Source organism: Dermacentor albipictus, chromosome 8 (assembly GCF_038994185.2).
Source record: "Dermacentor albipictus isolate Rhodes 1998 colony chromosome 8, USDA_Dalb.pri_finalv2, whole genome shotgun sequence".
NCBI lineage: Eukaryota > Metazoa > Arthropoda > Arachnida > Ixodida > Ixodidae > Dermacentor > Dermacentor albipictus.
This window is the reverse complement of record NC_091828.1, coordinates 40,232,728-40,304,816: the sequence shown is the minus strand read 5'-3', so window position 1 is coordinate 40,304,816 and position 72,089 is coordinate 40,232,728. Positions and strand designations below refer to the sequence as shown.

At 45.7% G+C, this 72,089-nt stretch overlaps 1 protein-coding gene across 1 annotated transcript; it reads left to right on the top strand.

The window, feature by feature from the left end:
* Positions 1–43,295: 43,295 nt before the first annotated feature.
* On the top strand, positions 43,296–45,134 carry LOC135915229 (uncharacterized). The gene is made up of 2 exons (XM_065448251.2): positions 43,296–43,829; positions 44,119–45,134. The coding sequence occupies exons 1-2, from the start codon at positions 43,491–43,493 to the stop codon at positions 44,902–44,904; spliced, it is 1,125 nt and encodes a 374-aa protein (XP_065304323.2). The 5' UTR covers positions 43,296–43,490; the 3' UTR covers positions 44,905–45,134.
* The last annotated feature ends 26,955 nt before the right edge of the window (positions 45,135–72,089 follow it).

The window sequence follows — 72,089 nt, the reverse complement described above, 5'->3', positions numbered from 1 at the left end:
TCGCATGTCCAGATCGGTCACGGCAAACTGTATTGCAGGTATTATGAGGTGCGATGCGCGCATTTCACCCGATCTTATTCTGTCTACTTCAGCGAGGATAGAATCCATGAGTTGAGCAGCGCTACGCCATAAGCTAGCAGAGCCTGAAGGAACGCGGTTCAAATCAGGCATAACTTATTGTCGTTGTAGTGATGCGGCATGTTCTAAATTATAAAAGGATATGGTACTATTATTTCGCCCAATTTAATCAACTATATAGACAAAATTGTCAATACTGCAAACACTGCAGCATGTCGCTTCGATATCAGGAAGCTAGCATACGCTGTCTGTTTTTCTTTCTTTCAGGAACAACTGAAGTCGTAAATAAAAAAATAAGATGTTCGTTCGGTTATGACGTGAACCGCCATGATGATCGTACATTTGTGCAAGAAAATTTCTAAAGAGATGGAAAAGCGCGTTGTGACCGCACCTTGTTCTTAAGACTCGTTTATTAATTACTGAAACCTAGATTGTATCTTTATTTGCAAACTTCAGTGTATGTCAGTTTGTGTTTTAATATTTACATACATTATTCGATAAATCGATTTCTCTTGATGGAAAATCCACTTAATGTGTAGTTTTTTTTTCTATATTGACTGTTAGGTAGGTTTATTAAATTATCTTTATTACGGAAAAGCATTTTCGACGTCTCATGCTGTCGTTTATACATCAGCGAACAAGATTTTTTGTTTCTAGATAGGCCAAGTTTCCTTCAGGCTAAATCCCAGCATCTTAACATTGCGCTGTAGCATCTATATACTCCGAACCACTTTAACCACATATTTTAGAAATTATTAATGAGTCGTTACGCTCAGGGTGCTATTTGGAGCGTTTACACATGTGTGAAGCATATTAAAGAAAGTGATGAAGGGCGATCCGTACTAGAACAAGAACTCAAGGACTGGGTAATTTGCCAAACTTTGAAGCTTCGGGACCCGCTATAACATACTAAAACTGGTGTTTCGAACAGCCCATGTGCGAGTTATTCTCGCACGCCAACTGCAAGATTTCGCCCCATTAGTTCCGAGAAACCACGTTTTCCCTCGAGAGCTTTGTCGAAGCTTCATTATCTACTTTCCTTGAGTAGCCCCCCCCCCACACACACACATTCCATCCGAACTGGAACACACGATAATTGCGGACGCTTCTCTGTGTGCTCGGAAACGCAGCAGTGGCTCTAAGCGCGCACTCCTCGAGGCTGTCTTCGCATACCGCGAAATAGTCATGCATGCCTAATCTGGTGCCAGGGAGGTTGAAATGGGAGGGGTAGTGCGAGAAGGTGATAAGGAAGGTGAAAACTGCGGCTCTTTGTGCAAACGCGTGGACAAAACAGAGGCTTGGTTGGAAGCTTCAAGTCCTAGACTGGCATCGAGCAAAGGCGCGCTGGTCACACAAACATTTCAGGAAGCTGGAAACCTACTTGACCGTGCCCTACTCTCTCTCAGATCACAGGAAGGCTTTTGTAAAGAGCAATTTCAAATTCACACCCCTCTGTACACTTCTCACGAAACGAACGTGCGTATAGACCGTTTCATCGGGCGAGGAGGATAGGGCGCGCGGAGAGTCTTTCCTCCTCTCTGGCTTGGCCGATCCGGCGCGGCGCTGCTTGAAAGTATTGCTGTCGCGTGCTGCGGAACGATTTTGAGAAGTTTGAGATGGTGCTTTGGGAAATTTACGCCATGTCCGTTCATATAAAGTCGTCAGGGAAGCCTTTCGGTGCATCGGTAACTAGAGTAGGCGGAAATGTCTTTAGGGGGCGCAAAAATGTGACGCGTTTTATCAGCCGCGGTGTACGCACATTATGAGTCGCGGTGTGTGCATGTGTTGTTAACTATTTAGCTTTTATCAGTTTTAATTCAACAAAGAAAACTGGTGTCTCTGTATTAGCAGCATGAAATGATAAATCTGCTCAATATCTGATCGCTTGGCGTAGGGAGTAAAACATAAAGCATAAGAGCACATGCTCGTGCGCGGCCAACCTTAGGATACCACGAAACATTTAAGCGGCAGGCGCAATCAAATATTTGTGATGCACCGGCATCGTTCTCGCGCATTTCAAGTCTAGTAGGCTTCAAATTACCATATGTCTACGGTAGCCTTCCTGCATGAGGCCGATGGCGCTGCTCAACACAACGATCACTGCGGTTGGTGAACCAGCACGGTACATATGTAAGCTGTGCGCTTCGGCATTGCATTTTTTGCCTGCATACAGCCATAATATATGAGGGATCACATAAAAAGAATGCGATGCCTATTTTTGAGGACAAAATTTCCGTAATATGTGTGTGTGTGTCGTAGAGAACGGAATGAACACAACCGAAAAAGCAATTCGGTATCATCCTCCTTCTCGAAAAAGCAAGAGAAAACGGGCTAACGCCGCAATAGGGTCTCGCATGGTCATGCCGCACAACGTTTATAAATGTATAACCGCTGATGCAGTATGCTTGGAGCATGCGGTGAATATAGAACAAATATATATATAATCCAGCACCTACCACTGCTTAGGACGCTCGCGCAGTTCGTAAACAGTCCCTTTGCTGGACAAGCGTAATTCAGACTGTCAGGTATGTTACTATCACTTGCCAAAACTATTTTATTCAGGGGTGGAAACCTCATCCATCGAACCAAGTAGTCACGCAATGTAACCTGCAGTGAACAGTTTGAACGCTTGTCAAAGTATAACATCACACCTCCTATCGTAGCAGAACGGTACCCACGCTCACGCTGTTACGATCGTCGGGTATGTTGCATGGCTCCTAAACCGCAGCTTAGAAATAGAATATAATACTGCAATAAGGTAACATTAGTGCCTGGAACATTCAGAAATACACAATTCATCTCCGAGGCTGATTGTAGACTCGGATATGCGCGCACACGTCGCGCTGCGTGTTCCGTCCACCTCAACGCCAGCAGAAATTCCGGCCATGACGCCTTAAACCACTTCAGCACGTCTCACAGAACCGTTTACCACGTAGAAGACGCACCTCATACTAAACAGACCACACGACCGCGAAAACAAATGCCAGAACCTGCCGCAGAGCGTATACCTGACATACGAAAGACCGCTTTCACCCAAGCTACTATGGCGCTGCTCATAGGCGGCACCACTGCGTTCACAATATGGCGGCGCCTACGAAAAAACGGTCTATATACGATTTCATTGCACCCACTGCCTCTGTGTGGCTAACCACACACGCTGTTTAGAAGGGGTCATTTTCAAACCACGAGGTGAAGCACGGTGTCGCTGATTGTGGTGGGAAAGGTTGCTCAAAATGTCGTAAATTATGTTTTCGTGAAAATGGCAACAGCCTGTACACACAGTAAAAAATGAAGAAAAAACAAAAATACAGGCCCCCGGAGACACTCAAGCGCACATGTTATCGCAAGAACTTGCAACAGCACATAACCTGTATAACAAATTCAATTAAGAAACACGATATATCATTGATAAGGCAAAGCATGCACCTGAAATAAAGGTGTGGAAACTTACAGCGAATTCTTTGGTGCACAGTACTGAAAAAAGTTTAGCCAATGAAACGCGTTATTCTATAACATAACCCAATAAAACGTTCATAATAACATTATTCAGCACTTTCAAATTAAATACTGTGGTTGCACGTGCCCAAAGCACAGTCTGAACCGAGCAAGGGACTAGGGTTAATTTGACTAGCTGAGGTTGTTAGACTTGCACCAAATGGAGGGTACATGTGCGATTTTGCGCCTTTACAATCTACAATGCAGTCTCGGGACGTTAAAGCAGGCAGTTTGTTGCAGTTTTCGCGCTAATTGGATGGCAGAACACATAAGCTTGTTGGGAGTAAAGTAATGAGCGTAGACGTAGAAAATATATACCGGTTTTCCCAACTATCATGCCCTAAGTTATAAAAATATGCAAATGCCATGTAGATGAACAGAACCTATATGGCGTTGTTAGCTGTGGCTTCGAGATACTGAGATAATTTTTTCATCCGAATGATTTACATATTTATTCCTAAATAAATAATCAACTTCCCAAATACTGAAATTAGACAAGTGTGAGTGAGAAAACCTGAGAGCAACACGAAAAACTCCAGATACAGCTTTCTCGTGCCCGATACATGCTTCATAAAAGTCTTGTTGTGAGCATGGATGAAGCCCGCGAATGCACGCAAAATGCCTCGAGCGCCCAGTAGCGTGGACATTGTGCCTGTATTCGCTCGCTTCTTTGAAGGTTGGTAAGACACTTTTATGTAGGACATACTGAGGGAAACAAGCCAGTGTCTGACATGAAAATTTTGTAAACAGATAGACTCGAATGTTGGGATATGTATGAGGCATACGTGTAACGATTGCTTGCTGTTGCTGTTATAGGTTACGGAAAAAACAAAATGGTGGCCTTAGAGCTGGAAGCTAACAGCTGCAACGGCCAAATGATCGAACCAATAATTATACAAAAAGGTACACTGCTGTCACTGCCAAGGACATCGGGTGGTAAACCGGAAGACAATAGTCATTTTATAGTGGATGACAAGCATAATAATAAGTAAATACCTTACAAGTAGCTCATGCGCATAACTAACGAATGTATCACTGTATTGTGCAGAGCGTGCGAATAGAAGGACTGCTGTGAACTTTTAGAGCGAATTTGCGTGGTTAGCTGCAAGCACTGACAATGTGTTCGTGAGACGCCATCATGCTCAGCCAGGCGATGACCACGTGCTCGATTCGACCACCGCGCATGTTTCTGTCATGCTGTCGGCCACCAGAGAACGGATTTGGCAAGCTTGGAGGTCAGCGACCTCTTACAATTCCTGTTCGCTCCGATAACTTCGCTACGCTGGAGCGCTATCTAACCAGAACATTCTCTTACGATGAATAAAAGAGAAAATAGTAGATTGGAAGACCTCGTTATTATGTGGTCTACGCGCAGCTATCGCTCAATGTTCCTACCGTAATTTACAGAAACAATCGAAAAGCTGACCTAATAGCTAGAAGATAACAGCGCCAACACGAAGGTGGTCGATCTCTTATTAATACAAAATGGTGCGCTATCACCGCTAATGATATGGCTTGTTAACTGGAATAAAAATATCATTTTCGAGTGCATGGAAACCGCAATAGACATCATATAGTTTACAAGTACCTCGAGCGCGCAGCGTACGAATAAATTGCTGTATAGCTCAATGCGATAACCTTGTTTGAAACATACAGGTTTCAGGTTACTATGCATGAATTTCTGGCAGAAAAGACTTTTCCCCTAAAAACTGTTCCTTACCCGCTTATTGAAATATCAACCTCCAAGAGGGGCAAAGGTCATCATGTGTGGTTTCGTGGTACGGTAGAAAAGAAATACTCCACTTGCTTCGCCATACTCTTGTGCTCTCTTTGGTCCAAGCAAGGGCAGTAATTTCTCAGGCGAGACTTTTTCGCATACGTCGTTACCAAAACAAATCAGTTTATTATTATTACGGTTAATTACAGCATATAAACTATACCGGTATATACAGTTATGACGCTGGGATGTAAATATCTCCTACGCGAATAATATTCAGCGAGGTACGCGCGGGCCTCACTTGTAGTGCGTTGTCGTTCAATATAATTATCTTTCGGAAATGATGGGCGATAATACAAGAGAGAGTCACGGTGTTGGACGATCAGATTTAGGTATCAACCATGGCATATGTCTTAATTTTCTGCGAATTTTCACAGGAGCAACAAAATCTGATCTATAATGTGCTTGCCATTTTAGCCTTCACTAGAGACCTGAGACCTCTAAGCATTACAAAAGAACCTGGCAATTTCCAGAGGGACAAAAAAAATTTACGAGAAATCTACTTTACACGATTGGGTTAAGTTTCCATGCCGGTGGTTGAGACACACGTTACTTTAACTCGACCTTTGTATATGAGAAGGCAACAAACAAAGACACCAAGAACAACATAGGGGACATTACTTGAACTTGCCAACTGAAATAAAGAAATGGAAAATAATGGATATGAAAATGGATTAAAAACTACTTGCCGCAGGTGGGGAACGATTCCACTTTTTCGCATTACGCTTTCGATACCGCATCGCACGCGTAATACGAAGACGTGGGCTCATTCCCCTCATGCTGCAAGTTCTTTTTTCATCCACATTCGTCGCTATTAATTGATTATTTATTAATTTTAATGAGTAAGTACAAGCAATTTCCCCTATGTTGTCCTTGGTGTCTTTGATTGTTGGCTTTGCATGATATGAATAGTAAATCTCGTGCCCCTCCATTAACCCCCTTTCTTCTCGTTTCGTATATGAAAGTAAGATATACCAGATTCCTACGGCTCTATTTGCGTCTCACCACGCCTTCCATAGTGTTTGCTCTTCAAAGTTTATTGTCGACCCATTTGTTTGGGAGTTCCCCAAACATGGGGAATTTCAACCATGAGCTTAACATTGGTGGGGTATTCCCTAATAGTTCCCCCACCATCATCTCGATATTAATGGGAAGTTGCTAGCGCTTGAAAACGCAGCATACACTCTCTTGTGTAAACATCCATGCTAGCTGTTCAGATATAACTGAAAATGAACATCTGCTTACTGCTCAAAGATGGCAAGGAAAAGAGGGGGAAGTCAAGAGCAATGTGAAAACTCTTTCTCCAAACGCTGGGTTGGACACGCCCTTGGGCTGTGGCTCCACGATCCCGACTATAGAAATTTAGAAATTACAGGATGGAGGAAAAGAGTTTACTTACGCTTTAGGATCACAGAAAGGCGTTTGGGAAGGGCGGCCTCGCCCTGCCATAGAATCAAAGACAGGCAGAGTGACTGTGCTTTTTGCATTTTTATCCGAGCCCATATATTGAGAGCCCCAACTTTTTTTCTCCGCGTGACATAGCACAAAGCCCTAATTTATTAAAGTCATCATTTCGATTGCTCATATGGTAAAATCTAAAATTTGTGACAAGCGTGCTCAGGTGTATTGAATGTGAGTGCTGTTAACATCGCCATGCAGTGTTATGGCGTGCAGGCTAGTTCAGCCACGTCACTATACCCAAGTCAAAGACACTGTGTCATGGAGGGAGCTAGTGATTGCGTGGCTTTAATTTATCGTTTCTTCAATACAATGAAGCTCCTGTGCTTGGCTCATCAAGTTTACCATGTGCTGTGCGTATATCGAGACCGGACACGTCAAAATGTATTGCACGTATCATAATGTGCGATGCGCGCATTTCAACCGTACGCTTCCAGCTCTACTTCAGCCAAGATAGATTCTACGATTCCGGAGTTGAGCAGCGCTACGTGATAAGCAAAAAGAGCCTGAATAAACATGGGTCAAATCAGGCATATTTTATTGTCTTTGTAGTGAAGCGAGATGATTTTCTCTGAAATAAAACAGAAAAATAGGTCGTCCCACGACTGTGCGCAATTTGAACAACTATATAGGGAAAATTGACAACACTGCAAACAATGCAGCCTGCCGCTTCGATATCAGGAAGTTAGTACACGCCATGTTTACTTTTTCTTTTAGAAACCCCTAAAGGAAATATCACCAAAAGAGGTGCGCATTCAGTTCGGACGTGAAGCGCCTTCATGATTGTTCATTCGAGGATGAAAAGTTTCTTAAAAGATGGAAGAACTCGTCATGATCACACCTTGTTGTAAAGACTGCAAAATAAATTACCTGAAGAGAAATGCCATCTTTATTTGCAAATATCCGAGTACGTGAGTTTGTTTTATTTATTTATGATGCATTATTCGATAAATCGATTTCTTTTGACTGAAATTCCGCCCAACGTGCGATTTTTCTATTTTTGTATTGACCGTTAGGTCCGTTTACGAAAGTAGCTTTATTGCGGAAAAAAACATATTTAACACCACATGCTATCGTCTCTAAATCGCCGAACAAGCTTTTTTGTTTCTAGAGAAGCAGTAAAGGCGGTATATACTCAAACACAATAAATGTAAAGAAACATAATTTCATTACGGCTAAATCACACCATCTAAAAATTGTGCTTTAGCTTGTATATACTCCGAAGCACTTACAACATATATTTTATTATTTTAGTAGTGTGTTGTCGAGATCAGTATGCTTTTTGCAAGGTTTACAAAGCGCGAAGTAACTAAGAAAAGTGATGAAGTGCAGTTCATATTAGTGTAAAAGAAGCAACTGAAGACTGGGTAACTTGCGAAACTTTGAAACTTCGGGCATTGCTATAAGGTGGTAAAATTAATGTTCTAACCAGGAAGCTTACAAGCTATTTTCGCGCCCTACCTGCAAGATTTCGGTACACGAGTTTTTACAAACCACGCTTTCTCTTGAGAGCTTAGTTGAAGCCTAGTTATCCCCCTTTCTTGAGTAGCACTCCCCTACCCCCCCTACCCCCCCCACGCACACACGCATCCCATCTGAAGTGGAATGGGAGGATATTTGCTGACACTTCTCTGCGTGCCCTAAACGCACCGGTGGCTCTTTTTGTAGCATTCCTCGAAGCATTCCTCGATTAGGCATGCCTAATCTGGTGCAAGGGAGGCTGAAACGAGAGGGGTAGTGCGACAAGGTGCTAAGCATGGCGAAAACTGCGGCTCTTTGTTCAAACGCGTGGTGAAGATAGAGACTAGGTTGGTAGCTCCACCTTCCAGACTGCTTTCGAGAAAAGCGAAGTTGTTCAAACAGAAATTCCAGGAACCTTGAAATGTATTTCTCCATGCCTTGTCCCTCATGCTTCATGTTCACACGCCTTTGAAGACTTGACAGGAAACGAACGTGGGTAAAGATGGGGTCAACGCACCCGCAGTTCCTGCGTCGCTAACCACGTGTGCTGTTTAGAAGCAGTCATTTTCTAACCACGTGGCGCAACCCGATGTCCTAGGTTGTGGGGCGAAAGGTTCTTAAAAAAATGTTGTAAATGATCTGTTCGAAAAAATGGCAGCAGCCTGTACACACACTCGAGAAAAGGAAAAAAAAACAGCAGGCTGCCCGGAAACACTGACGCGCTAATGTCGGAAGAACCTCTAGCAGCCAGAGAGCCTGTATAACAAATTCAAACTGTACACACGAAATATAATTGATAAGGCAATGGATCTGCCCGTGACAGAAAGATGTGGTAGCTTACAGCAAATTCTTCGCTGCACAGTACTTCAAAAAGATTAGGCAATGAAAGCCATTAGCAAATACCATAACCTAATGAAGCATTCGTTATAATATTATCCAGTATACTTCGAAATTAAATGCTGGGGTTGTAGGTGTCTAAAGCAGAATCCGAATTTGAAGTGCGCCGTAGTGGGGAACATGGAATAATTTTGAGCACCTACGGTACCTACACTTCCACCCAATGCAAGGTACATGCGCGATTTTGCATTTCAACCGCCCCCCGCCCCCCCCGCTCCCCCGGCGAAATTGTTGCAGCCGGATTTTTTTCACGCGACAACGTGTAGTAGCTATGCACGAGGCCATCACGATTTGGCGACGTTTAGTGTACGACCTTTTCTTCCGAGGTGATATTATCAGGCACATTTGCGGCTAAGTAATTGACAGCAAATTCCTTTGGGTGATTACAGAGTTGATGTATTTCGATTTACACCTATCATGCCTATCTAACACAGGGGTTCAGTCTCAGACAATAATTCGAGTTATAAAATAAACCAAATTTTGGTTGCCTTTACTGTGCAATGCTTGCGTGTAAATAATGCCTAGGTGGAAATGCCTAGCCCCTTTATAACATACAGTGCAGTTCCGGATCCGCATGCAGTTCCGGAAGCCGGCAGTTTATTGTAACTTTCGAGCTGATTGTATGGAATAAACCCTAAGCTTGCTGCGAATAAAGTAACACGTGCAGAGAGAGAAAATATGCACGGTCTATATGCGACTTCCACGTAGGTAGACAGAACTAAGATGGTGTTGTTTGCTGTGGCTTCTAGGAATTGAAATTATTTCTTTCCTGTCCTCCTAAATATAAATTTATTCCTAAATAAATAATCCACTTCTCAAATATTATAGTTAGATGAGGAGTGTGAATGAGAAAATCGTAGAGCTACATCAAAAACTCCCGCCGCAGCATTATGCTGCTCGATATATGCTACACCAAATTGTTTTTGCGAGCGTAAAAGAAGCCCGCGATTACATTTATTGTTATCAATGCTCCGCTCTAGAAGCCCTTGAAATTGGCCATCAGAAAGCTGCTATGGTATATTTATATTTAAAAAATTTCGGTCTACCAAAATTGCCTTTAACGTTTGTTTTGTATTATTGAGTTGATTTGATTTATAATTTTTCTGTGTTATTCAAACTGCAGAACGTTTAGCTATGTCACTGCGTTTTTTCCAGAGCTAAAGCGTGAAATCATTATAGGTTGTTATCACCTAAGTTATCACTCAGAAAATGCGGTTTGTATGGGCGAACATGCGTTTTCCGACAGCGTCGATAATGTTGGGTGGATGTTTTCCGCATGTTATGAAATTGTGCATGGCTGCAACATACTGGCACAAAACATTCAATTCTGTCTGGACATGTACAGTGCTCGAAAAATGATTTTGGAATGTGGATTAGAAGTTTCATACGCAAAACAGGCAATAACGAGTGGTGCAGGAAAGCGAAGCGCGCGCTTCATGCGTAGTTTGTTGCTCGTGCAAAACTGTTCGTTAGAGAAAATATTACAATCGTCAATGTTTTACATCATAAATACATTCGTCAAAATGAGATATTAGTACAAAGCATTGGCGAAATAGAGCCAGTGCACGCACTTTTATAACAAACAGCAAACAACGCTTTACGAAGCACATTTGCGAAATCACGCTCTGTCTCGTCATTTCCATGAGGGGCAAGCAGGTTCAAGTACACGAGATACTGAAACGTGTTGACAGTGCAATAGAGGCTGCAATTGTACACGTCCTTTCCGTATTTAATTTGGTAGTGGCTGTGAGTACAGCGCCAACTACGCAAGATATTACAACCGTTTTTCAATGTTGGGAAAGTACAGCGATTGCGAAACGACCAGAGCGAAGGAAATTCGCAGATGAAAAGACGCTTTCCACTGATGCTATACTAAAATGGCTGTCCTACAGCTGGATTCTTTTTTCTATGGGTGGCACTAGTTCCCCGAACAGATCAATTGAACGAGCGCGTACTGTACGTGAAGACCATACGTGCCCATTTAAATATTCATCGCGCAGAAGATATTTGCATCCAAGTGCCTTACCAACGTTTTGAAAATGTTGCACCGTTGTAATTAAGGCCTTTAGCCGGCCACACAAACCACAACGCGATGGCGTTTGCATGTTTGTGTGGGACATATAGTAAGAAACGCGCAAGTACCCATGGCCAATGTGAAAAATCTGTGGCTCCTCAAACTCTGGTTTCTGAAAGAAGGTGCTTGAATTGTGCAATACAGAGGTGGTTGGAGTGACAGCTGTGAACTCTGAACATTACAGTGGTGATATCGTACCATATGCGCATGAGGTACTTGTAAGGTATATGCAAAGTATTATGCTTGTCATGCATTAGAAGATGAATTTTGTCTATTGGTTTTCAGGATGATGTCCCTAGCAGTGATCGGAGTGAATGGCTTTACATTATTAATGGTTCGATCATTTGGCCATGGCTGCTTTTACTTTCCAACTCTAAGGTTAGCCTTTTATTGTTTCCGTAGATTATAACAGGCACAGTGAGCAACGGTTGCACGTAGCCCACTTCCATATCCCAAATATCGAGTTTACTTGTTGTACATAATAATTCAAGTCAGGCATTGATTTGTTTTGCTCAATATGTCCTACATAAAAGTGTTTTGCTGACCGTAAAAGTAGCGAGCGAATACATGCAAACTTTCAGTGGCACTGGCCGATCGAGGCATGTATGTATTCGCGGGCTTATTTCACGTTCGCAAAAACACTTTTATGTAGCATGTATCGGGCAATATAAAGCTGTATCTGGAGTTTTACCCGTTTCTGCACGATTTTCTCATTCACACTTTGTTATCTTATTATAATATCTAAGAAATTATTAATTTCTTTAAGACAAGTGATTTGTTTAGGTAGCATTGAAAAAAAAAATCTGAATATCTAGAAGCGACAGCAATGAACACCATTTTGGTTCTGTCCAGCTACGTTGGAATTACATATACCTCGTTTATATTTTCTGTCTATACGTGTATTACTTTATTCGCAGCTGGTTTATGGCTTATTCAGCGCAATCGGTTCGAAAGCTACAATACACTGCCAGCTTTAATGTTCCGAAACTGCATTGTAGGTTCAAAGAAACTGTAGTAGAGGAATAGTGATTGATTTTGTCCACCTAGGCATCTTTTACGAGCAGGAGAGAAGACGACGAAGAAGAAGCGCTCGTTCCTACCCAGAGATCGGCTCCATGATTTCTAGCTAATTACGCAGTGCTATTTACCTCGAACGTAAGTTTTGCTTGCACCAATGTGTCCGTGAAGGCCAGCGGCATCGACCGATCCCAGCTGACCCCAGAGAGTTTCGCCTTGGAAGGGAACGGACGTGTCGTCGGCGCGCTCCCCAACCAAGAAGACGACGCCATCTTCACCGACTGCCCTCGGCCGGGCCGCTTTCGCCGGAAGCCATATGGGAAGCGGCTTTCTTGCCGTTTCCCACCGACCGCTCGATGGCTCTTGCAAATCAACCGCCTGACGCACCTGCGCGTCCCGGACCCTCGCGGGTGACGGACACGCGCCGCCAGGACCTTGACAGCATGGATTTTCAAGACTCCGCTGCTCACAACCTCACGACACTAAAAGGACCCAGCGACCAGGACGCCGGGACAGAGAGCCAAAGTCAAACAGATGGGGATTGGCAGACGGTCCTCACGCTTCGGCAGAAAAAGAAGGATGCGAAAGAGAAGAAGATCAGAGCACTGGAATATTCGGGGACCTTGAAGAATGAGCAAGTTTCCACTGGTCAAGCAACTGGTAAATCTAAACACAAACCAGCATACAGGCGCTTACCCCCCCTGCCAAAGGATGATTTTAAGATAGTGGTGCGACCGCATCAAGGGCTACCGGTCAAGAACCTGACTAGTCCACTACTGGCGGATGCCGTGATTGCTGCGTGCAACGGGAAAATATCAGGTGAGCAATTTCTGCTCAGAATCAAGCCGGGCTCCAACATTTTTATCGTGTCCACGCCACACCAGACAGTGGCGGACTACGTTAGACGTATTGAAATGCTCAACATCAACGGTCGGCCTCACTCGGTCAACGCCTACGTAGCGACAAGTGACGGGACAACCAAGGGTGTCATTCACGGCTTGGACCCGCACACGACACCTGAAATGCTGAAAGCGAATCTACGCATACGCACGCAAGGCGTTGAAATTCTCCAAGCGCGCATGTTCCGTAACACTAAAACGGCCGTTATCACCTTTTTTGGAGGTATTACGCCGCGGTACGTCTACTACAACGGCGGAGAACTTGCTTGCTATCCCTACAAGATTACCACTCAGGTGTGCAAAATGTGTCACCAAATTGGTCACCGATCGGATGTCTGTCCCCAGCCGGACATTCCAGTGTGCCGTATATGTGGACAACGGGACCCTGTAGCCGGACATGAGTGTGCTCCCAAGTGTGCAGCCTGTGGGGAGGGTCACATGACAGGAGACCGAAGTTGTAAAAAGCGTCTCAAACCCCAAAGCAAAAGAATGCCGAGGACTGGCGTTCAACGGACTACCCGGAAGGACAGCTCAACGAAGCCACCTCAACGCCTACGTTGGTTCAGTTCCGATGATGGAGAATCCGCATCCGATTCCTCGCCGGAGGTATCAGAGACTCGCCGTCGATCCAGGTCAAGATCGCGGACCCGAAAGAACTCCAATCCCAAAAACCCACCTCATTACCAATCACCAAAACCACCTAAATCGGGGGCTTTCGGCACTGTGACCAAGCAAGTGCCGCTAGATAACACGGTAAGCTGGGCACGAGTCGTTTCTCCTACTGCTCCTATAACAGAAAATCCCGAATATCGGAAGATCGTTAACGAGAACAAGCTCCTCCGCGAGAGCTTGGCAGAAATTAAGCGAGAGTTGGCCTCCCTCAAAGCTAGTCGCTGTACCGAAACGAACAAAACAACACATACTAAAGCAGCAGGCATGCCTCTCGAGGTTATAACGACGCCGAATTCTGTGGAAGTTACACTCCAACAGGTTGTGCATCAATTACAAACTATGCAAAATTTTCAGCAGCAGATGTACGCAGAATTTCAAAGCCTAAAAACTTACGTCGACGAATCTGTGGCCAGTGCAAAGAGCGCGGCTCGTAAGCGAGCCAGCATTAGCCCCAGCGCTCAATCTAACCGCCGTCCGCGACCCATATCGACCTCGGACAGCGAAAGCACTATTCATGGCGAGTAGAACGCGAGTACATCACGAATATCTCGAAATTTGGCAATGGAACTGCCGCACCTTCCACAAACGGGCGGCAGCTCTACAACAATACATTAACACGGTGCCAGTCAAACCTGATGTTATTTGTTTGCAAGAGATCGGTAACAAGCCAGTCAGATTGACTGGCTACTACACGATAACCCACCCAGACTACCCTAAGGTCGCGACGATGGTGCTCAAGGACATAGCAGTCAGTATAGATTATCTGGCGAGTAGCAGCATCAATCATCAAATTGTAACAATACTACCGCAGAAGCGTAGCAAGGCAAAAACAATAATCACGAACGTGTATAGCCCCCCTAAAGAAAGGAGGGCCGATTTCGAGGCCATCATTCGGTACGTCATGTGTCACTCCGGCACCCAGGACAGACTACTGCTTCTTGGGGACTTCAATGCTCCTCACACCAGCTGGGGTTACCGAACAGACACCCCCAAAGGCCGAGAGCTCGAGCGAGCGACCGAAGCATATGATCTCCAACTCGTAATTCTCCCTCAAAACCCGACAAGAATAGGTAACAGCGTCAGTGCAGACACCTTTCCAGATCTCACATTCACAAATAATGTCAACGAGGTATTCTGGACCAATCTAGGAGAGAATCTAGGCAGTGACCATTTCATTATCAGTGTGTCGGTAGGCTCCCCGAAAATTCGGCGACCCTGTGGCCAGGTGGTAATCACGAACTGGGTAAATTATCGCAAAATCCCCATGCCGGAGATATCACCTGAGAACGCTGAAGAGTGGGCAAAACACATTCGAGACGCTCATAAAGCAACATCTAAGCGGCTAGCGCTCACAGCGGAAACGCCGGTAGTTGACAACCATCTGCTACATATGTGGGAAGCCAGAAGGGGGCTAACTAAACGATGGAAAAAACAGCGACTTAATCGCAAACTGCGCCACAGAATTGCTGAAATATCAGAGCGGGCAAACGCTTACGCACAGCAGTTAGAGACAGCGAGTTGGGCGAGCTTTTGCGACTCACTTCGCGAAACGTTACACACCTCCAAGACATGGGCGATACTTCGCAGCATAATGGAACCAGGAAAAACAAAAACGGCCAATAACCGCACTCTTCAAAAACTTGCCGGAGAATTTTCAGGAACAGATGAGGCCCTCCTCACTAAGCTTAAAGAGAAGTACGTAGGAGCAGTAATCACTCCCCCATGCACCTTGCCATACCAAGGGCAAGAAAACGCGGTGCTAGACGCTCCGATAACTAAGGCAGAACTCTTCGCGGCAGCGCAAGCTGCGAAGAGAAATACTGCTCCAGGACCAGATCAGCTCACAAATGCTATGGTCCGGAACCTGAGCGACGACCACCTAGAACAGCTTACCCGGTATTTTAATGAACAAATATGGGAGAGGGGCGCAGTTCCACAACAGTGGAAGGAGGCCAAAATCGTGCTTATTCCGAAAGCAGGAAAACCTCATGATCTACAAAATCTCAGGCCGATATCACTAACCTCCTGTCTTGGCAAATTATTTGAGAAGGTGATCCACACACGTCTCACGTCTTACATTGAAGACCGCAACCTATTTCCTACTAACATATTCGGCTTTCGCCAGCATCTGTCGACACAAGATGTTTTCCTGCTATTTCGCGAAGAACTTCTATGCAACACCACGGTTGGTGCGGAACATCTCGTCCTGGCTCTTGATTTAAAAAGCGCATTTGACACTATTTCACATGAACTTATCTTATCTGAGCTAAGTGACATCGGTTGTGGACAAAGAATCTATGATTACGCCCGCTCTTTCCTGACCTCTCGCATCGCGACAATAGGCATTGGCACTACGCGCTCAGACCCTTTTCCCATGCCCAATAGAGGTACACCGCAAGGGGCGATACTCTCCCCCCTTCTTTTCAATATCGGTATGAGACGCTTAGCAAAATCACTCGACGTCATACCTGGGCTAGGGTACGCAATATATGCAGACGATATAACCCTATGGGCAACCAGCGGCTCGTTAGGACAAAAAGAAGAAATCCTGCAAGAAGCAGCGACCGTTGTTGAAACTTTCGCTCGCAGCAGTGGAATGAGCTGCGCTCCCGATAAATCAGAGTTTATCAGGATACGAGGGCGAGGCCGTCAAACTCACGAGCCGGTGAACCTCTTTCTAGGAGACAGCCAGATAAAGGAAGTCCAAAAAATGCGAATCCTCGGACTGTGGCTGCAAAGCAACAAACGAGTAGACCACACCATTAAAACCCTTAGGACTACGGTGAAACAGATCTCTCGTATGATCCGTAGAGTAACTTATCACCGAAAAGGTTTCAAGGAAACAGAGACGATCCGGCTCGTTCAGGCTTTTGTGCTAAGTCGTCTCACATATAGCCTCCCTTTCCAGGACCCCAAGAAAACAGAACTAAAGGCCCTAGATGCGTTGATTAGAACGTCGTACAAAGCGGCTCTCGGCCTACCACAGGGAACCTCTACTGAACGTCTGCTGGCCCTCGGGATTCACAATAACTACGAGGAGCTACGGGCAGCGACGCTCATATCTCAACGGGAGCGGCTTAGCTTAACCACCTCTGGCAGAAAATTACTTTGCCGCGTGGGTTACCCTACCCATCCACAGTATGCGGGAGAAGAACTCGAATCTCTGGCCAGAGTCCTTCGTGAAAGGATCATAGTAGCCCCAATCCCTAAGAACATGAGTCCAAAATACCACCAGGGACGTAGAAATGCTCGAGCTCGAAAGTTAATGCAGCAATTCGATGGAAACCCGGATACAGTCTACACAGATGTCGCTCGATGTGGTGCTGACAAATACGCCCTCGCAGTGGTAGGAGCGGCCGCAAATCAAGGGCTTGTGACTTGTGCCACGGCTAGAGTTGCATCTGCGAATACCGCAGAAGCTTCAGCCATCGCGCTAGCTATTAAAACTAAGGACGCTCTGGGACAATCGTCGATAACTCTTACAGATTCCCAAGTCGCATGTAGACTATTCCTCACCGGGAGGCTACCACACAGCACCACTCACCTATTAGGATCCAACCTAACGCAGAAACACATGATCATCTGGTGCCCGGGTCACGCAGGACTCGAGGGCAATGAAAGAGCGGACGGCGCAGCTCGTGCTTTTGTCAACCGAGCGGCCGACCACTCTGACGAAAACCCCTTTTTACCACGAGACATCCTTGAGCACCAGCGGCGCGAGCGAAGAAAGTACAGTCCACCACACCCTGACCTATCCAGGCAGGACTCTTATGACTGGCGCCTAATACAGACGCACACATTTCCAAACCTTTATTTGAAAAACGCCATTCACCCAACGCTGTACAGCGCTCGCTGTCCTTGGTGCGGAGGCCGGCCAACTCTCGCCCACATTACGTGGGACTGCCAGAACAGGCCACCCAAAATTAATACACCAAAAATAGCCGGCAAACTTTCCGGAAGGGAGCAGTGGGAGACTTGGCTCGCCATCGAGGATCGGGAGATGCAACTAGCGCTTCTCGACCAAGCACGGCGGACCGCTCAAGCCAGTGGGGCCCTGGACTAGGGGCTCCACCCACTCGCTTTCTGCATTTTTTTTTCTCTTTTAAATAAACGTTTTGATATATTTTACGAGCACACATTGCACAGTAAACAACCAAAATTGAGTTTATTCTAGAACAAGAATTATTGCATAAGAGTGAGCCCTGTATCAGATAAGCATGATAGGTGCAAATTGGAATGCATCCGGTCGATAATTACACCCGATAATTTTTCCAGTGATAATAGTTAGCTACAAATATCCCTGATGACATCAGCTCAGAAGAGAAGAAGAAGATGACGCCGAGTAGGTCGGACGCGCTCTGATCGGCTCCTGCTTTTTCTCGATCTCTTGGAGGTTTATGAAGTGATGGCCCGTGAACTTTGCGTGCATTATTTCAGTGAAGTTCTACCGAACATGTGGATAGCAGTTTTTTGGAGGTGGGTGGAGTTTCTGAACATTTATCGCCGATCTTGTGCCGACCACGCCGGACTGAGTGCTAGCCCTAACGCTAAACGCAACGGCGCCGGTCTCGACGAGACGCTGGGCTGCTGCCACTGGCCTGCGTTAGCCTGTAGGCGCTAGTTCACCGCTTTTTGTTCGATGGAGAGTGACGACGACAGGGACGATTTAGCCCCCGAAGGTTTTGGGAAAGATTCTGGCTGGATAACGGTCGCCAAACGGCGCGTTTTCAAGAACGCTTCCGGGCGTCCTGGCACAAAATCGTCCGCGGCCCACCCTGACGGCCAAGATACGCTGCCGGACCGAAATAGATATAGAGAAGCTAAACGCAAGATTATCCGGGGCAGCAAGATGTCACCACTACCAAAGGACGAAATGAAGATTGTGGTCAGACCCAGAGGCGGACTAAGTATTACCAAGGCAGGCCCAACAGTGGTCGCAGAAGCCATATGGGCTGCAACGGGTATCAGTACGACGGAAAGAGAGTGGGACACTATGTCCCCCAATTCGATGCAAAATCTGATGGTGATCAGCACATCTAGTCACGAACATGCGGTTCGTTACGCCGCTGTGGAGAACATTACAGTCGCCGAAAAGCAGCATGAGGTGAGCGCGTATGTTGCTGCGCCGCACGCCACTTGCAAAGGGGTAATTCGACGCATCGCAATCGAGGACGGACCTGAGGTCATTGACAGGAAGATCGTCAACCGGAGAAATCCACTCGCGCTTGGTGCCAAAAGAATCAAGAATACTGGAACTGTGGTGGTGTTATTCGAGGGATATAAGGTCCCAAATTACGTTGCGTATGGGGGCACTCTGATCAGGTGCACGCTTTACCACAAACAGATGGATGTTTGTTACACCTGCGGACGCCTTGGACACCGCTCCGATGTCTGCCCGTCACCAGAGGAAGTGGTATGCAGGGGTTGTGGAGCAACCAATCCCGATGAACAACACAGCTGCGATCCCAAATGCAAGTTATGCGGCGAGGCCCACCTGACCGCAGCTAAGGAATGCAAGAAACGCTTCCAGACGCAGTACGTAGTTCGACGCAGAAGAGGAGAACGCGCTCGCAACGCTGAGCGGGAGGAAAGAAGCAAGCCATCACCACCCTTCAAGGATGAGCAACACTTTCCAGCTATCTCCGGTGAAAGGCACCCACGCTCTCAAGAATCGGACTCATCGGCCCCATCCGGCACCCGAGGCCGTTCCCAATCCAGAGGGCGATCCAGATCCCGGGGGCGCTCCAGATCCAGAGGACGGACAGCATCTAGAGGGATGAGAATACGCATCAATTCCGGAAGCCGCATTAGGCCCGACAGCCGCACCAGGTCCAGTTCCAGACCCAGAGGGCACCAGACAGGACCGGTACCTGGATCATCGAGACCAACCACCTGGGCTGACATTATCCGTGGAGGACAGGCAGAGGTGAGGTCGGGGGCATCCTCAGAGCATGTGACAGGAAGCGCTCATAAAATAGAACAACTTGAACGCGAGAATGCGAATATGAGGGAGGTTATTAAAAAGCTTACGTCGGAAATCGCGGAGATCAAACACGCGAGAGGAACGCGTCCTCCGCCTGCGTCCGCTCCGTTGGAAACACCCCTACATATGGAGGTTCCTATAGCGGAGGGCGAACAAGATGAGGCGAGACCCTCTAAAAAACGAGCAGTGGCTTCTGAGCAGGATAGTCTTCCGGGACGCGCAAGGTCAGAAATTCGCGAAATGTTTTCAGCGCTAAGCGACAGCGTAAGGCAACTGGCGGAGAAGGTCTCCCAGATACAAAGCGAGATGGCCTTTGAAGCTTAAAGTATGAGCAAACGTGTGTCCAAAATGGAATCGTTCCTAGAGTACGTAATGTTGCCAATCCCTGGTCCCAGCATCAATGTCGTACCACATACTCCCATTGGGTCCCCTATAACTGAGGACAATTCATCCGCAGAATATGGGGACAAAAGTAGACAGCAACAAGATGGCAGGCTCAGATGAATCTTTTCGCATTTGGCAATGAAACTGCAGGGGCTTTGTAAAGAAGAAAGCGCCTCTGCAACAGTACATTCGCAGCAATTGCGAAAAACCACATGTAATCCTTATTCAAGAAATCCTATCTGGTGAAGTCAATTTGTCGGGATATCAATCGATTCTTGGTGAAACTGGGAGGAGAGGTGTATGCACCCTTGTAAGTCGTAAGCTCACATATATCATTCACGACCTGGGGATGGCCACCTGTAAGGCAGAGCATGTGATGATAGAAATCATACCAGGCCAATTGAGACGCCAGAGCGTTTTCATTCTTAACGTGTATAGTAGCCCCAATGACCTTCGCCAGCGTTTCAAAGCGCTTCTAAGGAAGGCAGTCAACCTCGCCGGGACTAATCCTTTGGTGATAGCCGGGGACTTCAATGCCCCGCACTACGCGTGGGGCTACATATACAACACGGTCAAGGGAAAGGAGTTATGGCAGAATGCTACAGACTTGGACCTTACGCTCGTCACTGATAAGTCTTTTCCGACCAGAATGGGAACATCTTCGTGCAGGGACTCGACTCCGGATTTAACGTTCGTCAAGAATTTGTCATAGGCGCAATGGACTAACACTGCTGTTGATCTTGGCAGCGATCATTATATCCTCGCTACACACTTTCCAACAACACCTAAGAGGCCGAAGGAGTTCTTCTTCACGGATTGGGACAAGTTCCGCAAGATAAGGAATGAGTGCCAACCTCCAACCACCAGACTGAGCCTTGAACAGTGGATGGACCAGATCACGGAAGATATCAAGAGTAACACTCACAAAATATGCACGGACCTTCCCGTGGAAAAGATGGATAGTCGCCTAGCCCATCTACTTGAGGCTAAGCAGTCACTCCTCAATCGATGGAAGGGCCAACGGCTAAATCGCAGACTACGCAAAAAGATTGCTGAACTCAATAGAACCACAGAGGAGTACTGCCACACCCTCTCAAAGCAACAGTGGGACGAGGTGTGCAACGCCGTGGATGGTCAAATGCGGAATGGTCGAAACTGGAATCTTTTAAAGCATCTTCTGGACGACACCAATACAAGGTCCAACCAGCAGCATGTGATGGCAAAGCTTCTGCATACAGCCACACGAACCAAGACCACGGAGGAAGTCCTGCAGAGCCTGGTGGAGAAGTACCTCCCTGTTGGTTCCCGGCAAGGGACATCGGTCGCCTACGCAGACTACCTTGGGCCACCCAACTCCGAGCTGGATGCAGACATCAGCACGGAAGAGGTTAGGAGGGCGCTGCATGAGCTTAATAGCAAGTCTGCTCCTGATCCCGACGGCATCACAAATAGGACCCTCCGTAACCTGGACGATCACTCGATAGAATACCTGACAGAAGTCATCAACGAGACATGGAAGGAAGGCAAGGTCCCGGAAGCATGGAAGCGGGCACTTACAGTACTCATCTCCAAACCTGGCAAATCATCAAGCCTGGACAACTTACGACCAATATCGCTCACATCCTGCGTTGGCAAGGTCGCAGAACATGTCATACTCAACAGGCTCACGAGGTTCATCGAGCACAAGGAACTCTACCCCCACACGATGATTGGCTTCAGGGCAGGTCTGTCCACACAGGACGCCATGAAGCTCATCAAGAGTCAGATAATCGACAATGACACGCGGGACACTCGGGCCATCCTTGGATTAGATTTGGAGAAGGCTTTCGATAACATAGCCCATCAATTTATACTGCAATCGATATCCGAGCTTGGTCTGGGTGTAAGATTCCATGATTACGTCAGGTCATTTTTGCACCGAAGAGCGACTCTCCGCGCAGGAGACATGATCGCGGAAGAGGTGGAGCTTGGAACAAAAGGCACTCCACAGGGCTCGGTGATCTCGCCCACTTTGTTTAACCTGACTATGATCGGCCTTTCCAGAACACTCTCACGAGTCGAGGGCATCCGGCATACCATCTATGCGGATGACATTACCATTTGGTGTGTTGGCGGAAGTGATGGACAGGTTGAGAGTGCGTTACAGGAGGCCATCGAGGTCACGGAGGGCTATCTTCGACCCACGGGATTAAACTGTTCGGCTAAGAAGTCAGAGCTTTTACTATACCGCCCCTTAAGAAGAGGTCGTAAGCCCATGGGCTGGAGACCACTGTCTGACAGCACCATTTGTCTTTGCACGGGCAAGGGAGACAAGATTCCTAGGGTCGACGCAATGAGAATACTCGGCATGATAATCGAATCTACTGGCTCTAACGCGCAAACGATAATCAAGCTCACGACCAAGACGGACAACGCAGTACGTCTCATCCGAAGGGTGGCTAACCGCCATCATGGCCTTAAAGAAGATAATCTGTTACGGTTGATTAACGCCTTTGTGCTTTGCCACTTTGCCTACGTGGCGGCTATGCACAGATGGCAAAGAGCAGAGAGGAACAAACTCAACACGTTGCTCAGGAAAATAACTAAGCGAGCCCTGGGTATACCGATCTTCACCAACACCAATCGCCTCCTCCAGCTGGGTGTGCATAACACTCTGGAGGAGATTGCAGAGGCTCAGGAAAGAGCGCAACTTGCCAGACTCTCCACGACCGCCGCCGGCAGGAGGATATTACAAGAGCTCGGCTACCCACCATCTGCAGAAGCACCAAGAAAATGCCAGTTAGCACGGGACATACGAGATTTGATCTCCGTATCGCCGATACCAAGAAATGTACACCCTGAATATAACAAGGGTAGAAGGAAAGCAAGAGCTTCAACCATACTCAAACAGATCCAGACAGAGGGGCGTAGAGCCTGCTTTGTTGACGCGGCCGCATATCGGAAGGGGTGCTCCTTTTCTGCAGTAGTGGTGGATTCCAAAGAGCGACTCACGAACTGCGCATCTGTACGAACCGGAGATCCGGCGATAGCCGAGCAGGTGGCCATTGCCTTGGCGATGCTTGATGACAGCAGCGACGTCATCTACAGTGACTCACGGTCAGCCATTAGGGCATTTCAGTGTGGAGTGATCTCAGAACAGGCTTTTGGGCTGCTTCGTAAGGCAGGACCGGATAAAATCAAGCATCACTTGCTTACTTGGTTCCCAGCCCACGTTGGGCACATGGCGGGTGCCCCAACGAGCCTCAATGAGATGGCCCACGCTGCCGCGCGCGCACTGACTGACCGCGCTGGCGCTGTAACGGCCGAAGAGAGGGTTACGCATGGTAGGGACGCGCCTGCCACTTATAATGAACTTCTTAAACACTTCTATCTCTCGCGGCGACAATACCCTCCTCCTCACCCCAAGCTCACTAGGCCTCAGGCACTGACATTCAGACTGTTGCAGACAGAAACTTATCCCAACCTGTCCACGTTACATGCGATATATCCGGAGATTTACACTGATGACGCGTGCCCTGCTTGCGGGGATAAATCAACACTTTCGCACATGCTCTGGGGATGTATCTCTATAGCAAGCCCTGACCTCAGTTCAGCTAGGTGGGAGGCGGCCCTCCGCAACCCACTCCTGGCTGAGCAACGTTGGGCTGTCCAGCAGGCCCACGATGCGGCTGGCAGGCTAGGCCTGTCGGTCCCGACGTGGGAGCGGCCCGCGACGTGCTAATACGCGTTCTGCAGGACTGTAAAATAAAAGTTACTCAATCAATCAATCAATCAGCTCAGAAGAAACGTTCGTACACTAGACGTCACCAAACTTTGGTGTCACCGTGCATGGATGGTGTCACCATGCACGCGCGGGCCTCACTTGTAGTGCGTTGTCGTTCATTATAATAACCTCTTTCGGGAATGATGGGCGATAATACAAAAGAGAGTCACGGTGTTGGATGATCAGATTTAGGTATGAACCATCGCATATGTCTTAATTTTCTGTGAACCTTCACAGGAGCAACAAAATTTCATCTATCATGTTGTGCTCGCCATTTTAGCCTTCACTAGAGGTCTGAGGCATGTAAGCATTACAAAAGAACCTGGAAATTGTCAGGGGGACAAAAAAATATTACGAGGAATCTACTTTACACGATTGGGTTGAGCTTCCATACCGGTGGTTGAGACAAAACGTTACCTTAACTCGACTTTTGTACATGAGAAGGCAACAAATTAGACATGAAGAACAACATAGGCGACATCACTTGAACTTGCAAACTGAAATAAAGGAATGGTAAATTATTGGATATGAAAATGGATTAAAAACTACTTGCCGCAGGTGGGGAACGATTCCACTTTTCCGCATTACGCGTTCGATTCTGCATCGCACGCGTAATACGAAGACGTGGGTTCATTCCCCTCATGCTGAAAACAGTTTTTTCATCCACATTCATCGCTATTAATTTATTATTCCTTAATGTCAATTAGTAAGTACAAGTTGAACTGGCCGCCGTCTGAGGAAGGGGGGGATTGGGGGTTAGCCTCCCGACCCCCGCCACCCCTTAACCCCATCAAGGACACAATAAAGTTTTATCTCTCTCCCCTATGTTGTCCTTGGTGTCTGATTGTTTGCTTCGCATGATATGAATAATAAATATCGTGCCCCTCCGTTCTCGTTTCGTATATGAGAGTCAGATATACCAGATTCATACGGCTCTATTTGCGTCTCACCACACGTTCCATAGCGTTTGCTCTTCACAGTTTATTGTCGACCCATTTGTTTGGGAGTTCCCCAAACATGGGAAATTTCAACCGTGAGCTTAACATTGGTGGGGAATTCCCTAATAGTTCTCCCACCATCATCTCGATATTAATGGGAAGTTGCTAGCGCTTGAAAACGCAGCATAGACTCTTTTGTGTAAACATCCATGCTAGCTGTTCAGATATAACTGAAAATGAACATCGGCTTACGGCTCAAAGATGGGAAGGAAAAGAGGGGGAAGTCAAGAGCAATGTGAAAACTCTTTCTCCAAACGCTGGGTTGGACACGCCCTTGGGCTGTGGCTCCACGATCCAGACTATAGAAATTTAGAAATTACAGGATGGAGGAAAAGAGTTGACTACGTACTCTTTAGGATCACAAAAGAGACGTTTTTGAAGGGCGGCCTCGCCCTACCATAGAAACAAGGACAGGCAGAGTGACTGCTTTTTTCATTTTTATCCGAGCCTATATATTGAGAGCCCCAACTTTCTTTTTCCGCGGGACATAACACAAAGCCCTAATTTAATCAAGTAATCACTTCGATTCCTCATATGTTGAGATCTAAAATTTGTGACAAGGTTGCTCAGGGGCATTGAATGTGAGCGCTCTTAACATCGCCATGCAGTGTTTGGCGTGCAGGCTAGTTCAGCCACGTCACTATGCCCAAGTCAAAGACACTGTGTCATGGAGGAAGCTAGTGATTGCGTGGCTTTCATTTATCGTTCCTTCAATACAATGAAGCTCCTGTGCTTGGCTCATCAAGTTTATCATGTGCTGTACGTATATCGAGACCAGACATGGCAAAATGTATTGCACGTATCATAAGGTGCGATGCGTGCATTTCAACCATCGTCTCTAAATCGCCGAAGAAGCTTTTTTTGTTTCTAGAGAGGCAGTAAAGGCGGTATATACTCAGACACAATAACTGTAAACAAACATAATTTCATTACGGCTAAATCACACTATCTAAAAATTGTTCTTTAGCTTGAATATACTCCGAAGCAATTACAACATATATCTTATTATTTTAGTATTGTGTTGTCGAGATCAGTATGCTTTTTTCGAGGTTTACAAAGCGCGAAGTAACTAAGAAAAGTGAGGAAGTGCAGTTCGTACAAGTGTAAAAGAAGCAACTTAAGACTGGGTAACTTGCGAAACTTTGAAACTTCGGGTATTGCTATAGGCCGTTTTTTCGTAGGCGCCGCCATATTGTGAATGCAGTGGCGCCGCCTATGAGCAGCGCCATACTGGCTTGGGTGAAAGCGGTCTTTTGCATGGCAGGTATACGCTCGGCGGTAGGTTCTGGCGTTTGTTTTCGCGGTCGTGCGGTCTGTTTAGCATGACGTGCGTCGTCTACGTGGTAAACGTTTCTGTGAGACGGGCTGAAGTGTTTTAAGGCGTCATGGCCGGAATTTCTGTTGGCGTTGAGGTGGACGGAACACGCAGCGCGATGTGTGCGTGCATATTTGAGCTTACAATCAGCCTCGGATATCAATTGTGTATTTCTGAATGTTCCAATAACTAATGTGACCTTATTGCAGTATTATCCTCTATTTCTAAGCTACGGTTTAGGAGCCATGAAACATGCGCGACGATCGTAACAGCGTGGCTACCGTTCTACCACCATGGGTACCGTGGGTACAAGCGTTCAAACTGTTCGCTGCAGGTTGCATTGCGTGACTACTTGGTTCGATGGATGAGGTTTCCGCCCTTCAATAAAATATTTTTGGCAAGTAATAGCAGCATACCTTACAGTCTTAATTAAGCTTGTCAAGCAAAGGGACGGTTTACGAACTGCGCAAGCGTCCTAAGCAGTGGTAGGTGCTAGATGACAGATATCTTTGCTCTATATACCGCATGGTCCAAGCATACGGCTTCAGCGGTTATATAGTTATAAATGTTGTGCGGCGTGACTATGCGAGGTCGTATTGCGCCGTTAGCCCGTTTTCTCTTGCTTTTACAAGAAAGAGGCTGATAACCGCATTTTTTTCAGTTGTGTTCGTTCCGTTCTCTACGACGCACTCACACGTATTACGGAAATTTTGTCCTGAAAAATAGGCATCGCATTCTTTTTATGCGATCCCTCTCATATTTTATGGCTGTATACAGGCCAAAAAGGCAATGCCGAAGCGCACAGCTCACATATGTATCGTGCTGGTTCACCAACCGCAGTGATCTCTGTGTTGAGCAACGCCATCAGCCTCATGCAGGAGGGCTAGCGTTGACATATGATAATTTGAAGCCTACTACACTTGAAATGCGCGAGAACGATGCCGGTGCATCACAAATATTTGACAGCGCCTGCCGCTTAGATGTTTCGTGGTTGCCTTAGGTTGACCGTGCACGAGCATGCGCTCTTATGCTTTATGCTTTACTCCCTACGCCAACCGATCAGATAGTGAGCAGATTTACCATTTCATGCTGCTAATACAGAGACACCGGTTTTCTATGTTGAATTAAAACCGATATAAGCAAAATAGTTCACAACGCATAAACACACCGTGACTGATAATGTGCGTACGCCGCGGCTGAGAAAGCGTGTCACTTTTTTGCTCCCCCAAGAGATATTTCTGCCCACTGTAGTTACCAATGCACCGAAAGGCTTGCCCGATGACCTTATATGAACGGACATGGCGTAAATTTCACGAAGTACCATCTAAAACATCTCGAAATCGTTCCGCAGCACGCGACAAGAATACTTCCAAGCAGCGCCGCGCCGGATCGCCCAAGCCAGAGAGGAGGAAAGGCTCTCCGCGCACCGCGTCCTCCTCGCCCGATGAAAAGGTCTATAAGGTGGTAAAACTAATGTTCTAAACAGGAAGCTTACAAGCTATTTTTCTATAGATTCTACGATTCTACGATTCTACGATAGATTCTACGATTCCGGAGTTGAGCAGCGCTACGTGATAAGCAAAAAGAGCCTGAATAAACATGGGTCAAATCAGGCATATTTTATTGTCTTTGTAGTGAAGCGAGATGATTTTCTCTGAAATAAAACAGAAAAATATGTCGTCCCACGACTGTGCGCAATTTAAACAATTATATAGGGAAAATTTTCAACACTGCAAACACTGCAGCCTGCTGCTTCGATATCAGGAAGTTAGTACACGCCATGTTTTCTTTTCCTTTTAGAAACCCCTAAAGGAAATATCACCAAAAGGGGTGCGCGTTCAGTTCGGACGTGAAGCACCTTCATGACTGTCCATTCGAGGATGAAAAGTTTGTTAAAAGATGGAAGAACTCGTCATGATCACACCTTGCTGTAAAGACCGCAAAATTAAATTACCTGAAGAGAAATTCCATCTTTCTTTGCAAATATCCGAGTATGTGAGTTTGTTTTATTTATTTATGATGCATTATTCGATAAATCGATTTCTTTTCACTGAAATTCCGCCCAACGTGCGATTTTTCTATTTTTGTATTGACTATTAGGTACGTTTAAGAAAGTAGCTTTATTACGGAAAAAAACATATTTACCACCTCATGCTATCGTCTCTAAATCGCCGAAGAAGCTTTTTTGTTTCTAAAGAGGCAATAAAGGCGGTATATAGTCATACACTATAAATGGAAACCAACATAATTTCAATACGGCTAAATCACACCATCTAAAAATTGTGCTTTAGCTTGTATATACTCCGAAGCACTTGCAACATATATTTTATTATTTTAGTATTGTGTTGTCGAGATCAGTATGCTTTTTTCGAGGTTTACAAAGCGCGAAGTAACTAATAAAAGTGATGAAGTGCAGTTCGTACTAGTGTAAAAGAAGCAACTGAAGACTGGGTAACTTCGGAAACTTTGAAACTTCGGTTTCTGCTATAAGGTGGTAAAATTAATGTTCAAAACAGGAAGCTTACAAGCTATTTTCGCGCCCTACCTGCAAGATTTCGGTACACGAGTTTTTATAAACCACGCTTTCTCTTGAGAGCTTAGTTGAAGCCTAGTTATCTCCCTTCCTTGAGTAGCACCCCCCTCCCCCTCCACCCACACAACCATCCCATCAGAAGTGGAATGAGAGGATATTTGCTGACACTTCTCTGCGTGCTCTAAACGCACCGGCGGCTCTTGGAGTAGCATTCCTGGAAGCTGTCTATGGACAACGTGAAAATAGGCATGCCTAATCTGGTGCAAGGGAGGCTGAAACGAGAGGGGTAGTGCGAGAAGGTGCGAAAACTGCGGCTCTTTGTTCAAACACGTGGTCATGATTGAGACTAGGTTGGTAGCTCCATGTTCCAGACTGCTTTCGAGAAAAGCGAAGTTGTTCAAACAGACATTCCAGGAACCTTGAAATGTATTTCTCCATGCCTTGCCCCTTCAACTGCAGCATCATGTTCACACGCCTTTGAAGACTTGACAGGAAACGAACGTGGGTAAAGACGGGGTCAACGCACCCGCAGTCTCTGCGTCGCTAACCACGTGTGCTGTTTAGAAGCAGTCATTTTCTAAACACGTGGCGCGACCCGATGTCCCAGGTTTTGGGGGCGAAATGTTCTTAAAAAAATGTTGTAAATGATCTGTTCGCGAAAATGGCAACAGCCTGTACCCACACACAAGAAAAGGAAAAAAAAAAACAGCAGGTGCCCGGAATCACTGAAGTGCTAATGTTGTCGCAAGAACCTCTAGCAGCCAGACAGCCTGTATAACAAATTCAAACCAGACACATGAAATATCATTGATAAGGCAACGGATCTCCTGTGACAGAAAGATGTGGTAGCTTACAGCAAATTATTCGCTGCACAGTACTTGAAAAAGATTAGGCAATGAAAGCCATTAGCAAATACAATAACCTAATGAAGCATTCCTTATAGTATTATCCAGTATACTTCGAAATTAAATGCTATGGCTGTATGTGTCTAAAGCAGAATCCGAATTTGAAGCGCGCCATAGTGGGGAACATGGACTAATTTTGAGCACCTACGGTACCTACACTTCCACCCAATGCAAGGTACATGCGCGATTTTACATTTCAACCGCCCCCCGCTCCCCCGGCAAAATTGTTACAGCCGGAATTTTTTCACGCGACAACGTGTAGTAGCTATGCACGAGGCCATCACGTTTTGGCGACGTTTAGTGTACGACCTTTTCTTCCGAGGTGATGTTATCAGGCACATTTTCGGCTAAGTAATTGTCAGCAAATTTCTTTGGGTGATTACAGAGTTGATGTATTTCGATTTACACCTATCATGCCTATCTAACACAGGGGCTCAGTCTCGGACAATAATTCGAGTTCTAAAATAAACCAAATTTTGGTTGCCTTTACTGTGCAATGTTTGCGTGTAAATAATGCCTAGGTGGAAATGCCTAGCACCTTTATACCATACAATGCAGTTCCGGAACCGGATGCAGTTCCGGAAGCCGGCAGTTTATTGTAGCTTACGAGCTGATTGAATGGAATAACCCCTAAGCTTGCTGCGAATAAAGTAACACGTGCAGAGAGAGAAAATATGCACGGTGTATATGCGACTTCCACGTAGGTAGACAGAACTAAGATGGTGTTGTTTGCTGTGGCTTCTAGGAATTGAAATTATTTCTTTCCTGTCCTCCTAAATATAAATTTATTCCTAAATAAATAATGCACTTCTCAAATATTATAGTTAGATGAGGAGTGTGAATGAGAAAATCGTAGAGCTACATCCAAACTCCCGCCACAGCTTTATGCTGCTCGATATATGCTACACAAAATTGTTTTTGCGAGCGTAAAAGAAGCCCGCGATTACATTTATTATTATCAATGCTCCGCTCTAGAAGCCCTTGAAATTGGCCATCAGAAAGCTGCCATGGTATATTTATATTTAAAAAATTTCGGTCTACCAAAATTGCCTTTTACGTTTGTTTTGTAATATTGAGTTGATTTGATTTATAATTTTTCTGTGTTATTCAAACTGCAGAACGTTTAGCTATGTCACTGCGTTTTTTCCGGAGCTAAAGCGTGAAATCATAATAGGTTGTTATCACCTAAGGTATCACTCAGAAAATGCGGTTTGTATGGGCGAACATGCGTTTTCCGACAGCGTCGATCATGTTGGGTGGAAGTTTTCCGCATGTTATCAAATTGTGCATGGCTGCAACATACTGGCACAAAACATTCAATTCTGTCTGGACATGTACAGTGCTCGAAAAATGATTTTGGAATGTGAATTGGAAGTTTCATACGAAAAACAGGCAATAACGAGTGGTGCAGGAAAGCGAAGCGCGCGCTGCATGCGTAGTTTGTTGCTCGTGCAAAACTGTTCGTCAGAGAAAATATTACAATCGTCAATGTTTTACATCATAAATACATTCGTCTATATGAGATATTAGTACAAAGCATTGGCGAAATAGAGACAGTGCACGCACTTTTATAACAAACAGCAAACAACGCATTACGAAGCATATTTGCGAAATCACGCTCTGTCTCGTCATTTCCATGAGGGGCAAGCAGGTTCAAGTACACGAGATACTGAAACGTGTTGACAGTGCAATAGAGGCATTAATTGTACACGTCCTTTCCGTATTTAATTTCGTAGTGCCTGTGAGTACAGCGCCAACCACGCAAGATATTACAACCGTTTTTCAATGTTGGGAAAGTACAGCGATTGCGAAACGACCAGAGCGAAGGAAATTCGCAGGAGATGAAAAGACGCTTTCCATTGATGCTATACTAACATGGCTATCCTACAGCTGGATTCTTTTTTCTATGCGTGGCACTAGTTCCCCGAACAGATCAATTGAACGAGCGCGTACTGTACGTGAAGACCATACGTGCCCATTTAAATATTCATCGCGCAGAAGATATTTGCATCCAAGTGCCTTACCAACGTTTTGAAAAAGTTCCACCGCAGTAATTAAGGCCTTTAGCCGGCCACACATACCACAACACGATGGCGTTTGCATGTTTGTCTGGTACATATAGTAAGAAACGCGCAAGTACCCATGGCCAATGTGAAAAATCTGTGGCTCCTCAAACTCTGGTTTCTGAAAGAAGGTGCTTGAATTGTGCAATACAGAGGTGGTTGGAGTGACAGCTGTGAACTCTGAACATTACAGTGGTGATATCGTACCATATGCGCATAAGGTACTTGTAAGGTATATGCAAAGTATTATGCTTGTCATGCATTAGAAGATGAATTTTGTCTATTGGTTTTCAGGATGATGTCCCTAGCAGTGATGGGAGTGAATGGCTTTACATTATTAATGGTTCGATCATTTGGCCATGGCTGCTTTTACTTTCCAACTCTAAGGTTAGCCTTTTATTGTTTCCGTAGATTATAACAGGCACAGTGAGCAACGGTTGCACGTAGCCCACTTCCATATCCCAAATATCGAGTTTACTTGTTGTACATAATAATCCAAGTCAGGCATTGATTTGTTTTGCTCAATATGTCCTACATAAAAGTGTTTTGCTGACCGTAAAAGTAGCGAGCGAATGCATGCAAACTTTCAGTGGCACTGGCCGATCGAGGCATGTATGTATTCGCGGGCTTATTTCACGTTCGCAAAAACATTTTTATGTAGCATGTATCGGGCAACATAAGCTGTATCTGGAGTTTTACACGTTTCTCCACGATTTTCTCATTCACACTTTGTTATCTTAATATAATATCTAAGAAATTATTAATTTCTTTAAGGCAAGTGATTTGTTTAGGTAGCATTGAAAAAAAAAATCTGAATATCTAGAAGCGACAGCAAAGAACACCATTTTGGTTCTGTCCAGCTACGTTGGAATTACATATACCTCGTTTATATTTTCTGTCTATACGTGTATTACTTTATTCGCAGCTGGTTTATGGCTTATTCAGCGCAATCGGCTCGAAAGCTACAATACACTGCCAGCTTTAATGTTCCGAAACTGCATTGTAGGTTCAAAGAAACTGTAGTAGAGGAATAGTGATTGATTTTGTCCACCTAGGCATCTGTTACGAGCACACATTGCACAGTAAACAACAAAAATTGAGTTTATTCTAGAACAAGAATTATTACATAAGAGTGAGCCCTGTATTAGATAAGCATGATAGGTGGAAATTGAAATGCATCCGGTCGATAATTAGACCCGATAATTTTTCCAGTGATAATAGTTAGCTACAAATATCCCTGATGACATCAGCTCAGCGGAAACGTTCGTACACTAGACGTCACCAAACTTTGGTGTCACCGTGCATGGATGGTGTCACCATGCACGCGCGGGCCTCACTTGTAGTGCGTTGTCGTTCATTATAATAACCTCTTTCGGGAATGCTGGATGATAATACAAAAGAGAGTCACGGTGTTGGATGATCAGATTTAGGTATCAACCATCCCATATGTCTTCATTTTCTGTGAATCTTCACAGGAGCAACAAAATTTCATCTATCATGTTGTGCTCGCCATTTTAGCCTTCACTAGAGGTCTGAGGCATGTAAGCACTAGAAAAGAACCTGGCAATTGCCAGGGGGACACAAAAATATTACGAGGAATCTACTTTACACGATTGGGTTGAGCTTCCATAACGGTGGTTGAGACAAAACGTTACCTTAACTCGACTTTTGTACATGAGAAGGCAACAAACTAAGACATGAAGAACAACATAGGCGACATTACTTGAACTTGCAAACTGAAATAAAGAAATGGTAAATTAATGGATATGAAAATGGATTAAAAACTACTTGCCGCAGGTGGGGAACGATTCCACTTTTTCGCATTACGCGTTCGATTCTGCATCGCACGCGTAATACGAAGACGTGGGTTCATTCCCCTCATGCTGAAAGCAGTTTTTTCATCCACATTCATCGCTATTAATTTATTATTCCTTAATGTCAATTAGTAAGTACAAGTTGAACTGGCCGCCGTCTGAGGAAGGGGGGGATTGGGGGTTAGCCTCCCGACCCCCGCCACCCCTTAACCCCATCAAGGACACAATAAAGTTTTATCTCTCTCCCCTATGTTGTCCTTGGTGTCTGATTGTTTGCTTCGCATGATATGAATAATAAATATCGTGCCCCTCCGTTCTCGTTTCGTATATGAGAGTCAGATATACCAGATTCATACGGCTCTATTTGCGTCTCACCACACGTTCCATAGCGTTTGCTCTTCACAGTTTACTGTCGACCCATTTGTTTGGGAGTTCCCCAAACATGGGAAATTTCAACCATGAGCTTAACATTGGTGGGGAATTCCCTAATAGTTCTCCCACCATCATCTCGATATTAATGGGAAGTTGCTAGCGCTTGAAAACGTTGTGGGGGGTTTGCCCCCACAACGATGTACAACACCTCTCTCTGCAGGAAACTTTACACCGACTAGACTTACGACCTTTCACCGAGTCGAAGATACTCGGACCGCTCCCACACCCGTCACTGGCACGAAAAGCGAATCGTGCATTACTGCAATACTTGAGGTACACCGGTTTAAGAGACCGTTTATAGTGTCCCTGTGCATAGTGTCCCTCCCACACGTACTCTGTGCTTACTCTCTGCCTTTCTTCTTCTTTCTATTCCCCTTTCCCCTACCTCCAGTGTAGGGTAGCAAACCGGATACTCTTCTGGTTGACCTCCCTACTTTTCCTGTCCTTGCTTTCTCTCTCTCTCCATGCTAGCTGTTCAGATATAACTGAAAATGAACATCGGCTTACGGCTCAAAGATGGGAAGGAAAAGAGGGGGAAGTCAAGAGCAATGTGAAAACTCTTTCTCCAAACGCTGGGTTGGACACACCCTTGGGCTGTGGCTCCACGATCCAGACTGTAGAAATTTAGAAATTACAGGATGGACGAAAAGACTTGACTACGTACACTTTAGGATCACAAAAAGGCGTTTTTGAAGGGCGGCCTCGCCCTACCATAGAAACAAGGACAGGCAGAGTGACTGTGCATTTTGCATTTTTATCCGAGCCTATATATTGAGAGCCCCAACTTTTTTCTCCGCGTGACATAGCACAAAGCCGTAATTTATTCAAGTAATCATTTGAATTGCTCATGTGTTAAGATCTAAAATTTATGACAAGGGTGCTCAGGTGTATTGAATGTGAGCGCTGTTAACATCGCCATGCAGTGTTTGGCGGGCAGGGTACTTCGGCCATGACACTATACCCAAGTCAAATACCTTGTCATGGAGGAAGCTAGTGATTGCATGGCTTTAATTTATCTTTTCTTCAATACAATGAAGCTCCTGTGCTTGGCTCATCAAGTTTACCATGTGCTGTGCGTATATCGAGACCGGGCACGTCAAAATGTATTGCACGTATCATAATGTGCGATGCGCGCATTTCAACCGTACGCTTCCAGCTCTCCTTCAGCCAAGGTAGATTCTACGATTCCGGAGTTGAGCAGCGCTACGTGATAAGCAAAAAGAGCCTGAATACACATGGGTCAAATCAGGCATATTTTATTGTCTTTGTAGTGAAGCGAGATGATTTTCTCTGAAATAAAACAGAAAAATATGTCGTCCCACGACTGTGCGCAATTTAAACAATTATATAGGTAAAATTGTCAACACTGCAAACACTGCAGCCTGCTGCTTCGATATCAGGAAGTTAGTACACGCCATGTTTTCTTTTCCTTTTAGAAACCCCTAAAGGAAATATCACCAAAAGGGGTGCGCGTTCAGTTCGGACGTGAAGCACCTTCATGACTGTCCATTCGAGGATGAAAAGTTTGTTAAAAGATGGAAGAACTCGTCATGATCACACCTTGCTGTAAAGACCGCAAAATTAAATTACCTGAAGAGAAATTCCATCTTTCTTTGCAAATATCCGAGTATGTGAGTTTGTTTTATTTATTTATGATGCATTATTCGATAAATCGATTTCTTTTCACTGAAATTCCGCCCAACGTGCGATTTTTCTATTTTTGTATTGACTATTAGGTACGTTTACGAAAGTAGCTTTATTACGGAAAAAAACATATTTACCACCTCATGCTATCGTCTCTAAATCGCCGAAGAAGCTTTTTTGTTTCTAAAGAGGCAATAAAGGCGGTATATAGTCATACACTATAAATGTAAACAAACATAATTTCAATACGGCTAAATCACACCATCTAAAAATTGTGCTTTAGCTTGTATATACTCCGAAGCACTTGCAACATATATTTTATTATTTTAGTATTGTGTTGTCGAGATCAGTATGCTTTTTTCGAGGTTTACAAAGCGCGAAGTAACTAAGAAAAGTGATGAAGTGCAGTTCGTACTAGTGTAAAAGAAGCAACTGAAGACTGGGTAACTTCGGAAACTTTGAAACTTCGGTTTCTGCTATAAGGTGGTAAAATTAATGTTCAAAACAGGAAGCTTACAAGCTATTTTCGCGCCCTACCTGCAAGATTTCGGTACACGAGTTTTTATAAACCACGCTTTCTCTTGAGAGCTTAGTTGAAGCCTAGTTATCTCCCTTCCTTGAGTAGCAACCCCCCCCCCCCCCCCCAACGCACACATGTCTCCCATCTGAAGTGGAAAGAGAGGATATTTCCTGACACTTCTCTGCGTGCCCTAAACGCACCGGTGACTCTTTTTGTAGCATTCCTCGAAGCATTCCTCGATTAGGCATGCCTAATCTGGTGCAAGGGAGGCTGAAACGAGAGGGGTAGTGCGAGAAGGTGCTAAGCATGGCGAAAACTGCGGCTCTTTTTTCAAACGCGTGGTCATGATAGAGTCAAAAGCGCTCTCTGTTTTCCGTTCCCTTTGATTACCCCTACCTCCTTCCCTTTTTTGCTCTTCCGAGCTGCGCTACAAGCCTAAAACAGTCATGATAGAGACTAGGTTGGTAGCTCCATGTTCAAGACTGCTTTCGAGAAAAGCGAAGTTGTTCAAACAGAAATTCCAGGAACCTTGAAATGTATTTCTCCATGCCTTGCCCCTTCAGCTGCAGCTTCATGTTCGCACGCCTTTGAAGAGTTGACAGGAAACGAACGTGGGTAAAGATGGGGTCAACGCACCCGCAGTTCCTGCGTCGCTAACCACGTGTGCTGTTTAGAAGCAGTCATTTTCTAACCACGTGGCGCGACCCGATGTCCAAGATTGTGGGGCGAAATGTTCTTAAAAAATGTTGTAAATGATCTGTTCGCGAAAATGACAGCAGCCTGTACACACACGAGAAAAGGAAAAAAAAAATACAGCAGGTGCCCGGAAACACAGAAGCGCTAATGTTGTCGCAAGAACCTCTAGCAGCCAGACAGCCTGCCTAAGAAATTCAAACCAGGCACACGAAATATCATTGATAAGGCAACGAATCTGCCCGTGACAGAAAGATGTGGCAGCTTATAGCAAATTCATCACTGCACAGTACTTCAAAAAGATTCGGCAATGAAAGCCATTAGGAAATACCATAACCTAATGAAGCATTCGTTATAATATTATCCAGTATACTTCGAAATTAAATGCTGGGGCTGCATGCGTCTAAAGCAGAATCTGAATTTGAAGCGCGCCGTAGTGGGGGACATGGATTAATTTTGAGCACGTAAGGTACCTACACTTCCACCCAAAGCAAGGTACATGCGCGATTTTGCATCTCAACCCCCCCGCGCCCCCGGTCAAATTGTTGCGGTCGGAATTTCTTCACGCGACAACGTGTAGTAGCTAAGCATGAGGCCATGACGATTTGCCGACGTTTAGTGTACGAGCTTTTCATCTGAGGTGATTTTATCATTGAAAGCATATTTAGCGCCAGCAAACAAGGACGTAAGGGAGACGTCGTCTCCCTTACGTCCTTGTTTGCTGGCGCTAAATATGCTTTCAATGTACCAACACGCCCAACAAATGGCAATGATTTTATCAGGCGCGTTTCCAGCTACGTAACTTGACTGCATTTTCTTCGGGTGATTATAGAGTTGATGTATCTCGATTGGCACCTATCACGCCTATCTAACACAGAGGCTCAGTCTCGCGCAATAATTCTTGTTCAAGAATAAAATCAATTTTGGTTGCCTGCTGTGCAATGTGTGAGGCTAAAAGATGCCTAGGTGGAAAAAAGTAATCACTATTCCTTTTCTACAGCGCCTTTATAACATGCAATGCACTTCCGGGACATTAAAGCCGGCAATTTATTGCAGCCTTCGAGCTTATTGTATGGGAATAGCCCATAAGCTGGCTGCGAATACAGTAACAGGTGCAGAAAGAGAATATACATAAGGGGCATATGTACCGACCACGTAGGTGGAGAAAACCAAGATGGAGTTGTTTCCTGTCGATTCACGGTAATGAAATTATTGTTTTTCCATTCCGCGTAATTATATATTTGGTCCTAAATAAATAATAAACTTCTCAAATATTATAATTAGATGAGGAGTGTGAATGAGAAAACCGTACAGCAATATGAAAAATTCCCGCTACAGCTTTCTGCTCCTGGATACATGCTGCATAAAAGTGTTTTTGCGAGCGTGAAAGCAGCTATTATCAGTGCTCCGCTCTAAAAGCCCTTGAAATTGGCCATCAGAAAACTGCTCTGGTATCTTCATATTAAAAAAACAAATTCGGTCTACCAAAATTGCCTTTTACGTTTGTTTTCTAATATTGAGTTGATTTGATTGATAATTTTTCTTTATGATTGAAACTGCGGAATGTTTAGCTCTGTCGCTGCGCTTTTTCCGGAGCTAAAGCGTGAAATCATTATAGGTTGTTATTACCTAAGTTATCACTCTGAAAATGCTGTTTGGACGGGCGTACAGTACATATAAGCAAGGCAACAAAAATACAGGTTGTTAAATGAAGCATTTTTTACATTTCCCCATTTACCAGCTTAGGTTATCAGCCTTGCACAAGTAAAGAGTTTACTCTTTTCTGAGAAGCCGAAGGCACAATACGGCAAGTTCAACACGAAATTTCCTGCAAATGAAATTATATCTATAGATATATATATATATATATATATATATATATATATATATATATATATATATATATGGGATTCGAAATACATACATATACATGCACGTATATATATATATATATATATATATATATATATATATATATATATATATATATATATATATATATATGCATGTATATGTATGTATGTATGTCTCAAAGCGGCCATGGCGCTGCGATGTTGCATTCGAGACTATGGATTCTATGCTGGCGAGGCATCTTCGTTTCGATAAGGGCTACGGTCGAGGTTGCTAAATTTCGATGCACGGTCAATAGCCCCAGATGGTCTAATTATCTCTGAGTTAATGCTACGGCGTACCTCCTTACCTGATTGTGATTTTGGAAAGAATCGGGAACACATATTTTTTTATACCTGCGTTATTGTGCGAACGTGCGTTTTCCGCCAGCGTCGATCATTTTGGGCGGACGTTTTCAGCATGTTATCAAAATGTGCATGGCTCCAACAGACTGGCACAAAACATTAAATTGTGTCTGGACAAGTACAGTGCTCGAAAAATGATTTTGCAATGTGAATTGGAAGTTTCATACGCAAAACAGGCAATAACGAGTGGTGCAGGAAAGCGAAGCGCGCGCTGCATGCGTAGGTTGTTGCTCGTGCAAAACTGTTCGTCAGAGAAAATATTACAATCATCAGTTTTTTATATCACAGACATCTTCTTCAATATAAGATAGTCGTACAAAACATTGAAGAAATAGAGCTAGTGCACACAATTCTATAATGAAGATGAAAAGAAGGCTTTATGAAGCACATTTGCGTAATCAAACTATGTCGCTCGTCATTTCTATGTGAGTCAAGCAGGTTCCAGCACACGAGATACTGCAACGAGATACTGCAACAAAGAGGCAACCCTTGTACACGTCCTCTCCGTATTTACTTTCGTAGTGCCTGTGAGTAAAGCGCCAATCACGCTAGGTATTAGAACCGTTTTATAATTTTGGGCAAGTACAGCGATCGGGAAACGCCCAGAACGAAGGAAATTCGCAAGAAACGAAAAGACGCATCCCACTGATACTATACTAAGATGACTATCCTACAGCTGTATTGTTTTTTCTATCGGTGGCACTAGTTCCCGAACAGATCAATTGAACTAGCACGTACTGAACGTGAAGACCATACGTGCCCATTTCAAAATTCATCGCGCAGAAGATATTTGCATCCCAATGACATACCGATGTTTTGAAAAAGTTCCACCGCCGTAATTAAGGCCTTTAGCCGGCCACACATACCACAACACGATTACGTTTGCATGTTTGTGTGGGACATATAGCAAGAACCGCGCAAGTACCCATGGCCTATGTGAAAAACCCGTGGTTCCTCAAACTGTGGTTTCTGAAACAAGGTGCTTGGATTGTGCAATACAGAGGTGGTTGGAGTGATAGATGTGAGTACCATATGCGCATAAGGTACTTGTAAGATATATACAAGGTATTACGCTTGTCATGCATTAGAAAATAAATTTTGTCTATTGGCTTTCAAGCCGATGCAGCCTTAGCAGTGATGAGAGTAAATCGCTTTACTTTATTAATGGTTCGATCATTTGGCCGTGGCTGCTTTTACTTTCCAGCTCTTTTACATTCCGCGGCAATTTGACGGGGGGGGGGGGGGGGGGGGCGAGATTCAATATCACCCATGCAACGCATATTCGGTGGAAGACTAAGAACCGCAGGTGGTCCAAATTAACCCGAGTTCCTTGCTCGGTTCAGACTGTGCTTTGGGCACGCACAACGCCAGAATATATTTTTTCGAAGTACTGGATGATATTATAATGTTTCATTAGGTTATGTTATTTACCGATGCGTTTCATTGGCTAGTCTTCATTTCTATAGTTCTATAGTTTCATTCTATAGTCTTCATTTCTATAGTTTCTATAGTTTCATAGTTCTATAGTTTCATTTGCTATAAGCTTCTATATGTTTATTTCTGTGCCCGTTTTGCCTTATAAATATTATTTTGCGTGTCTTGCTTGAATATGTTATACAGGTTACCTGTTGTGTCAGGTTTTTACAATAGCATTTGCACTTGAGTGTTTCCGGGTGACTGTCCATTTTTTTCCCTTTTCTCGTGCGTGTGTACAGGCTGCTGCTATTTTCGCGAAAGATCATTTACAACATTTCGCAGGACAATCTGGGATATCCGGCTTCGCCACGTGGTTAGAAAATGACTCCTTCTAAACAGCACACATGGTTAACGATACAGAGCCTTGGGGTGCGTTGACAAAGCCTTTACACAGGTTTGCTTCTTAATGGGGTGTGAAGCTGAAGCTGCCCTTCACAAAAGCCTTTGTGTCCCCTCAGGGGCAAGGCATGGAGATGTACATTTCAAGGGTCCTGGAATTTCAGCTTCCCTTAGCTCCAGGGTAGTCTTGAACATGAAGCTACCAACCAAGCCTCTATTGTGACCACGAGTTTGCAGAAAGGGCCGCAGCTTCCTGCATGCTTTTCACCTTTTGGCACTACCCCTCTCAGTTCAACCTCCTTTGCCCTACGATGGGCATGCCTATTTTCACGGTATCCATAGGCAGCTTCCCGGAATGCGCAAACAAGCAGCCATAGCTGCGTGCCGAGCAGACAGAGATGTGTCAGCAATTATCCTGCCAATCTCGTACTGATGGAATGTGTGTGTGGAGGGTCGGGGGCGGGGGGCGCTACTCAAGGAAGGGAGATAACTAGGATTCAACCAAGTTCTCAAGGGAAAGCATGGTTCTGAAAACCCAAGGCCAAAATCTTAAGGCTTGGGGTGAAAATAGCTTGTAAACTTTCTGTTAAGCATATGTTTTACCACCTTATGGCGATACCTGAAGTTTCAAAGTTTCGCAAATTACCCAGTCTTCTCTTACTTGTTCTACACTAGTACGAAGTGAACTTCATTAATTTTCTTATTTACTTCACGCTTTGGAAGCGCCGCAAAAAGCAGGCCTATATCGACAACACAACACTAAAATAATAAAATATATGTTATAAGTGCTTCGGAGTATATACAAGCTAAGGCACAATTTGTAGATGCTTTGATTTAGCCATAATGAAATTATTTATTTTTGCAGTTATTGTGTTTCCATATATACCGCCTTTACTGCCTCTCTAGAAACAAAGAAGCTTGTTCGGTGATTTAGAGAGGAGAGCATGAGGTGTTAAAATGTTTTTTTTTCAGTAATAAATCTACTTTAGTAAACGCACCTAACAGTCAGTGCAGAAATAGAAAAATTGCATGTTGGGCACATTTTCAGTCAAGAGAAATCGATTTATCGAATAATGCTATATAAATTATTAAAAGAAACTCACATACACGGATATTTGCAAAAAATGATAGAATCTCTATTTAGGTGACTAATTTTTTAGGTATTTAGAACAACGTGTGGTCAAAACGCATTATTCCATCTTTTAAGAAATTTTTCATCCCCGAATAGGCGATCATCAAGGCGCTTCACGTCGGAATTTAATGCCCATCTTATTTGTTGATTTGCGATTTAAGTATTTACTGAAAAAAAAAAGACAGCGCTTCCTAGCTTCCTATATCGAAGCGACATGCTGCAATGTTTGCAGTATTGACAATTTTATTTACATAGTTGTTTAAAATGGGCACAATAATTGTGCAATATCACTTTTCAATTCAGAACGTGTCGCTTCTTCACTACACCGAAAATAAGTTATGCCTGGTTTGAGCCACCTTTCTGCAGGCTCTGTTTCCTTATGGCGTAGCGCTATTCAACTCACGTATCGTGCATTCTACCCCGGCTGAACTAGACGGAATAAAATCGGGGTGAAATGCACGCATCGCTCCTCATGATACCTGCCGTGCATTTTGTTGTGTCCGATCTCCACATGGGATCAACACGTGGCAAACTTTGACAGCAAACACAAGCGCTTCAGTGTGTTGATGAAAAATATAGCTATGACATCACTAGCTTCCATAACACAGTGTCTTTGACTAAGGTACTGGGACATGGCTGAACTACCCTGCACACCAGACTCTGGATGGCGATGTTAACAGCGCTCACGTTGAATGCAATCGAGCGCACTTATCTCATATCTTAGATCGCTACATTTCACAAATCAAAGGAAGTCGCGGGATGATTGGGGCGCATGAATTAGCAGTGATTACATTAGTAATTTGTGTTAATTCACATGCAGAAAGAACATCTTAAGGGATCTTAATATGTAGGCTAGGATAAAAATTAAAATTAGAAATATGGTGTTCAAGCAAAAATATATCACCCAGGATACTATTATACACATTTTTTACTTCATACCCTGTCTGTGTATATATTTTTTTGTATATTTATGCTGCCTGTAAGGGAGCATGGCTCAGCATGGCAGAAAACGAGAGAAAAGTGAGGTAAGGCGGAGAACGAAATTTCTCCTGACTTTCTTTTTATTCTTAAGAACTGCCTTTTCGTAAAACACCACTGCCACCAAGCCAAGGGCTTCCTTTTTTCACCTGGCCACGTGAGAAGGAGAAAGCCGCGGAAAACAAGCGCATTGCAAAAAAAAAAAGAAGGAAGGCGCGTTATCGGTCTGGGAAAGGGATTTTAAAAGAGCGAAGGTGAGAGGAACAGAGCAAAGTGTGAGAAGGGCAGGTAAGGAGGGGACTATCGAAACGGCGAATCAGAAGCCTCATTTTGCCGCAACGTCATGCAGACTTGCGAACCAATGAACGCGTAGCAGACTGGTTAAAAGGTGAGCCCGGAGCCAGCAAATCTTCAGACGTCTCTGCAGTTGCAGCCATGAAGATCTCCAGAGTCTTCTGCCTGGTCTTCGGCCTCGTCCTCTGCCCAGTCTGCGAAGCCAAGCTGGGCCTCGCCTTGGCACCGTACGTGTGGGCTAGTAACCTGGCCAAGGATACGGCGCAGACGCTGGTCGCCTACAAGCTGTCTCTGGCTACGAAGGCGCTCGCCATGATCACCGGTAATCGTTCCTTCAGGGCCACCATCTCCTACGACTCTCAGCTGGAGCGCTACGAAGACGCTCCCGCAGCGGCCGTTGAAGACGACTTGGTCCGGGGTGCTCTTAGGAGAGTCGCATCCATTACGGCTCCTCCGAATCCAGTCCATGTAGAAAACGAGGTGAGTGATTCTTTCAATGCTAGAATTTGCGCTACTTCTACATACTCGTTCGTATTTTACTGGAAGCGTGTTGAGATGTTTAAGGCATTGGTTAATTTAAAATTTACTAGATATGTTGCAATGCTTACGCGAATAATGTTTTCCGTCACATCCGAGGCTGCTCTCGGTTTTGAATAGGATGATAAACTCAGCACTACTAGCATGGTTCTCCTCATTGTATCTGTCGCTTTTCTCGGTTGTTCCTGCAGTATTTCATACAAAATGCGTTTCTTAATTTGTTGTACTTCAGGTAAAAGTTGAGTGGCAGCCCAGCGTGACGAAGCCAGCGATGCGCCTTCCTACGCTGCCGCCGATGCCCAGAGTTGTGCCCATGATTGTGGCGCCTGACGTTTTCCCTAAGATCGTGGTTCCCCATCTTCCATGGATTTTTGTGCCCAAGCTGTGGGTCCCCAAGAGCGTCATGTCGGAGGTTGCTTTTCCCGACGTCGTGCAGTCCAAGCTTGACCTGCTGACCAGCAAGATGAACAACCTTGGCAGCAAGTCCGCCGCCATTCTTGGCGGTCCGAAGTACGCAAGCGGATATGTTCAGGGCGGCTTCCGCGTTGGTCATGGCCCTGGACCCATCGCTGACGTCCAGCTGGGTTCCAATCCTGAGCCGACTCCAGTGTCCCCCGTCAAGCCACGACAGTTCACCGTTGTGCAAGAGAACCCTCAGCTCGAGCAGAACGTGACCACCGCGTCAGCGCCCGCCAACCACAGCCGTCCTGTCCGTTCCGTCGACGCCGGCGAGATGGGCCGTTATTTTAGGTTTATTCAAGCCAACGACGAAGGGCGCTGCGTGGCGCTGATGGTTTGCTCCATGGCCGCGCACCCACAACACTTTGGCGTCTACGGTCGCAAGGTCGCCGACTTCTTCGATGACGTCAAGCCCTCGGCGTTCTCCCCCGTGGCACCCTACAAGGAGGCGTCGCGTGTCGGTCGCAGCGGGCGTTCGTGTCGATCCCGCTATTCGGCTTGCCGGATGGATCCCAAGTACCTGGCCCGGCTCGGTGAATCGCATGTCCACGTGCTCTAGAGTGGAGCGGACCCGGAGTTGCCCCTCTTCACCCACATGTATAGCGCGGCCCATGTATATAGACTTCATTGATGTGCATACAGCTCACGCTGATGTGCTCATCACTCATGTATAGTCATACAGCTGTATATCCACATGTGTGTGTATAATTGCATGCATATAACTGACCGATTGCCCATTCGCAATGTAGAACGCTGTAAATATTGTAAATAAAGGTATATTTATTTTTACATGCTGGTTTTTTATACATCTAGTCTCTGTCACGAAGTGCAGTATACTGCCGTAGACGAGGCTTTTGGCGCTGCTTTTAGTAGAATAGTCCACCATGGGCCAAATTATGGGTCTATGATGTGCTTTACTGAAACGAGGCACTGCGAATGATATGATAATAATAATATCTGCGACTGACATGATAGAGAAGGAAAGAAAGGAAGGGGAGTAAGCGATCATTCTCCGACCTATTTCCCATTTATTTGGAACCGTAAGGTAAAGCATGCCTAACGGAGACAAAGGTGGTGGTGTAGTCAAGGATGCGCGGTGCGCTTCACGGTTATGGCATATATCCGAAAATAGCCGAGTCTAGTGGAAGAGAAGCAAAAAAAAAAAAGCTTTATCAGTGGCGCGCATGTGTCATTCAGACAGTCATTCACCTACAGCGCCATACGTTAAATTACTGGTATCACTCAATCCATATTAGTATGTTGCATTAGCATACGTGCGCAGCAGGCGTTCGCTTTCATGTCTGACAGGGGTGCTTTCTTTCTTTCTTTAAACGCAGGCTTGATTTCCCATTTATATTACAAAAAAGTTTTCGGAAGGAACAAAATGCGTGGTGCGCTTGACGGTTATGGCGTATATCCGAAAATACCTGAGTCTTGTTGAAGAGAAGCAAAGAAAAGCGTTATCAGGGGCGCGCATGTGTCATTCATAAAGGGTAAATTACTAAAGGTTAAATACGTTAAATCATCACTGCATCCATATTAGTATGTTGCATTAGTGTACGTTCGCTTTCACGTCTGGCAGAGGTGTAACATGGTGCCGAACTTGAACGCAGTCTTGAAAGTGCCTAAACCCGGACCAGTGAACAAACGAGCTTCTTGCGAACACATTCCTTGCCTCCGATCCCAAATTACGAGCGATGGCTTACTTTTGATTGCTTAGAAAGGTAACATCACAAAAGAAATGAATATATTGAACAACGCGACGGTACGTTGGTACGGACTGAGAGCGTTATCAAATGATTGAAATTACAGCAATTGAAGCCGCAGGCGACAAAGGCTCCAGCAGACGGCACACGAGGTATAACAGAAATGCTCCACCAACTAAATAATAAACTTTAAGAAACAATAAAATTGCAAAACCGAAACTTGACGGAGCAGTCCAATGTATTACTTTTTGTGTTGTTTCTTTTTGTGATTCACGTCAGCCGATCAGGGGGCAAAGGCATGCCAGTTACTCGGAGAACGAAGCCGTGAATTTCGATCGCGTGGACCTTTCGCGCCAGGTCTTCAGTTGACGATTGCGACGATTTCAATACCCAAAAATTGCCGCTCCCAATAAACCGACTACCTGGAGAACCAGTTCGTACAGTATCCGTGGTCCATTGCGGCACAGTGGGTAGTAGTTACACAACCGTTCGTATGTCGGGGGAAAAGGGCCCCGAACCACAATCCCACGTTGGCGCGTGTGCGGCGGCAGCGCGGACGATAAGCGACCAAAACTGCCATTTTTGTCTATCTGTCGAATGACGGTAGTCTCCGACTTGCTGGACGCCCTATCAGACAGTGCCACTGGCAAGTATGAGGAAAGCAGTTCGCATAGTCGTTAGATTTGCTGTAGCGTTTATATGTCTTATCATAAAGCGCAAAATTTATAGCGTACAGCGCAGGTGACGTTCCAATAAGCGACATTTCTTTTCTTGCATCGGAATGTGCACCAGCCACTCTTTCATCGATCGCTTGAAACATAATGGCATCTCCGCCTCGTGCAATAATGTTAGAAGATAGTGAAAGACCCATATTTTGCGCATGTGAGTCGCCTCGCATGGCACTGAGTGCGCCGCTGTGGGCGACCACATGCCTTATATAACATACAGTAACAGGGAGACCGTGCATAGTACGCAGAGTTACACCGCATATTTATCATTCTTCCTGGTCTTCACACGCAGACATTTCGCGTGCCTGATAACGTAGACTTAAATGATTATTTTTAGCGTACGATCGCTCACTTAGACAACGGGTACTTTAGTCACAGAAAGTTCGATGCCAATACTGACACCATGGGCAGATGACTGAAGCGGTCCTTTACGTTGCTTTAACACAGGTACCACTACTTCATGTTCCTTTGGGACAACCGGGAGTCAGCGCTTATTGGAAGGCAAATATAGTAGCTATACCAACCCTCATAAACAAAGTTACGCACATATTTACAACTCCGTGTTCTCCTAACAACCGTGCTGAGCAGCAGCCGATTCATGTTCAGGCTTTAGACGAAAGCATGCCCTGAATACCTCGTAGTTATCAAATCGTCGCGATGTCACCACGCACAAGAGCTGATTTCGAAAGGCTTGCTGTGTGCCATTACACGTGTCATATTGCGGTGGAAACAGAGCAATGTATCTTTTCATCGTTGTTAGAAAGAAGCAGGCGACGTGCATATGAGAGGAACGTGTACACGTAACTTGCGCTTTGGGCAAAGCTGCCTCACACTTTCCTGGTTTCTTCGAAACATTTCACTCAGCACGACTTCTTTCTTACCGGTTAGTTGACCCTTGCTTTCTTTTTGTATATTTCATTTATGCGGCGCTCATTTCAAATCACGGAATTTACTACATTCTAGACACGTGCCTTAATAAATTATATATAAGCAATTAGCACCGATTGGTTTCCATAGTTTAGCTTCATGTCCCGGCATTAAAGAGACAAACGAAAAGAGGAAAAGTAGAGCGGTTAACCGAGGACACTCCTGGTCGCCTACCTTTCAATGGAGAGCGTAAAGGGGAAGAATTGATAAGAAGGACTGGAGAAAAACCATTAGGAATCAGTCATTCACAGGCTCATTAGCAGACGAATGTTCACTGGCACAAGTGCAGTAGTCCTCAAGAAGTGCAGAAGGGCTTTCATGACCTTTTGCATGCAAGAATGCGTATACGCCATGGTCACAGGATCATTTACTATGAGAGCACCCTATTAACCTAGGCCGAGTTGAGCTAGCAGAGTAATTCGTTAAGCGTCGAAACATGGGCAGTGACAAAAAAGGTGCTCTACGGTCTAGCCTCATCGCACCCTCCCAAATTGCATGTCGCACTGTTGGCCATTCCTTTTAGGAATGAAATAATATGCAAATGCGCTGGCCCTACCACAGGCGACACAGTAAGGTTGTTTTGCGACGGGCGAGACCAGCTGGCAGGCGACGTCGCCTCAATTAAGGGTCGGGAGAGCTCAAGTGCGGGTTCTTGATACCCGATGGATTGCATCGTAGAAGTGTGTAGTGTCCAGCAAGTGACTAAAGTTGCTGCGCAGCATCCGTTTTCGAGAGTGGTATAAAGACCCGCTGATGTTTTTGATGAGGTGAGTGAGCAGGTTTGCCTGCGCTGTCGTTGCCGACAATTCCACAGTGCGTTGTAAGCCACTAAAAAACAATGCCGTGTCTTTTCTCGAGTGTGCGGGGACGAGGTTGCCTTATTTCGTACACTAGGTGTTCGTGAAACCCATGACGTAGGGCAAACTGCAAAATTTGTAGGGCTGTTTTCAAATTGCAGAAAACGGCCCATAGATTTGGTGGCTGCTGGAGCAGGTATTGAGTGCAGCTTCAAGAGCCACTGCTTCTGGGGCTGTCGACATGGTATTGTGAGAACACTTAAATGGCAAAGAGGCGGCACAAAGAATGATACCAATCAAACATAATTTGAGCATCTCAAAGCGTTGTCAAACAACACTGCCTTGGTTCTGTTAAAAGTGTTGTTCAAATTACGTGGGGTACCTGTATAGTGAGGCGCGCAATGGGACGTACGTTCTTTTTTTTTTTTGCGTGGCACAGTGCGAAATCAAGGTTGGTGGATTTCGAGTCTACATGGTCACCTGGGAACTATATAACAGTATTCTTCATCCTAGTGGGTTAAGCTTCCGGTCATGTTCACCGGTAGCAGACGTTTGGCCCGGCGACTTTACTAGACCTAAGGCTGTATAACGTAAAACTATTCCAATATGTTTTAATTCCAATCTCCTGACGTCAAATTTGCGTAACCGCCGCCGCAAGCATCCGGCGGTCACCCGCAAGGTTCTCTGAACAAACCAATCAAATGCTCGCCTCGTTCATAGGAGGTAACTTTTGTTTGCTTGAAAAACGAATAAGATTGCCTGCACTGAGTGGCTTGTCTTATCCAATTAGCTCACAAGAGGCGAGAAGCACGCTCAAGTGGAGAGGGATTCGAAAGGGCCTAGCCACTGCAATGACAATCGATAGCCGGATGAAGAGGGTGGTGCCGGCGTGTGCGATTGGTCCGCTTTCCCTTACATGGCTTGTGGTGGGTCGTCGACAATCGCGGTGGCATGCAACGGAAGCTGAAGAATGTCGCTTAAACAGATCCTCAGCAAAGAAGAGTTGGCAGAACGAGATCGTAAACGTGCCGAAAGTGCTTGAACACGTTACACGGCCACGCAAGAAATTTTATTGCACCCAAATAAAGTCATGCTCTCCGGCATGTGCGAATAGCCAGTGCCTGAGCGATCGGCGGCAGCCATCTTTTATTCCTTTCGGGACCGGGGCAGCCTGCGGCTATTCAGAAGAAAATGCACTTTTGTTCGGCCTAATAATGCGTTTTTAATGCGTACGCGTCACTTTGACGCGGTAAGTTTTTGCGGTGTTGTGACGTCGCGTGAGAGGCAGCTGAAGTGGGTGCAGCCCGAAAACGTTTGACCAATAGCTGAGGGCTAATGGCAAAAAGGCGTCGAATCAGAAATAACTATTTTGTTTTGTTCGGTCAAATTATACATAATCAGTGTGTACACGTCATATTAGATGGTGAGCTATCGTGGTTTTCGTGACGTCGCGTGACGGGCAGGTGAAGTGGGGGGTGGTCCAAAAATGTTTTGGCCAATCACAGTCGACCGATTGCAGAATCGGAATAGAAAAGTTTGGAATAGTTTTACGTTATAGCACCCTAACCTCGAAAGAACGCCATCGACATCTGCCTAAACTATGTGGGCTGGTGGACAAGGCTGAATATCGTCCACACAACATAGTCATAGAGTTAGTGTATGTGCTACCAAAGGTAGCAGAGTTGCGCGTAGGCACGCCACCTTGCCTGGGAAGGAACCAATTATATGTGGCGTAGCCGCACTCCGTTTTTGCAGGCGACATGCCTACCGTTTCATCGATAGACCGTGGCGCTTTTGCATCGCTTGTGGGCTGCTTTTCTGCCTAATCGCAAACAAAGCGCATCGAAATAGCTGACTGGATAAGATTGTCAAGAAGAAGGCGCCGAGATCGGTCTCCGCCGAAGCTTAGGCCTAGCGTATCCGCCGAGTCTGCACGCTTACGAGTCTTACAAGAATACACTCTATATTTCAGCTTTTGCATCGGTGTTCTTAAATAAACCATGTTTTCATGTTTACAGTGCCAGCACAAGTAGCGATGAGCGCCGATGTGACGCGTGATAAGCACAGGTATATATGTGCTGTCGCAGAAGGCTCATAGCCATATATAGCCTGCGCTTCTCTGACGAAAATAAATGTATAGACAGACGGGTCGACTGAAAGGCATCCCTGAACTAAGCACAAGTGGAACATACTTCGTGTGAAGAACAAGGAACGGCTATCCAAATCGGTAATAACAGCCCATACAGCGTCCCGGGTCGGCGGTTCATTTAGGACTTTTTTCGAAGTTAAAATGCCAATCACAAGAGAAAATCGATGTTGGGGCACTTCCGAGCATGCTACTGAATACGGACAGCAAAATTTTATTTGTGGTACAGGCGTGAGCTTTAGTTGCTGGGTGATAGCGCATCTAACATGGCTGAGCGAGACGTATTTCTGTGAAACTAACTCTGGTTCTCGATCCTTGACATGGCCAATGAGATGGCAAATTATCCGCCCCTGCTCGCTTCCTGGCGTGGCCTAGTGGTAAAGTACCAGGCTTGGGCTCTGTAGGTCCGACTATCGAATCCTGGCCGGAAATTTCTTATTCTTGGGTTTTTTCTTTTTTCTACTGCACCAAAACGCTCTCTGTTGCTTTCTGTATTAAAAAGAGATATATACGGTGTCCAGGCGCCGCGCATTTAACGCGCAAGAGCTGTTTTTCGCACCAGTACCCAGCGCCTCCCAGTACGCCACGTCTGCCCAGCATCCAGTGCGCGGCACTGGGCCCATAATCCGGCGCTGCACTGGACATTGGGTACTCGGTTTTGTAATAGGAACACCTGCTTATGTGCCAAAGCTCTCAACGTGTAGGCAGTACATTTTTGAATCAATGACCAACCATTAGTATTTCGACCCTTGTACCCCATTAGATTTGCTGTAGAAACGTACCCACCTACTAGCAGGCACTGGATAACAGCCACGCCTGCAAGTGCCACTTCATTATGTGCCTTTTCACTGCAGAGATTCCAAAAGTAACCTTCTCTGGAAGTGTAGTGAAAGTTTTTCTCTCACAGGATTGACATACCTACATTATGGGTAATAACGCAAAACATAGTTAGGACCTTACCGTATGTTAAATGACGACATTCATTCCTCTTGCCTCCTGCTTCACATAAGCATCAGTAGATGAAATATCTTTGCTTAGCAGTATAACTTCTTTTTTGTTCAGATACAACAACCCAAGCAGTGCATTGTCATGAAAATGTGAGCTGGCTTTTTTATGACAGTTCTGTGAAAGCAGTGTGGTGCGTGGGATCGAATAAAGCTTTTCCGCTTTCAGAGCGATTCGTGCAGTTGGGAGCAGAGCACCCGGTCATTATATCATTCCGATGGGACTGCGATGAAACAACTGTGAGATGCGCTGCGCACGTTGTGTTGTTGCTACGCAGCTAGCCCGCACGCGAACAGCGAACGCCAAGGTCGGCCGGATTCGCTTTCAATTTGACTGGCGATAACTTGTGTCAATCCAGTTCGCTGCAGCGGCGGCGTCGGGAAATACAGAAATTGGCCCGAGCCTCTGTTTCTCCACAATGCACAGTTGCTTGCCTACCACGTGATGACGTTCTGCCAATAGAGGCGCTAGCGGCGTGATAAAGCTGACGCACAAATCTGCCACCTTTGGTAGCATATACAATAACTCTACATAGTCACAGGTCTACGCGCCACACGCAGCACATTAACAGCGTAGGCTAGAGGAGCGGCTCCGTAGCAGTGCCTCTCTCGGCACCACGCCACAGGGTCACAACTACAGGGTCTTCGTGGCGAAGGCTCTTCGCGTCGTTTTTACGAGGACGACCTCAACTGTCCACCCGTCGTCAACGCCGAGCTACGAATAGTGCCGATGCTTGCCCTGCTTTCTTCCCCGCGGTGTTGTCAGCCATATAATGCCTGGTTGCAGCCGCACTCGTAGCTCTACAATTTGCTTCTTCAGCAGCGGGTCGTACTTTGCGAGGAGGCACCACCACGCGTACCGAAGAGCAAACACAGGTATCCAGAAAACGTGGCGCACATGTCACATACCTTGGCCCGTGTCACGGCACGTTGCTGCTGCTCCTGATGATGATGACAACGATAATGATGATTTTGGGCACCCGAATTGATTTAACGTAAGAACATTGCAAAGTTTGTACGTACCGACAGTGCGCGGCGCATTGGTCACACCGCACGTCGAATGGTACGATGCGACGCTAACAAGGATCATTCATTCCTTTTCACGGCATTCCTTTTGTTATGGGACGGTGACAAACAGTCACTTAGTCTCTTTTATTTATCAGTTATGCCGTACATGCTTTTCACTGCATCAATATTTATACATCTTCATAATGTTTTTTCTCCCTCCACCCCTTTTATCTTTGTGATACCGCTACCTATGGAACTGCTACACGGCGTGCCACCTGATGTAAAAACATGTAATCGCAATCCACGGGCATGGTACGATGCTAATGAGGATGATGGTTGTTTTTTGGCATGCCCTTTGAAAGGCGGCGGCGATATGGCTCCTTGCGCATTTGCTTCACGGCGTGCTACCTGGTGTAATAATATGCAACTGCAATGAAAAACGTGAACAAGTTTATGCTACGCGGCGCGCATGTCACATTGCTTGTCTCCTTGCACGCTGGAACGTGTTTGTGCGTGTATTCCAATTCTGGCCAGCAACGTAGACAGTCTACGTAGTCAGCTACGCAGACAGCCGAGATCGCTTCTCGGTAATGTAATGCAACTCGTTTTACTGCAGGGCAAAGGCCTCTCTCATACTTCTCCAACAATCCCGTTCATGTACTAATTGTGGCCATGTCGTCCCTGCAAACTTCTTAATCTCATACGCCCACCTAACTTTCTTCCGCCCCCTGCTACGCTTCCCCTTCCATTGGAATCCAGTCCGTAACCCTTAATGACCATCGGTCATCTGCCATCCTCATTACATGTCCTGCCCATGCCCATTTCTTTTTCTTGGTTTCAACTAAGATTTCAATAACTCGCGTTTGTTCCCTCACCCGATCTGCTCTTTTCTTATCCCTTAACGTTACACCCATCATTCTTCTTTCCACAGCTCGTTGCGTCGTACTCAATTTAAGTAGAACCCTTTTCGTAAGCCTCCAGGTTTCTGCCCTGTAGGTGAGTACTGGTAAGCCACAGCTATTATGCACTTTTCTCTTGAGGGACAATGGCAACCTGCTTTTCATGGTTTGAGAATGCCTGCCAAACGCACCCCAGCCCATTCTTATTATTCTGATTATTTCCGTCTCATGATCCGGATCCGCGGTTACTACCTGCCCTAAGTAGATATATTCCCTTACCACTTCCAGTCCCTCGCTACCTATTGTAAATTGGTTTTCTCTTCCGAGACTATTAAACATTACTTTAGTTTTCTGCTGATTAATTTTTAGACCCACTCATCTGCTTTGCCTCTCCAGGTCAGTGAGCATGCATTGCAATTGGTCCCCTGAGTTAATAAGCAAGGCAATATCACCAGCGAATCGCAAGTTACTAAGGTATTCTCGATTAACTTTTATCCCAATTCTTCCTAATCCAGGTCTCTGAATACGTCCTGTAAACACGTTGTGAATAGCATTGGAGAGGTCCTATCTCCCTGCCTGACGCCGTTCTTTATTGGGATTTTGTTGCTTTCTTTATGGAGGAATACGGTGGCTGTGGAGCCGCTATAGATACCTTTGAGTATGTTTATATACGGCTCGTCTACACCCTGATTCCGTAATGCCTCCATGACTGCTGAGGTTGTGACAGAATCAAACGCTTCCTCGTTTGATTCTGTCAAACGAGAAAGCGAATTTACAGCTATCTAAATTAGCTTAGACAGCTGTAATTAAGGCACTCTAACACACGGCGTTTGCCAGCGGTCGAACCCGGGACATACCCGCCGTGCTTGCTCAGTGGCTATGGTGTAAATCTGCTGAACACGAGGTCGCAGGATCGAATCCCAGCCACGGCGGTCGCATTTCGATAGGGGCGAAATTCGAAAACACCCGTGTACTTAGATTTAGGTGCACGTTAAAGAACCCCTGGTGGTGGAAATTTTATCGAAAATTTGGTGGTCGAAAAGTGGTTTTGGCATGTTAAACCCCTTAACTTTTTTTAACCAGCGACATGCGGGGTTTTAAGGCAAAGTTAATTCAGAGACCTGTAAATAAGCCATTCGAACCCGCGCCCTTTGGTTTGAGTCGGACCCAAGGCCGTTGGTGCTTATTAGGGCGAAGTGAAGTGAGGCACAGTTCTTGAAGTAGAGTTCAGTAAGGCACTGAAACCAACGATCTTTGGCGGGAGAAATCAAGTGATAGGAAGTAACAACACATTCGAATAAGTATATCAGGTGTTTTAATCACTGTCTCGTGAGCGCGCCCGCTTTCGCTTCATCCCCTTTAGCCTATGCCGGATTCACCGCCAATATCTTTTTCTAAATGATACTTTAAGAATTGTGGACTTCAAGTAGTGCTGGAAATTCTGACAAGCAAACAATTGTTGTTTCAAACTGGCGAGAATTATGCGGGACATGTTAACACAATGTCTCGTATTATCACAGCCACCTGAATTTTCCAGTGCAACTGCTCAAAAGAAACGGCCTCGCTGGAAATTTGGCTGTTATTCTCCCATGTCGCGATACTGCAGCGAGTTCTGGTGGCGATACTCCAGCGATGTCTTTCTTGTGCTATTTCTTTTTACCCTCTTTCGCCCTGAAACCGGGGTTAGAACGGTGATTCGCCTGCGTTATCAATGGGATCAGCAGGCCATAGTTACTGTATAAAGCGGTCTTGAATCACTAGTCTCGCCAAACGTCAAAACAAAAAGAAAGAGAACAAGGTACAGAAAGAAGAGAAAGAAAAAATTATGCAGATCCTACGCACAGTGGGAATCGATGTAAGCGAAGCATTCCGTGCTGGATGCTTTGATTGGCGATAATTAGCGGCGATGTTGATGGTTAAAGCTGAATTTCTTGAACGTTTAGGCTAATACGAGAGTAGAGAGATGATGTTAAACGTTACCTTGCGTGCACCACTGCTGTTTGTCTACGTAGTAGACAGCACACGCCGAGAGAGGTGTTTGCTTGAGGCGTTGTTGTGCGCCATATTTTATAACTTCTGAGAGGGTTGAGCGTTGTCATTTCTTCGCATGGCACATCTCAATGTGGCAGAAGTATTAAACTTCAATTTGATTACGGGGCTGCACTTTCCAAAACCCGACTCGGACTATGAGGCAAGCCGTAGTGGCGGACTTCGGATTAATTTCCGCACCGTTATGTTCTTTAACGTGTAGCAAAATTAATGCACATGTGTTTTCTATTTCGCCCCCGTCGAAATGCGGCTGCTACGATTGGGGTCAAATCCACGACCTCTAGCAATGTCATAGCAGCAAAGCTAACGCGGTGGCCACGGAAGTGTTGATTTGACGGTGGACCACTTCCGTAGTGTCTCTTGGACACTGCGGTGCGCTTTAATTAATGCGGCTCTGCTTCTGCACGCCCAGCGTAACTTGCTCTTTTGACTTATTTGCATGGCGTTTATTTTTCAGACATAGCAGCAACGTGCTGTTCCATATCTTGAACTTAAGCTTATCCTGTTTACCCTCTACTATTGCCCTATAGTAATGGGGTTTCCTTGCCTTTTCGCGTCACCTCCCCCCTTTCTTATAGTATTGGAACTGCCTCTTCTCCCTCTCCTTCTTCTCTCTGCAGTTCTATCTGCGTCCCCTTAGAAGAAAGAGAAGCGCTGCAGTTTCTGCAATGTTTCTGAGGGGGAGTCATGGATAATTACAGCTGTCAAGCGGCTAATGTGGCGCTGGCCAGGGTGCTCAAGAGGGCATTGTGCACATTCGACGTGGTGAGGTGAAAAGGAATTTCTCCTCTCGCCTTTTCTCTCTTACTTGTCCTCTCTGAACCACCCCCCGATGCGGTGTGCGCAACAGCGGCCCACAGCAGCAGCAGCAGTGGGAATGTCGTAAGAAGAGGCAAAGAAAGCTTTACTTGAAAACGTAGCACTTCTAATTACTGTTGTATTATGGTCTATCCAGGCGCAATATTGTAGGCGCATTCGCTGTTGAAAGAAGTGTGATGGTTTACCCATTTGAATACCATGCTTTTCCGACCCACTATGCGCCTTCACGGACGCTAATCCATTCAACACACGCGGACTGATAGCGCTTATTTCAATGTTTCTGGTTTGGAGACGACGTAGAACAAACAGCTACTGTGCGATTACCTTTGCATTGAAGATGATAGCTTGCAATGTGCAACGCTGTAAACCACTTAAACGGGACTGCACAACGCGCGGCTAGCGACCACATTTGCAGTGGCCTTCGGCCGCATTTAAACTTATTTGGTTGGCAGATGCCGTGATCTGAAGATGCCATATGATGAGCAAACTTATTTTTTGTAGTAAAAAACTGTGCACTACATAAAACGATGGCTGCGCAAGTCTGGCTAAAATATATGTGTGATGGCATTGAATCTCTAGCGGTAATCTGATATGAAAGCGGCATGAGCTAGGCAGTTTGGCAAAATGTACTTCTTGCTTGCCTACAGAACAATCTGATTTAAAACAACAACTTGTTTGCTAATCTATTTACGTGTTTCCAGATACCTTCAACCCACCCGAGCCGCTTTTCATCTGATTGTAGCCCAACAAAATTGAGAAACAAGACTTTTGCTTATTTAATTAATGGCATATGTTGATTGAATACTTGTACGAATTCCTAAAATTACATAAACCAAGGGAGCATTTTGACGCCTTCTGCATCAGTGTACGAATCATGCGCTTCCCCAATATGATTGGCTTGAACATAAAATAGATTTATAGCGAAGCGGCTAACTCGACTATTGAAGCACTCGAAAACGTTATACTCCAATTTACCGATTTTTTAGAAGAACAGTATTACTTAAGAAGCTTTTATGTTTAGCAAATGTGAAAGACAATAAGAACCATATGCGGGGAATATTTGAAGTGGGTGTGTCATTTACGGGTGAAATAACCACATCTAAGCCTCGTTTTCAGCCCCCCTAGAGCCGTTTCATGAAATGCTTCAAAAGGTTATCCGCTTCTCTGGGAAGACAAAAAATTCACATCTTGAGCAATGGGGAACATTTTATACGACTCACCAATCTAAAGCTTGAAGTGTGGGACTAATTAGGTTCTTTGAATACATTTACATAAAGCTCGCCTTCTGGGAATGTTTATATTCTATACGAGATATTCCGTTGCTTTCTTCCGGTTTTCTCTGTTATATATATACAAGATACGGTACCTATATTTCAATAAAGTAGTAATAATTTGAGTCATGAGTGATACATTTTAGTCTGTGTAGACCAGTAACAGCCTTTGTAGACTTAATCAAGCGTTCCAGAGTACAATGCAGCCATTACGAGCAACGGTTCCAAGAACCCTAAGTGAAATGCATGAGTAACCAGCATTTCACAAGGTGCAAATAAAGCAGCTGTGTCGTCATTTGTGTGGCGAACCTTTGATGCATCTGACTGGAATACGACCGTTGCCAATAATTTCTTAAGTCTTGTTTCTTCCTTTCTTTCATGCGTCATAAATGGTTCCTAGTTAGTACCTCCGGTGTCCTCGGTGAACTGTGAACAAGGCACGCTATTATTATTAAAAAACAAATAATTACTATGGGGCGCGTTATAGTAACTTGAAGGAAACTATCTATACTTGTAGGTTAATGGCGGCATCTGCAAAGAATTGCGCATGCAAATTCTCTGGGACATAATATTAACGCTTTACGAGAGGAGCAAAATTCTGCCCACTGTCTTGGCACAGCCGCAAAAGCCACGAAAACAAAATTTAACAAATTTGCACAGAACGCTATGGGAAAGTTGTTTTTTCAAACTAAAGGCTTGTGGAATACGTAGAGCTGCTGGAAAAAAAAGTTATGTAACTCGTGCTGGAAAGTTACTTTCTATTATCATTTTACGCTATGTTTCTCAGGTCCAAAAAGAACCATGTGTCACACAAAGGAGATATTTCGCCAATGTAGGGGAAACGCTCTGGGTTATTTGATGCTGAAATCTGTAGGGCTTCAATTATGTACAGCCTGCTCAGAAAAATCCGTATTCATGTGCTCTTAGCAGTGCACGATTAAGTGGCGGGAAGTTTAGCACGAAGCTATAGTACAACTACAAGCGCCACCAAGATGAAACTTAGGAAAACTGGGCTGACTAGTATGGCTGATCTCTGTGTGACGTTAAATATGTATGAGTCGAACAGCGGTTTGGAAACCGCTCCTCAAGCATGTGTTTCAAAGTCTCACGCTGCCATTATCAGGTACATTTGCCCATTTCCCGACTGAACGAGAGCACAATTTTATTACAAGGTGACACGAAATACTAAATTTTCTGTCTTAATTATGAGTGCTGAAAATTATTACTGAAATCACATCTATCTGTCATTTTGATGCGTCATACGGGATTCGTGTTTTAGTTCCCTGGTGGGCTGGGCAAAATAAAAAACTGAATAAGCAGGCATTTCATATAAGTGTTACAAATATTAGTAAAGCTGGATAAAAAAAAAAACAGCGGAATCACACCAGAGACCACAAGAAGATGACTGGTCCAGCTATTCCTCTTGTCTTCTTCATCTGGTCTCTCGTGTGTTTCCGCTGCTTTTTTATCCATTTTACGATGTAAACACTAGCCCAGGTCACCACTTAGCTATTTTCAGAAGCCTCCTTTTTACAGTATTTTCATGCGTCATAGCACATTTGCCTGGTGAATTTGGTGAGCTAAACGAAGCACTTTGTTGATGACAAATCAAAGCAAGGACCAGATGATTGGTGGTATATAGGCAAATTTCAATGTGGGTGGGGTAAATTGCAGCAATTGCAATAAATTATGTATGCAACGGCTCCAGATTGTTATGAGTGGTTTACAAGCGTGCAGATTTTGGCCCTTTTTCCTGGGGAAACTACAAACGTCAATCACAAAATATGTGGCGGAAATGAACAAAACAAAACGAAGAACACAGTGAAGCAATTACCTATAATTTAGTTGTGTCACCTTGCCTCGAAAATTATTTGCAAAAGAAATGTTCTGATCCTGTCACGACTACACACCAGGGGTTGAATAAACTGACCTGCTTAAGCTCTGGCAGCTGTAGAATGCTTCATATTACAATTTTTACAGCTTGACAGCTTCGACGCGCACACAATGTACCAGCACCTTATATTCCGCCCCAATTGGAATGCGACCGCCACCGCAGGGAATCGAACCTGCCATCTCGCGTTCAGCAGTGCAACGTCATCGCCACAGAGCCAGCGCGGAACGTGGTCCGAAGGGTTCGTTGTGTATTAAAATTGCGTTCCTTAGAGCAGAATATTTCTTTGTGCCAGCCTGAGCTCGCATGTTGGATTAGCGGTTCAGGTCGAAATATAGACGCTTCCGCTCGATTGTTTCGGTAGAAAAATTGCAGCGACGCAAGTTAGTTACCCATTCTCCTGACAAAAACGATCTCAGAATTAAAACTCGTGAGATGTACGTAAATAAAAGCAGGGCTTCAGTTGGCTATGTTGCTAGGTGATAGATTTCATTAGCTTAAGTTTAAGCCGCCGTGGTTGAGTTGGTGCTTCGGTGCTGCGTTGCAAAAGCGAGGACGCGGGATCCAAGCCCTGGCCTCCGAGGCCGCATTTCCATGGGAGCGAAACGGAACAACGTCCGTGTACCTTGCATTCGTTGCACGATAACGAGCCCCAGGCGGTGAAACTTATTCCTGCGCCTCCCCCTACGGACGTACCTCCTTATCATATCTTTGATTTTTGCAACTCCCAGAATTGTGGTCTTCTTTAATGGCCGTAACCTTCTTCATATATTATGCGACCAGAAATTCTATGTATAGATTACTAATTTTCCAAGGTGCATCGTCTAATTACTTCATCACAGCCATTAGTGCGTGCCTTTTGTAAATTCATATGTTTCCACGTCTGTCGTTTGTAGGATTGCGCGACAAGAACACGCGTGAGTTCCTGGTATCTCTATAGTAACCACAGGAACAGTTCGTGCGTACGTGCGTGTGTGTATGTTTTAGATTTTTCTTTATTCTTTACTAATTTTTTTAACTTTCTTTCTTTCACCGATCGTATCCCCTTGCCCCTCCTCCAGTACGAAGTAGCCAAGCGGAGATAATCTCTGGTTACCCTCCCTGTCTTTCCTTTGACTTTCTCTCTCTCTCTGGTATCTCTAGCGCCATAATCAGCAACTTCGCACCGCCACGTGCTTAGCGCGCTTAGCGTGCTAAGCGCACTAAGCAAAACCAGAAAAAAAAGGCATGAAAAGTGGGGTGTTTTACAGTATCGTTATATCGTGCTCGTTTTGCATTGCAATATCTCAAGAGTGGTGTCAAGGTGAGGCAGAACTTCCGAAACTCGTTGTGTGATCTGAGAGAGTAAGACATTGTTAATTATTTTGCTGTCTCCTGCCATTTTTTTTATTTCTTTAGTCTGGAGCGGGGCCCACAGTGTAACCCTGCGTTTTGGAAAAGAGTTTTCAGATTGATTTTAACCTCCCCTCTCTTTTCCTTCCCCTCCTAGGGCCTTAAACCGATGTTAATTTTGAGCTAATTTACGGTACGACTAGCATGCACGTTTATACAAAAGACTGTATGCTGCATTCTCAAGCTCCAGCAACTTCCCTATAATTTCGAGGTGATTCTTGGGGCGGTAATTATTAGTGAATACCCTGACATTGTTAAACTCATGGTTGGAATGCCCCATCGTCGCGGTTTTCCCAACAAACTGCGTTCACAATAAACTGTCAAGAGCAATGTTTGCCAAACGTGTGGTGAGACAAACAGAGCTGTGTGAAGCTGGTGTAGTATCCGACTCTCATATAGAATAGTTTTATTAAAATGTCGAGTTGAAGTAACGTCATGTCTCACCCATCTACTACGCGTGCAAAGTAAACCCACTAGTAGAAAGATTTTTCGCAAGTTTTGTTTTTCCCCCGGCAATCGCCAGCAGCTTTTGTAAAGCTCCCAGGTTTCGTGCCTCTAGTGAAGGCCAATATGCCAAGCACAACATGACATATCACATTTTGTTGCTCCTGTGAAAGTGAAATTCGCAGAAAATGATGACAGAAGGCGCCAATGATACATAAATCTCACATTGTGTTTCCTTTTTATTTTGTCGCGCATCATTCCCGAAAGTGATAAATTATTCAACTGCACGTGAGGCCCACACGTACCTCACTCAAAATTAATCACGTAGGAAATATTTCCTTCCCAGTGTCATACCGATATATGCGAAAAATCCTCACCTGAGAAAATACCGTCTTTACCTGACCACAAAGACCACAAGAGTGTGGCCAAGAAAATGCCGTAATATTTATCCTGCCATACTATGAAAACAATACATGGTGATTTTTTCACGTCATTGAGACTGGTATATCAATAACCACGTAAGGAACCGTCTTTATGTGGAAAGTCTGTCATGCCTAAAATTCATCAATAGTCACACTGGACCTGTATGATTCAAACAAGGTGTTTGCATCGGGCGATATAGTGATGCATTCGTAAAGTACGCACTGGAAGTACTTGTATATACATAATATTATTTGCGATTTCAATGCTCTTGAAAATACATTTTCTTATTCCGGTATTAGAAGCGATGTCATTAGCAGTGATAGATACAATGGCATCGTTTTGTATTGTTACCCGGTCTTTTCTTCTGGCTATTAGATCAGCTTTCCAATTGTTTCCGTAACTTCTAACAGGAACACCGAGCGATAGTTGCACGTAGGCACATAATAACGGGGTCTTTCAATCTTCTATATTTTCTTATTTATCCGTAGTCAGAAAATGTTATGGTTCGCTAGAGCTCCAGCCCAGCGTAGTTATTGGAGCGAAAAGAAATTGTAAGAGTTCATTGACCTGCAAACTTGCCAAATCGGTTCTCTGCTAGACATGCGCACATGGAATAAAGCTCCGTCCCATTTTCTACTGGATGCGCAAATGTTACAACCAGATATAGCGGATTCCCGCTTTGAACACATAATTGGACATAACGAGTTATCGACATATTATGCTGATCGAAATTCAAGTAGCCACGAAGTTTGAACAACTATGCTGCTGGGTAACGTCCATGTATGCTTTGATGCCTCAAATTCAGGGTAGGCTTTTAGTTCTTGCATCAGCGGGTAAGCATTATGTTTACGGTTTCCTGAAACGTTTTCTTTTTCAGTTTTAGGCAGAATGGGGAACAGATATAGGGTGGTAGCGGGCTTGTCGGTTGTGCATTCTGTAAGAGAACAGGGGCGCTATAACGTAAAACTATTCCAAACTTTTCTATTCCAATTCTGCTATCAGCCCTTCGCGATTGGTCAAAAACTTTTTTCGACCACCCCCATTTCACCTGTCTGTCACGCGACGTTACAAAAACCGCAATACCTCCCCATCTGATATGATGTGTGCACACTGATTGTGCATGATTTGACAGAAAAAAGAAAAACAGTTATTTCTGATTCGACCCCTTTTCACCATTAGCCCTCGGCTATTGGTAAAAAGTTTTCGGGCTGCACCCACTTCACCTGCCTGTCACGCGACGTCACAAAACCGCATGAACTCACCGCGTCAAAGTGACGTGCACGCGATAAAGATGCATTAATATGCCGAACAAAACTGAATTTTTTTCGGAATAGCCGCAGGCTGCCCCGTTCCGAAAGGAATAAAAGATAGCTGCCGCCGATCGCTGAGACGCTGGCTACTCGCACCTGCCGGAGAGCATGGGTGTATTTGCGTATAATAAAACTTCTTGCGTGACCGTGTAACGTTTTTAAGCACTTTCAACACGTTTACTACCTCATTCTGCCAACTCTTCTTTGCTGAGGGTCAATTTTAGCGTCATTCTTAAGCTTCCGTTGCATGCCGCCGCGATTTTCGACCAGCCACCACAAGCTAAGTAAGGGAAAGCCGACCATGCAATCGCAGACGCCGGCACCACCCTCTTCATCCGGTTATCGGTTTTCAGTGCACTGGCTCTGCCCTAGTGAATCCCTCTCCACTTGAGCGTTCTCCTCGCCTCTTGTCTGCCAATTAGATAAAACAAGCGGCTCAGTGTAGGCAATGTTATTCGTTTTTCAAGCAAACAAAAGGGACCTCCTATGAACGAGGAGAGCGTTTGATTGGTCTGTTCAGACAACCCTATGGGTGACCGCCCGGTGCTTGCATCGGTGGTTACGCAAATTTGACGTCAGGAAATTGGAATAGAAACATATTGGAATAGTTTTACGTTATAGGGCCCCAGATGGGTAAGGGGTTATTTGTTCACCATTAAATGTTCGATAATTCGTATGTGCTTGTATAGCAAAGCTAACAAGCTTGCGTGATGTTAAAAATATATATGCGAGAAGTACCCCCATTACGCTGTACATATCAAAAGGCAATGCTCAGCTTTATATTGAACGTCACATGTAGGTATGCTAAATCGAAATGTTTCCCTTTGTGTACCTGAGCACACATTTACACATGAAATATCAGTGCAGGAAACTAAACGAGTAATCTTAGTCTCAATCTTCCGTAATCATAGAGAGGACTTTAAAAGCGACTTGGAGGCGCCTGGTAAGGTTTTAAAGCGGTGCTTCAGTTGACATAGAACGTATAAAAAGATAACCTAGAATATTGACGGGTGTATAATAAGTAAGGAAGGATCCCTCTGCGGCGCCTGCCCGAAAGAAACTAGCTAGAAAGAGGGTAGTACGGTACCAAGATAACATGCTTCTGTCACTGTCTTTTACTCGCCCTTGAAATTTAGTAATTATGAAATTCAGTCTTTCCTCATTATTGGCTTCGCTTAGTGTTGGGGAAGAGCCAAGACTAGTTTTGTGACAGTGGCAGATTGTGTCAGCGGCATCTGGTTGAAGCAGAGCATGGCTCTTTTACGTAAGTGGGTTGTAATGGGTTTAGCGGCCTTCGTCGCCCGCGACTGGGATTCTCCGCGCGTATGTGTTATAATTTGATTTGCGGATTTAATGAGACGATACAGGTCGGTCTCGTTTAGGCGTGGTCTTAGGAAAGGAAACACTGAAGCGTTGAGAGTAAATATTTCTTTTTTCATTCCGCAATTTTTTTTAGAAAGCTTGTGGTTTCTAACATCTAATAACTCGGAAGGTTCACGAATTGCTGCATATTCGTAGTGTGTTGTACAGAAACTGCGAAACTGCATTGCAATTTCTAAGGTGTAGATTGAACACAAAGAAGTCTCACTGTTTGTACCCAGAAAAAAAAAATAAAAGAGTTGGTTGCAGAAACGTTACGGGAAAAAATTAAGTAGCGACTTTTCAAACTACAAGAAGCAAAAAAGAAAGAAACACCGTGTTCGTTATCGCGAAAAGAAGTATTTCGCGAGAAGCCAAACAATTTCTTCCACGACTGGACCTGCGCTCCTGGACTGGAGCTTCGTCCCATTCTCTACTGGTTGTGCAAAGGTTAGAACTCGATATCGCGAACTCTTTGTTTGACGAAATAATGCGACATAACCAGTCATCGGCAAAACATGACAAGATATCAAATAGCCACGAAGTTTGAGCAGGCATGCTGCTGGCTAACGTGCATGTATGCGTTGATGTCTCAAATTCAAGGTAGCCTTTTAGTTGTTCCTTCAGCGGGTTTGCATTATGTTTAGTTTCTTGAAGCTGTTTCTTTTTTTCAGTTTTAGGCAGAATATGGAACAAATATGGGGTGGCAGCCGGCTTGTCGGTTGGCTAGTCTGTAATAGCACGTAAGAGTAAGGGGTTATTTGTTCACCGTTCAACGTTCTATAATTGGTCTGCTATTCCTTGTATAGCTAACAAGCTTGCGTGATGTGAAAAACGGGTAAAAAGTACCTCAAATAAGCTGTACATACGAAATGGCAATGCTCATCTTTAGAATGAACATTAACGGTGATTATGCTAAATTAGAGTGTTTGCTTTGTGTACTTAATCACACATTTACGCATGAAATATCAGCGCACGAAACTGAACGAGAAATGTTAGTTTCAGTCTTCCTTGATGCTAGAGAACGCGCCAAGATCTGCTTGTAGGCAGCTGGTTTTTTAAACGGCGCTTCAGTTTACATAGACTGTACTGCAATGATAACCTCGTTTATTGAGGAGCGTATAATAAGGAGTAAGTCAGGATGCGTCTGCGGCTCCTGCATGATAGAAACCAGCTTTCATTTTTCGTTCTTTGTCTAATACAACGAGAAAAGAGGGTAGTAAAGTAGCAAGCTAACAAGCTCCTGCCACTGTCTCTTTCTTGCACACGAAGTTTAATAATTACGACATTCAGCCTTTCCTCATCATTTTCAGTGCTTTGCATTGGAAAACAGAAAAGACTAGCTTTGTGGCTGTGGCAGATTGTGACAGCGACATTTGGTTGAAACAAAGCACGGCTCTGTGGACTTGGCTTTTACGAAGGCAGGTTGTAAAGGGTTTGAACCGCCTGCGTTGTCCGCGACAGGGATTCGTCGTGTTGGAGCCTTTTAATTTTGTTCGCTGATTCCAGGATGTAGGAAAAGATTTAACAACTACTTATTCTTTCAGATCACACAAAGACGTTTGGGAAGTGCTGCCTCGCCCTACCATACAAACAAAGAAATGCAGAGTGACTGTGCTTTTTGGATTTTTATCCGAGCCTATTTATTAAGGTCCCCAACTTTGTTTCTCCGCGTGACATACCACAGATCACTAATGTAATCACGTAATCACTGCTAATTCATACGCCCCAATTACACCGCCTCCTCCTTTGATTGCTCATATGTTGATATCCAAAAATTTCTGACAAGGGTGCTCAGGTGTAGTTAATGTGAGCGCTGTTAACATCGCCATGCAGTGTCTGGCCTGCAGGGTAGTTGAGCCATGTCACTGTACCCAAGTCAAAGACCCTGTGTCATGGAGGAAGCTAGTGACTGCGCGGCTTTTATTTATTTTTTCTTCGCTACAATGAAGCACCTGTGCTTGGTTCATAAAGTTTAACATGTGGTGTGCGCATGTCGATATCGGACACGGCAAATTGCATTGCACGCATCATAGGGTGCGATACCTGAATTTCACCCCGATCTTATTGTGGCCATTTCAACCAGGATTGAATCCACGGTACACGAGTTGAGCAACGCTACATGATAAGCAAAAAGAGCGTGTAGAACCACGGCTCAAATCATGCATATTTTATTGACGTTGTAGTGAAGCGAGATGAGAAGGGAGATGATACAGAAAATTGTCAACACTTCAAACACTGCAGCCTGCATGCCGCTACGATATCAGAAATCTCGTGAACGCCACGCTTTTTTTTTCTTTTACAAACTACCAAAATCACAAATCGAAAAAAGAGATGTGCCTTCAGTTTTGACGTGAGCCGCCTTGATGATCGTCCATTCGGTGAAGAAAATTTTCTTAAAACATGGAGGAGGAAGAAGAAGAAGACCACGGAGTGTAGGCGTGCTTCGTGTCGGCTCCTCTATTTTCCTATGTTTTTGGCGGATTATCGAGCTTCTCGTGGTAATTCTTCATACCAGCAATCGGCGGACTCATCATGACTCCCCCGACACCAAGTTTCGCCAGGTGGGCCCATCTTCTGGCCGATAAGCAGCGCCTTTTGTCCCGCCACGCAGGCGGGGCAAGCTAAGCCTATCTCCACGTAGGCCACTATTGGGCGTGCCAAGTCTACCGTGTCGCCGGACCTCATTGGAGCTCCCAGTCTCCGACGGCAAAATGCCAGGCCTTTCCTGACGTTAAATGGAAGTTGTCCAGGTAGACGGAAGAGATATTAGGCCTGAAGATTGCGGCGAGGGAGCGGGGTGGTGCGATGTCAAGAGGAAGAAACAGGCCGACGGTGCGACCGAGTCGGCGCATAACCAGCATGTGCACATGCAGCGACGGACGGTAGCCACGTCGACTGCGGGAGTCACTACAGCGCAGTACAAAAGGAAGTACGCCCGTCAAGTGCAGCAGGTTGCCATGGCAAGCCGAATGCCAGAGTTACCGTAAGCCGGACGATTACAAAATCGTCGTACGCCCCCGAGGTGGCTTCAACGTGTGCGATTACGGGACGGATCGCATTTACTGCTGCCTACGTAACGCGGCGGGTGTAAGCAGAGAAGCGGCCGGCGAAGATAGCATCTGCCTCAACGTTAAGCAGAACGTGGTGGTGCTCAGCACGCCGTCTGAAGACAGAGCCAAACGCTACGGAGCCATTAGCAAGCTTTGCATCGGAGATCGAGAGTTCGAGGCGAATAGCTATCAAGCCGCCCCGGAGAACACTTCCAAGGGCCTGATTAGGAACATTTCCAAGAGCGAGAGCCCGGCAGACATCATCGCTAATCTAGTGACGAAGCGCAACCCCGGAGTGCTGCACGCGAAACGCGTGAGCAACACGGACAACATAATCGTTTTTTTCGACGGATTCCACGTACCGAGACACGTATATTACGGCCCCATGCTCGTCAGATGCTCCCTCTACAGGAAGCAGATTGACGTGTGCTACGAGTGCGGAAGGCTGGGACACCGCGCCGACGTTTGCCCCAATCCCAACGACAAGATTTGCCGTGGATGCGGACGCAACAATCCGTCGCCTGACCATCAATGCGAGCCGCGGTGTCGACTGTGCGGCAAGGGACACTTCACGGGAGACCGCAGGTGCAAGGCGAGATACAAGACCCCATACATAGTCAAGCGTCGCCAAATAGAGCGAAAAAGACAAGAAGAGGAAGAAGCAGCTACAGCGTACGGCAGTGGTTACAACAGCAGCAGCGACTGTAATGGCAACGCCGGCTACTACCTCAATTTTCCAGAGATAGACCGTCATTCAGTCACCGACAACCGAAGAGGACGCTCGACTAGCCGTGGCGGGAAGGACGGCGCGGGAAAATCCAGATCCCGATCCCACTCTCGCAACCGAACACAGACGCCGAGAAGCACGTGGATGGCGCGCGGTGGCGGCGGTCCGGGCACCGCAGCTGTGGGCCACATCAACTAGCAAAGTCAGCAGCAGCAGCCGTGGCAGCAACAAGGTCACAGGAGCACTGGGCAACAGGTGAGCTGGGCGGCTGTCGCCGCTTCTCCCGGCGGCGGAGGCGCTTCGGCGGGCCGCTCTGGCGGGCCTACCGTCGGCGGTGGCGGTGGGAACGAGCTCGAGCGAGTTATAAAGCGAGTCCTAAAACAACGTTTAGAACCATTAGAATCAATAATTGGCGAGCTTAAACGCGAAAATGCGCTCCTTAGAGAGGAGAATATCAAATTGAAAGGCGAGGCTGCACAACCGCAGCAACCATCGCAACGTCAAACGACGATGTCACCTTCCTCGGTGCCTCGATCACCGACTCCATCACGGCCTGGGCCGGCCGGGATGGACACGGACAATGAGGGCAGCTCGAGGGACACGGCGGATGAACGCGACAATCGTCCCGTTACCGCGAAAAGGATCGCACTAGATCCCGCAAGACCCGAGAGCAAACAGGGATGCGGCCGTTATGAGAAACTACAGAGACGTGTAGACAACATCGAGAAGGGCCTCGAGGAACGTTTCACAAAACAGACGGCTCATACGAACGAAATGTTCAGTAACGCGCTAGCTAAGCTCTCTGAACAAATAACACAAATGTTCACTGCGCACTTGGCGCGCATAGACGACATAGAAGCGAGGCTATCGCCAGCTGCAGGCAGACCAATCAGAACAATGAGCAAGCCGTACGCTAGACAGCAACAACACAATCAGCAGCAGCAAAACACGCTTACAGACGTAGAGATTCAACCGCAGGTGCAACCGCAGCAGCAACCAAGCCGCCTCGATGGTGACGGGTTAAATTAAACGCAAGCATCACCATGGCTACACACGCAACGAAGCACACTGACACTGGGAAACAACAATACACAATCTGGCAGTGGAACTGCCGGAGCTACAGGAGGAAGCGGGGTAATCTCCAGCAATTCATACGCAGCCGTGAGACGAAACCGGACGTGATCCTTTTACAGGAGACAAACCATCCGGTTAAACTTGCTGGCTACAAAGCCATAGACGCGACCGCGACGGAGAACAGGCAAAGAAGGAAACGAGCTACACCCCGCGTGGCGGGTGGCGCCGGGCCGGGGGCGATGGTGCCGCGCCGGCCGTCTCCCCCGCCACGCCCGTTGCCGGTCGCCGCCGTGCTCGTTCGACGTAATATCACTGTGGCGCAGCGAGAGCTTGCCTGCGTAAATATTCCTCACGTGTTCGTAGAATTAATCCCTAAGAGCGGCCGAGGACTCTTCGTCCTTAACGTGTATAGTAAACCCACGCTGCAGCGCAGATTCGGGAAACTACTGCGGGGCGCACGCGCGGCTTCCGGCGGCGAGCCTCTACTTGCTGCGGGCGACTTTAACGCGCCCCACGGAGCCTGGGGCTACACCCGAGAAACACCCAAGGGCAAACACCTTTGGGAAGAGTCGCAAGACCAGAGGCTTGCACTGATCGCGAATCCCGTCGATGCTACACGCAGAGGGAACAGCGTGAGTGCCGATACGTTACCAGACCTTGCGTTCGTTTCAAATGTTACAACAGCGCACTGGCAAAATACGCAGGAAGATTTGGGAAGCGACCACGCTCTGATCGAGATCACGATAGGCACGGGCCCGAGCGGTCGTGGTACTAACCCTGAGGGCAAAGGTCGTAAGCTCAAACTCGTGAAGTGGGACACGTTCCGCAAGAAGCGAGAAGAAGCGGGGCGAGGCGACGAGCCGATTACGGACATAGACGAGTGGACCGAGACGCTCAGAAGGGACGTAGGAGCAGCAACTAGCGAGGTTCCGCCCGAAGCGAACCTCGAAATAATTGACAGTAGGCTCCTACACATGTGGGAAGCAAAGCGAGCCCTCCTAAAGAGATGGAAATGCCAAACACATAATAAGGCGTTGCGCAAACGCATAGCACAGTTAGACAGAGGCATCGAAGAACACGCACTTCAGGTATGCAGGGCACAATGGGAAGACACGTGCAACGGCCTCGAGAGGCAGATGACCGGGGCGAGCGCTTGGCGCCTTTTTAGACACCTATTAGATCCGGAGGAGAGTCGGGCCGCTCAAGGCCACAAGACTCGTAGACTAGTCAGAGATTATAAAGGCGATAACTTCCTCGACGCAATACGTGACCGTTACTTTAAGAAGGCCGAAAGCATCCAGCACGCCGAGTACGACGGCGTCACAAACGAGAAACTGGACGCGGAATTTAGCGAATCGGAAATTCGGATAGTCCTGTTCAAACTCAACACTCGATCGTCACCCGGCCCCGACCGGGTTACCAACAAGACTCTCCGCAACCTAGACGACGAGTCAATCTCCCGACTCGCGGACTACGTCAATGAGTGCTGGCGAGAGGGTTCGATTCCCGAAGCGTGGAAACAGGCCCGCGTTATCATGATTCCTAAACCTGGCAAGCAAGTTACGCTCGATAATCTAAGACCGATTTCGCTGACGTCTTGCGTCGGCGAAGACGTGGAACACGCAGTTCTCACCCGCGTGACCGACTTTCTCGAAGATCATGACGCGTTCCCGCACACCATGCTAGGATTCCGCCGCAACCTCTCCGCACAGGACGTATTGCTTCAGCTTACACACCAGATCGCAGACGACACTACCAGCTCCACTAAGGCAATTCTAGGCTTAGATATTAGAAAGGCCTTTGACACCGTTAAGCACGAAGCGATCATAAAAACAATTAGAAGATTAGTACTAGGCCAAAGAATGTATAATTACGTTAGAGATTTCCTCGCGGGCAGGCGCGCATGCGTCGTCGTTGGCGACGAGGAATCGCCGGAATTTGAGACGGGTCCGTGCGGCACGCCGCAAGGATCCGTCATATCACCATTACTCTTTAATTTAGTTCTACTTGGTCTACCCGAGAAATTAACAGAAATAGAAGGATTACCTCACAGTCTCTACGCGGATGACATCACCCTCTGGGTTCCTGGGGGAGGATGTGACGGTCACGTCGAGTGAACGCTACAGGCAGGAGTAGATGCGGTTCAGAATTACTTGCGTGGAACGGGCCTCGAGTGCTCGGCTACCAAGTCCGAACTCTTACTCTGCAAACCCACAAGGAAAGGTCGTAAAACCCTGCGCGAAGAGGAACGGGAATATTCCAAAATACGCATTACATTGGTAGATGGTACTCCCGTACCGCACGTAGAGAAAATTAGAATCCTAGGATTACACCTGCAGGCAAGCGGCCATAATGAAGAGACGGTGCGAATACTTCGTCGTTCGGTAGATGACACGATCCGACTCTTGCGTCGCATCAAGAATAGACGCAATGGTATGCGTGAAGAGTGCGCGATCCGTCTCGTGCAGGCGTACGCGATAAGCCGCATAACGTATGTTGCCCCCTACCTGAGGTGGATCGGGTCCGAAAAAAAAAGAAAAAACTCGAATGCATGATCCGAAAGGCTTTCAAGAGGGCGGTCGGCGTTCCACTCAACGCGAGCACCGACAAGTTTCTAGAGCTCGCAGTTCACAACTCCCTTAACGAGTTAATCGAGGCGCACGACGTTGCGCAATACGAACGATTATCGAGGTCAAAGGCAGGTCGATGTATCCTCG

Coding starts and splice junctions, on each gene's coding strand:
- LOC135915229 (XM_065448251.2), top strand. CDS start 43,491: ATGAAGATCTCCAGAGTCTTCTGCCTGGTCTTCGGCCTCGTCCTCTGC. Junction 43,830..44,118: donor CAGTCCATGTAGAAAACGAG/GTGAGTGATTCT, acceptor GTTGTACTTCAG/GTAAAAGTTGAGTGGCAGCC.